Here is a 70,832-nt window from a genome sequence, read left to right as displayed (position 1 = left end):
TATGTGCACATGTGTGTGTGTGGGTGTATGTATGTATGTATATACACACATTTGTATTGTTGTATATATTTATTTTTAGTTAACTTGTCTGGTGTTCTTTTTCTACGCCGTACTGTCCATTTTCTGGCATGACAATCTACAGGGATTGGACAATGAAACTGAAACACTTGTTATTTTAGTGTGGGAGGTTTCATGGCTAAATTGGACCAGCCTGGTAGCCAGTCTTCATTGATTGCACATTGCACCAGTAAGAGCAGAGTGTGGAGGTTCAATTAGCAGGGTAAGAGCACAGTTTTGCTCAAAATATTGAAATGCACACAACATTATGGGTGACATACCAGAGTTCAAAAGAGGACAAATTGTTGGTGCACGTCTTGCTGGCGCATCTGTGACCAAGACAGCAAGTCTTTGTGATGTATCAAGAGCCACGGTATCCAGGGTAATGTCAGCATACCACCAAGAAGGACGGACCACATCCAACAGGATTAACTTTGGACGCAAGAGGAAGCTGTCTGAAAGGGACGTTCGGGTGCTAACCCGGATTGTATCCAAAAAACATAAAACCACGGCTGCCCAAATCACGGCAGAATTAAATGTGCACCTCAACTCTCCTGTTTCCACCAGAACTGTCCGTCGGGAGCTCCACAGGGTCAATATACATGGCCGGGCTGCTATAGCCAAACCTTTGGTCAATCATGCCAATGCCAAACGTCGGTTTCAATGGTGCAAGGAGCGCAAATCTTGGGCTGTGGACAATGTGAAACATGTATTGTTCTCTGATGAGTCCACCTTTACTGTTTTCCCCACATCCAGAAGAGTTACGGTGTGGAGAAGTCCCAAAGAATCGTACCACCCAGACTGTTGCATGCCCAGAGTGAAGCATGGGGGTGGATCAGTGATGGTTTGGGCTGCCATATCATGGCATTCCCTTGGCCCAATACTTGTGCTAGATGGGCGCGTCACTGCCAAGGACTACCGAACCATTCTTCAGGACCATGTGCATCCAAAGGTTCAAAAATTGTATACTGAAGGCAGTGCCGTGTATCAGGATGACAATGCACCAATACACACAGCAAGACTGGTGAAAGATTGGTTTGATGAACATGAAAGTGAAGTTGAACATCTCCCATGGCCTGCACAGTCACCAGATCTAAATATTATTGAGCCACTTTGGGGTGTTTTGGAGGAGCGAGTCAGGAAACGTTTTCCTCCATCAGTATCACGTAGTGACCTGGCCACTATCCTGCAAGAAGAATGACTTAAAATCCCTCTGACCACTGTGCAGGACTTGTATATGTCATTCCGAAGATGAATTGACACTGTATTGGCTGCAAAAGGAGGCCCTACACCATACTAATAAATTATTGTGGTCTAAAACCAGGTGTTTCAGTTTCATTGTCCAACCTCTGTACATTTCCTACTAATAAAGGATTTTCCTATCTTATCTCTTGCAACACATTCAGCTTCCCTGTTGTTTGGTGAAGCTGGCTCTGGGTCAACCTACTCCTTGCTAATTTGCTGAAACCTCCCAAAGGCAGAAACAGATGGGCTCCTTTTTTTACCCAGTCTTTAAAATTACATTTTAGAGCAATAAAAACTTTCAAATGATTAATGTGTCCTTTTCTGAAGCCAGACCTGATATAATATCATGATTAATGAGATACGCCTTCAACTGCTCACTTAAAAAGACTAAAAGGTTTCAGCAAGGACAGACAACTTCGATATAAGCCTGTAATTGTTTAGGTCTGCTGGATTACCCCTATTAATTAGCAGCAGAACAAAGGCAGATTTCCAAATGGCACAAATCTCATTTGTATCCAATGAGTGGTTAAAAAGGTAAGTCAGAGGTGATGAATCTCTTGTCCTTTTGGTTTCTATAAAACCAATGTTGAGTGCTTTGTTGCTTTAACAGCATGCTCATTTAAAGAAGTTAAATGACACCTCAGGCTCCAAAGCAGTGAAGAAAAAAAACGAAAAACGAAAACAGAAGATGGGAGAATTAGTAATGTCTCCATTGAGAAAATGATTAGCCCAAAATCTATTAATTTTACAGAGTACACATAACAAAAATATGAGTTAGGCCAGTCTGTCCATCTGTTTTTCTTACTTACTGACTTGTGAAGTTGAGCAAAGCTCAGGGGAAACAGCTGGGGCATTTCTGCCTTGATTGTTCTCAGTTTTGGCTGCGTAAACAAGTGTTCATTCTGATAGATTCCTCACAAAGGACTGAAATAGCCTGCTGCATCTCTGATTGCAAACACATGCATGACCATCAAATCTCTTGCTAAGCAAGGATACAGTTTTATTCTCCCACAAAGTCTTCAGTTTCAGTGGCTGACCGATCAAAACTGCACATTTCAGCCGCAATCTCCGTTCTTCAGATGTGTATCTGTGGTTCTTCTTTAAAGTTGGTAATTGTAAACATAGAATTTGTTTGCATATTAACAAGCCTGGGCTGCACGGTGACACAGTTGGTAGCACTGTTGCCTTGCAGGAAGAAGGTCCTGGTCAACTCCCCGGCCGGGAGTTGAAACACAGTCCAAAAAAATGACTGTTAGGTTAATTGGTCTCTCTTGCCCTTAGGTGTGAATGGATGTGTGCATATGTGTGTGTGTCTCTGTGTTGTCCTGTGGTCTGACGAAGTGTCCAGGGTGTACCCTGCCTCTCGCCCTTAAATCGCTGGAGATGGGCACCAGCTCCCTTGTGAGCCTGTACAGAAGAAGAGGCTATAGAAATTGGATAGATGGATTTACAAGCCTGAGTTATATACACATCTTTGGCAGGGTGGAGACTATGATCTTGAGTGGAGACTCTGATGAAGCTGTATAAAAAGCAGTTTGCACCTAAACTGAAATGACAGAGCAAAAAAATTAACAGCAGAGAAAAAGCTTAAATGTCCTTCGAATGTGCAGTTGAGAGATTGTCAGTAATGCTTAGTATATATCAACATATATACAAAAAGAAATCCTAAAAAAATAATTTCTAATTTATTTTGGATATTGATGACATTAATTTCAAGGCACATTTATCAACATTTATTATGCAAAGATAAACGATAGGATGTAACAAACGAGCCACTGACTTGAGCCTTGCATTTAGCAGAGCATTTTGTATGTTTGATGTTTTTCAAACCGAATATAAAACTCAAAATTAAATGCCATTCAAGCCTTAGATTATTATGTGACCTGTTGCTTTAAGAAATGTAAAATAAAAAACTGCATATGTCATCTCAAATTTAATATTTCTCTGCAGAGACCACTCATGGTATAAAGTCAACCTATCTTTACATACAGGTCCTTCTCAAAATATTAGCATATTGTGATAAAGTTCATTATTTTCCATAATGTCATGATGAAAATTTAACATTCATATATTTTAGATTCATTGCACACTAACTGAAATATTTCAGGTCTTTTATTGTCTTAATACGGATGATTTTGGCATACAGCTCATGAAAACCCAAAATTCCTATCTCACAAAATTAGCATATTTCATCCGACCAATAAAAGAAAAGTGTTTTTAATACAAAAAACGTCAACCTTCAAATAATCATGTACAGTTATGCACTCAATACTTGGTCGGGAATCCTTTGGCAGAAATGACTGCTTCAATGCGGCGTGGCATGGAGGCAATCAGCCTGTGGCACTGCTGAGGTCTTATGGAGGCCCAGGATGCTTCAATAGCGGCCTTTAGCTCATCCAGAGTGTTGGGTCTTGAGTCTCTCAACGTTCTCTTCACAATATCCCACAGATTCTCTATGGGGTTCAGGTCAGGAGACTTGGCAGGCCAATTGAGCACAGTGATACCATGGTCAGTAAACCATTTACCAGTGGTTTTGGCACTGTGAGCAGGTGCCAGGTCGTGCTGAAAAATGAAATCTTCATCTCCATAAAGCTTTTCAGCAGATGGAAGCATGAAGTGCTCCAAAATCTCCTGATAGCTAGCTGCATTGACCCTGCCCTTGATAAAACACAGTGGACCAACACCAGCAGCTGACACGGCACCCCAGACCATCACTGACTGTGGGTACTTGACACTGGACTTCTGGCATTTTGGCATTTCCTTCTCCCCAGTCTTCCTCCAGACTCTGGCACCTTGATTTCCGAATGACATGCAGAATTTGCTTTCATCTGAAAAAAGTACTTTGGACCACTGAGCAACAGTCCACTGCTTCCGCAGGTCTCCCAAGGTCTGGAATCGGCCCTTCTCCACAATCTTCCTCAGGGTCCGGTCACCTCTTCTCGTTGTGCAGCGTTTTCTGCCACACTTTTTCCTTCCCACAGACTTCCCACTGAGGTGCCTTGATACAGCACTCTGGGAACAGCCTATTTGTTCAGAAATTTCTTTCTGTGTCTTACCTTCTTGCTTGAGGGTGTCAATAGTGGCCTTCTGGACAGCAGTCAGGTTGGCAGTCTTACCCATGATTGGGGTTTTGAGTGATGAACCAGGCTGGGAGTTTTAAAGGCCTCAGGAATCTTTTGCAGGTGTTTAGAGTTAACTCGTTGATTCAGATGATTAGGTTCATAGCTCGTTTAGAGACCCTTTTAATGATATGCTAATTTTGTGAGATAGGAATTTTGGGTTTTCATGAGCTGTATGCCAAAATCATCCGTATTAAGACAATAAAAGACCTGAAATATTTCAGTTAGTGTGCAATGAATCTAAAATATATGAATGTTAAATTTTCATCATGACATTATGGAAAATAATGAACTTTATCACAAAATGCTAATATTTTGAGAAGGACCTGTATGAATGTTATTCTGTAAGGACTGTAAGGTACATTCAGCAAAAAATTAGGCACTATTATTCATTTTTACTACATCATCTGTATGTGGCTTTTGCTGCAGTTGACCTAAATAAATCCATCTACAATTTAGACAGAATTCACATGGTTGTCATTCGAGTCACGTGTGCCAGGAAAAAGATTTTGCTATCAAAACTTCGGCTTGCCAAAATCATGTAGTAAACAATGACTTCTTGTTTAAAAAGGTCCTTGGACAAAAAAAATCAAGGGCAAGGGTTGTCTCGACATAGCAACATGACTAATGTTATCGAATCCCGGCGACGTTTTCTGCACACCCTTCCCCCACTCTCTCCACCATTTCCTTTCTGCTTACTGTCGAAAAATGATAAAATAAAGGTCTCAAATCCAATTCCATGCAGTTTTCTCGGTCCAACCAGCAATCCCTTCCAACAGTAGAACACCCTGACCCGAGCTGATGGTGTTTCCAGTTGCTAACCAAAAAACAGCTTACAAATCCTGGGTGGGAAAAGCTCCAAAATAAAGAAATCTCTGGCTTTGCAGTGATCAAATCCGTTAAACAAAGCCCATCTGAAATCCTGAGTATTAAGTAACTGCAGGGATGTATCTAACCTAACTTTTTGTTTCATATTATACAGACTTATGGACGAGAAAAGTAGATGACACTTTCAAGCAATATGCTAATTTCGTGGCACATTATATAAAATATATTTCCTTTGACTATAATAATTCAGGGCAAAACATGATATTTCTTATGTGGGTTTCCATAAAGCTCCATTTAGGGAGAATTTTATTCAGTATCTACATGGTTACTTTAGCTTATATTTTGTAGTATGAAACATCTCTTACCTGTATGTCGATGACAATTTTATGTTTGTGTCACCATGACAAAAGATCCTTTTGGTCACTGAGTAAGTGTCTCCACCACGATTTTAAGAAGTTGATCAGCCAGTACGTGGATGCTGGTCATTTTACTTCTGCAACATTTTGTAATTCCACAATTTGGGTCATTATGTACCCAACTGCCACATGATATTTTGTCCCAACCATGCATCAGTTTGTACCTGCCTGTGAGACGTCTTGTACCTTCTTTGATAACAGATACCTTAAAGTAACTTTAATTTTGATAATCTACTCAGAGTTTGCTGTAAGTAAACATAGTTATATGACACCATTAATACAGCTACACCAAGCAGAGGCGGCGAGAGTTATGTTAAATTGATCAGGTTTCACAAATTATGTGAAACAGTATATATTGTTTTGGGCCTTTTCTGTTGTTTACAGGTATAAACTGGGAGAGCAAAGAATGGGTACGTAATGGTGGTATTTGTGGTGGAAGAGGTGAGTTGACCTGGAGCCTTAGATCAGTGCAGATAAACATGGCGGCGCATTATTTTTGGTCCCAAAAGTGCATAGTTAGAGATCAGCAGTCAGTTTGACTCAGTGATGCTAAAAAGTACAAAACATCACCAGAAAACCCCCAAAAATGCATGCCACACTTTATATTTTGAATGTTTGAAAACCATGTATAATTTTCCTTCTACTATGCAGTCAGTCATTTTCTACCGCTTATTCCATAGTAGGTCACAGCAGTCTACACCCTGGACAGGTCGCCAGTCCATTGCAGGGCAACACACAAACAACCATGCACACACTCATTCATACACCTAAGGGCAATTTAGAGAGACCAATTAACCTAACAGCTTTGGACTGTGGGAGGAAGCCAGAGTACCTGGTGAGAACGAAGGTTACGTATGTAACTACGGTTCTATGAATCCCGGATGACCGCCAGAGGCGGTGCTTCAAGCACTGAATGATCATTCTTGCGCATGCGCAGGTCGAGAAATTAATAACAACATGGTCACCTGTGACCTACCGGTGGCTCACGTGAGTCTATATAGTCACATGACACCGGGAGCCCAGTCCCGACAATCTTCTCGCGAGCACGCGGAGACCGAGGGACCGAGCGCTCTGGCGGTCATCCGGGATTCATAGAACCGTAGTTACATACGTAACTTTCGTTCTATTTCATCCCTACTGACCGCCAGAGGTGGTGCTTCGGGCACTGGATGACGCATACCAACAGGGTCCCGAGGGATCCTACGGAGGCCCCAAGGAACACAGCAACACCACTAACCTCAGCGGGACGCAGAAGGCGGTTGCTCCAGTATTTCCTGCAAGGGATGCGGTGTGGCGACATTCACCCTGTAAAACCTGGCAAAGGTGCTTGGCGCCGTCCAGGTAGCAGCTTCACAAATGACCTCTAGAGGCACTCCAGTCATGGCTGCCCCCGCATGCCGCCTGGCGGGGGCTGATCCTGCAAGAGATCATCTCCACAATCCAACGTGCCAACCGCTGTCTAGAAAGGGCCTGGCCCTTCTGAGAGCCAGCATAACAGACGAAGAGACAGTCAGTCCGACGAATGGGTGTCGTGGAGCGGACATACGCCTCAAGCGCTCGGACAGGGCAAAGAGGCTCGGAGGGGGCACCAGGATTAAATCGGGAAAGCCGGAGCGGCAGCACACTGCCAGCCACTGTAGGCACCTTTGGCACAAAGGAAGCATTAGTCCACAGTGTAACACCGGAGCCATCCGGGTTCCACCGGCAACATGGTTCAGACACAGACAGAGCATGCAATTCCCCCACCCGTTTGGCAGAAACAATGGCCAACAGGAAGGCGGTTTTCAGGGAGAGCCACTTGAGATCCGCCCTTGTAACGGGCTCAAAAGGGGGGGACTGAAGAGCCGCAAGCACTAGCGACAAATCCCACGTAGGGGCCACAGGGCGCCAGGGCGGACACAAGCGCCTGGTACCCTTTAGGAACAGCGCAACATCCCCATGCCGGCCAACAGAGCAACCACCAAACCCAACATGCCAACGGGAAATGGCTGCTACATACACCTTCAAGGTGGAAGGGGATCGCCCTAGATCCAGCAACTCCTGAAGGAAGGACAGCAAATGGGAAACAGGATAGCAAATAGAGTCCAGTCCCTTACCACGGCACCGCCCATTTAGCACCATAGGCAGCCCACGTGGACGGTGCCCATGCACCAATCATAGTCTGTCCAGCCCTGCCTCCATAATGGGAGAAGGCAGAGCCTGCACCTGTAGAGGCCAAAGCCAGAGTTTCGGGCGGCCCGGATCGGGATGGAGAATCCGGCCTCCCATCTGGGAGAGGAGGTCTCTCCTGGAGGGGAGGCGCACGGCAAGCTGGAGCAGAGCCTGCGCAACAGAGGAAACCAGGTCCTCCCTGGCCAAAAGGGGGCTACCAGCAGAAGCTCGTGCCTGTCCTGAAGAACCCTCAGAAGCGTCTGGGGGATCAGGGGAAACGGGGGAAAGGCGTAGAGAAGGGTCCGGGGCCACTCCTGCGCCAGTGCGTCGTAGCCCAGAGGACTGGCGTTGTCCATCAGGGAAAACCAGAGGGGACAGTGAACTGCATCTCTGGAGGCAAACAGGTCCACCTCCGCCCTGCCGAAGGTGGCCCAAATGCGATCCACCACCTCCGGGTGAAGCCGCCACTCCCCCGGAAGTGGCACCTGCCGAGACAGAAAGTCCGCGGAGACATTCTGCGGACTCGGAATATAGGCTGCCCTGAGGCTGGCAAGACGTGGCGCCGCCCAGACCAGGAGCCGCCGGGCCAGGGACAGTCTCAGAGACCTGGACCCCCCTTGGAAGACAACCGTGGTGTTGTCCGACCGGACCAACACATGTCGTCCTAGCAGACCTGGAAGGAAAGCATGGAGCGCCAGGAACACAGCCATCAGCTCCAGAACATTGATATGGATCCCGCACTGCCGCGGGGACAACACCCCCTGAGCCGCACGTTCTTGCCAGGTCGTTCCCCAACCCTTGGAGGAAGCATCCTGTATGTATGAAGTATGGACGACTTCCCTCCGACACGGAAGGGGGTCTAGCGGGACACCCGCCATGATGTAGGATCCGTTCTGCCACTGGGACAGAGACTGTAGGCACCGAGGCACAACCCGAAGCCGTCGGAGCCGGTGAGTACGCTGGGAGGGGTCCAGGCCGACCCCGTTCAGCCACATCTGCAGGGGCCGCAACGAAAGAAGCCCCAGAGGCACCACGCTGGATGCAGCGGTGAGCATGCCCAGAAGACGCAGCCACTCCACAAACCGTGGAGCCCTGTGAAGACGGAAGCTCGGGAGCATGGCCAGGATATCACCGACGCGCCGAGGAGAAGGACAGGCGGTCATGGAACCAGAATCTAGAACCATGCCTAAGAAAATAGTCACCTGGGAGGGGATCAGGCTGCTCTTCTCCAGGTTCACCCTCAAACCCAGCTGACGTATGTGGGCGAGCACCGTCCGGGTGTCTCGGATCGCCTGATTGTGGGTTGCAGCACAAATGAGCCAGTCGTCCAAATATGGCAGGATCTGCAGTCCCTGTGCCTGCAGGGGGGAAAGGGCTGCTGCCACACACCGGGTAAACACCCGTGGAGAAAGGGAAAGACCAAAGGGAAGAACCCGGAACTGGAAGTGCCTCCCGTGAAAGGCAAAGCGGAGAAAACGCCAATGGTCCGGAGCAATGGGGACATGAAAATAGGGGTCCTTCAGGTCGATAGCGGTGAACCAGTCTCCCGGGGAGATCGCCTGCAGAACCTCCCGGCCGGTCTTCTTGGGAACCAGAAAATAAACTGAATAAAAACCCCCGGGATCCCGCAGGGGTCCACCGGAACAATCGCACCCTTGGCCAGCAAGGTGCAGATCTCTCGGTCCAGGGCCCGAGCCTTCATCGGGTCGCAGATGACCGTCATCTTGGCCCGGCTGGGGGTAGGAGGCCGGCGGCGGAACTGAAGACGGTATCCCCGGGACAGAGTGGACAATACCCACTAGTCCGGGGCGTGAACAGCCCAATAACTGAGCTGGCCCGGGGAGAAAAACCCCACCGCCGGCTCCAGAACATCACCGGCGGGCCCCCTGGCCCCGGTAGGGCCTGGGGAAACGCCGACCGGGATGAACAGACCGAACTGGGCGCAAACCCTGGGCCCCACCATGGTCCCCTTGGGCCCTAGTCGGCCTCGGTCTAGGAGCCGTGCTTGTGGACCCCAAGAAAGGGACAGGAGGGGGGAGGGAACCCCGGAACGAGTCCCTAGCTGCCCAAGCAGTAACTGGCCGGCGGGGAGGTCTATGGAGACCCGCCAGCTGCTGCCGTGTTCTTGAGGCCTGGGCTGTACGCTCCAAGGCCTCCATCGCGGCAGAACCGAAGAGTTCCCCCGGAACCACAGGAAGAGCCCTCAGCGTTCTCCTGCAAGGCTCAGTCAGGGGCGATTGAGCATGGACCAATGTAGAGAGCGTGCGTCCAAGCTCACGCGTCATCAGGGCGAAGGCCTGCAGAGAGGCGTCCAACAAGCCCTGAGTTGACTGGTCCAAGGGAACCGACTCCAACGAAGAGGAGAGGCCCAACATCAGATGCACTGCGGTCACCATCCCCCCGGAGAGACTGAAGGAGGGCCTTCATCTGGGCCAGCTCCGTAGAAAGTTGGTCTACTCTAGAGGACAGTCCCGGGGGGCCTCGCCACTTGGCTCTCCTCCCAGACGCCATGGGTACATCCTCAGCAGACCGTTTCGTGGAGGCCGCACCCTGTCCAAGAGGCAACGGATCCTGCTGGACAGAGACCGTCCAGTCAACAGGCTGCTCCACCGAGGACAGCCGGGCCAACCGCACCGCTCGGGGCAGAACACTGCAATTAGAGCAGGCATGATCTGAAAGCGAGCAGAAAACGCTACCGGCGAGCCGGATAAACTTACCAGAAACCCTGGAAGAAAAGGCAGCTTGCGCAGCCTCTGGAGGGCAGAATCATCCGCAGCTCCGACCGCAAACAATCACGAGGCTCCCAGCAGCAAGAGGAACGAGGAACAAACAAACAAACAAGTCAACACCTGCATTCATCAACCTGCGCGCGAGAAGAAAGAAGGGACTGGGCTCCCGGTGTCATGTGACTATATAGACTCACTTGAGCCACCACCCTGCAACACAGCAACACAGTGACATGGTCACCATGTGACCATGTTGTTATTAATTTCTCGACCTGCACATGCGCAAGAATGATCATTCAGTGCTTGAAGCACCGCCTCTGGCGGTCAGTAGGAATGAAATAGAACCCACGCATGCACAGTGAGAACATGCAAACTCCATGCAGAAAGACCCCCGGCTTGGAATCGAACCCAGGACCTTCTTACTGCAAGGCAACAGTGCTACCAACTGCGACACCGTGCAGCCCTTTCTATGATACAATTATACAGTATTTTGTATTTAGCTACCACATAAAATTGATATATTGCATTTCCAAGCTCCTTCCTTTTTCAATGTTAAGGCTAAATATAAATCTAAGTATTTTAAAATATTAAAGTTGCTTCTTCTTTAACAAAACAAATCCATCTTTGCTTTGAGGAACTGCTTAAAAATCTATTTTATGAAAACTATTTAAATAACATCAGTAGGTAAACTATTAATTCTTTCTAGCTGTCCGTATCCAGAGTTTGACTCGGTCTCTCGGGTGCCTTGACACAGCAGTATTTGGGGTGGCGCGGCTGTCACCCGGCTGTTTTTCTCGGCAACATCCGCACAGAGATGGCAGCAGAGCCGTAGCTGACTGTGTGGCCTGTGCGGTGACCAGCGGCCCTAACGTTACTCAACCACGGACTGCAGGAAAGGAGCGCAGCGCCGAGAAAGGTAAAACACGGGGTGCTTTAGGCCGCTGAGCCGCTCCGAATGACTTTCTACGCTTTTAAACATGTTTTATATTAATATGTCCACCCCGGCTGCAGCTGGAGAACCGCTAAGTTGGCTAAGTTTGTAACGTTAGCTTGCTAACAGCCCTGTCCCCTGGAACATGTAGCGCTAAATAATAAACAAACACGCTGAATCATCTCCTCAAGCCTGTCAAGACATACCTGTAGATTAAAACGAGAATTATCAGTCTACAAAGTAGCTATTTCAAATGACTGAGAAATAGGATATTTTCTCTGCAGCTCAGTAGCTAGCTTAACGACAGCTAGCTACCAGACTTTAGCTTTCGTTGCAGATTATTTCCACTACATTGCCATAAATCGTTCATATAGTAGCAGACATATAATTGATTTGTGATATATGGAGGAAATACACTTAGGCTGAGAAACAGTGGCTCAGACCTGGAAGATTCAGAATCTGTATACGTGAGTCGACGTAAAAACATGTTGGGTAAACGTCGAAAGTTGGATGCTTGTTAACCAGATACCTGTTCAGTGCCATGGTCAGTTTTTATTTATATGCACACAGGGTTCTGCTGCTCTTCTATCGTTTGAAAGTAGGATAAGTGTACTTTTTCTCCGTATCTGTAATTTGTCGACGCTACGTTACTTCCCAGCTTCGAAAGTTGGTAGGATTTGTTTGTGATTTCTGTCTGCGTGCAGACCCCATTACTTGAGACAGGTGAACACATGCCTCAACAGCAGCTTTTTAATTGCACACTGACACCACTTCATTTCAGAGCCCCCTTCTTTGTGAACACAAACGGCAATAATTATATATATCAGATGCGCTGTTTACAGGTTTTTGTTACTGATTTCCAGCCACAAAGCTCTGACCTGCCAATCCCAGGTTTGGCTCATTCGGATAGCAGATAGCTATAATTCCCAATTAAAAATACATGTTTTTCTGCATTCTGGATTAATTGACTACTGAACTGCTTTAATGATCAAAACAATAATCTCTTAAGCCAGCCCTAAGTTACAGAGCTCTCTGTTACTCCAACACTGAAAATGTGCTTATATAATAAGATCCTCCAGGTTATGGGACAGAGGTAAAAGAAACAAAATCCAACTAAAAGGAATCTCCTTTATCATTTTACTACACATGCCATTTTTATTCTTCTCTTTTGTACATCTTAAAGTTTACTGTGGACCATGTCAGGTGATCTAACGTGTTTTCTCCAAGGTCATTTTAAAATATCGGCTTTGTCCAGCATTTGAAAAGCTCTGATTTACTGTAATGTTTTAGATTGGTAAATTATTAATTTATTGTTACTATAAAAAAGCCTTAAGCAGCCTTTTTTTGTGGAAATAAATTAATTATTTATATTCAGAGTAAAAGCAGTGTCGCTCTGCAGATAAACAGGATTTCGCTGTCATTTCAAAACAAAGACATGATTACAGAGTTGACATTTTAAGCTGCATTTAGGATTTTATGCCACCACGGTTAGTGTTACTAGCTGCAGCCCCTTAACTGTGGTATTACCAGGAGACTACTAACAATTCAATTCAAAAATACTTTATTAATCCCAAAGGGAAATTAAATGTTGTTATAGCTCATATTATGAGGGTTTCCTCAAAGAGCCGTTGTAGATGCTGATGGTTGTGGGCAGGAAGGATCTCCTGTAGCGCTCCATCTTACAGCAGATCTGAAGAAGCCTCTGACTGAAGACACTCTGTTGTTGTAGGACAGTCTCATGAAGAGGATGCTCAGGGTTCTCCATAATGTTCTTCATTTTATGAAGAATCCTTCTTTCCACAATGATCTCCAGAGGTTCCAGAGGAGTCCCCAGAACAGAACCAGCCTTTTTTATCAGCTTGTTGAGCTTTTTTAAGTCCCTGGCTCTGATGCTGCTTCCCCAGCAGATGATGGTAGAAGAGATCACACTTTCCACAATAGACTTATAGAAGATATGCAGCATCTTGCTGCAAACACCAAAGGACCTAAGCTTCCTCAAGAAGTACAGTCTGCTCTGTCCCTTCTTGTAGATGGCTTCACAGTTGCATCTCCACTCTAGTCTGTTGTCTAACATTCCCTAATCCAGGATCTGTGATTGAAAACAATCGGGCTCTTCATAACAATAAAACACAGCGACTTTGCTGTAATATGTTCGACTTCCTGTTTGCTTCTGACGTCTAACTCTCTGTTGTGGCATTCGGAGGTAACTGCCAACATGGCTCTGTGGAAAGTGCAGTTTCCTTTCTAGAAGCCTCAAACAGATTTTGTGCCTAACTTCATTTTGAAACACCTTACTTATAAGGAAAATAGCTGAGTTGACTTTCCAAGGTAATATCTTCCACACAGAGGAGTGTCGCCATAGGCGTGACCTGGGGGTGCTTCTGACTAATTTAAACCAAATATTCAGACTATTTATCAGTAGATTCTTGTGAAGGTGTTATTATGCAACTAAACACAGATATGAAATAAGAGGTTAGATGCGTTAGCTACCTTAGGCCCAGCTGGATATTTGTCATTTTGTCGAGGAGCTTCTTCTGCCTGGGAAACATGTTTTAGAGGCTTCTGCGGTTTTCCACAGCATTCTGTGCTGCTGTATTTTATTTTGCTGTATCTTATTTTGCTGTCAACTGTGCTCCCAGGAAGATTGTCCTTTTGAGGAGACTCTTTTGCTTGAGGTCTCTGGAGTGTATGTTTGCATTGTCTCTCATATGTAAATAAATCCTTGAGGCAAGCGGGACTGATGAAGCTTATTCCCGTAAAAATGAAGGATAAGGGCAAACCTCCAAGTTTTTGCTTAGTGCTGGGCTTATTTTCTATTTTTATAAACAAACGTGGCCTCGAACTATGATGAATAAATACTCTTGAGCTAAGTTATTGTTATGACGCTTTATGTTGCTTGTGTTAAACGCCCACAGCATCCATTTTCTTTAGTCGCTTGCTGTAGAAGAAACGGATGCAAACTTGCAACCTCTTTACTTCAGCTTGGTCAAGATGGACAAGATGCTTAGTCAAAATGTTCCAAAGAGAGCAAAACTTAACGCTAAATATGTTTTGTTTTGTGTTGCGTAGCAGGATTGACTCTTAGTGTTCCTCTTTCTGGGGGCTGTGGACTGACTCAGTGGTTTTACTGGTGGATTCTTTGCATTTCCTTTGGAATGTGTTTCTGCCCCTCAGAGCTACTTGGAGCCTCGAGGCCTCCACTATCTCTCAGCCCATTGCTGATCTGTACACCTAAAGTGCCTGATCCAAAATGCAATTCACGTAGTCTATTTACAGACTTTTTTTTTATTTTTGGGCTAATATTTAACCACAGTACCTGTAGATGTCACTTTCTAAGCTCTTTCTGTTAAAGCTAATGATTGTTTGCTTGACTCCTACTTTAGGTATTCAGCAGCGAACAGCAGAAGATATAAAAGGCATTATTCTCCAGCAGCACCTGGGTGCTCTCTGTTTTGTAAGCAAATCCACCTGCACACGTCTGCAGTGATGACAATAGGTTAGGAAAAATAAAGCCATGCAGCGGTTCTAAGAAAATTAAAATAATCCTCAAACTATCTTCTTTTTCTCTTGCATTGTTTGCCTTGCAAAAAAAGTGTTCACGTTTAGAATTTATTCACATTTTGTCACGGTTTGTTTGGATTTTAGGCAGTATACCTACATGAAGAACTGCATAGCAGATGAAGGAAAGAAAAAGGATGTTTTTCAGAAATATCTTTTGCAGAGTTTGAATTGTGTTCTGGGCATTTGTATTCATCACCCTTAATCCATTCTTTTAGTACCACCGTTCGCTTTACTTGCTCCTTTTTTGGAAAGCAGTAGATGATCAGATCATTATGGTCCGTAGAACACTGAAGGCTCTGAAACCAAGTAACTCTCAGAGTACCTGTCAGGTACGATGCCAAAAGTATTCGTACTTCTATAACTTCTTCCTATTTTGTAAAACGGTGGCATTTATTAGTCGTCAGCTCCTCCAGTCTCAAGTCTGTTGCAGCTTCAAATAGGTTTTCTTCCAGTTTGGTCTGTATTTTAACTTCATTCATCTTCCATTGAACCAGCTTTCCTGTCCCTGCAGAAGAAAATCAACCACACTGCATGATTCCTCCACAGCATTGGGATTGAGTGTTGAGGATGATCTTCAGTCTTAGTCTTTAGCACCCATACTGTCCTGCATGTTGGCAAGTCAGTTTAAATCAACGTCCACGGTGGGTTGATTGAGGGTTCTCTGTGAGATCTTCAAAGCTTTGGGGATTTATTGTCTGCTTTAAACAGCCTCACAGCGTTATATCTGACCTGTTTGGGTGCAAGCACTGTAATGATGCAGCAGTTATCCAACAAGGTTAGGTGAGGGCATGGCCATATTTATCTCTGTTTTAGAACTTAACTGTTTATTTGTTTATTTCAGTCTTGAGAAACGTGGATTATGATAACGGATCCTTTTTCAGCATGACTCTTTCAGAGCGTCGGTGTTTGGTAGAAATATCACCAGTAACAAATGATGCCCAGCTGATCTCCTGCAAACAATGTTTTCTGTGCTTGTTTTGATCATTTCCATCTGGCACGTTGCAGCCCACAGCTCAGGATAAACGGATACGGAGAGAACAGATTTCTTCCATGCGGAGCGGTTTCTGCCTTTTTGATCGCTCTCTTTAAAAAAATCAAACAACTGCGTTTACCAACTAATCTTCAGTAAAAACTTTAGTGATTAGCTGCGAGAACTCCATGTAAAGGACTGATTCTCTTGCTGGCAACTTATGACCCTTCTGTTGGAAAACGCCTGGAGAGAGACGGTGGCTGACAGAAAGAGGTGCCATGTGCACAAGACCTTTAGCTCACAGATTTCTGTGCTGATTTATTGAATCTCTATACTCCCACAGTTGGAGGACAACCTTGAAGATATCGCATTACCTCCGAGCTCATCAGATAGACAGGTGTACCTTCAAGTTGCAGATCTTGTACCAAAGTAAAAATGACTAATTTGGCCTCTAATATCATCAGTGTAAGAAAAATATTTCATATTTCTGAAGCACTTGATTAAATAAGTTCTTTATGATTTGTTCATGAATTCTGAAGTGTGTTCATACATCTATGGTGACATGCTTGGAGCCTGTTCTGCTCTGCATTCCTCTGCTGTATTACGTTCTTCTCATGCTGGCATAATGTTGTGGTTGTCTAATAAAACTACTTTGCCGTTTAGATGTCGAATGCAAACCCTCTACCCCATATATGTGTGCATGACACTCAGTAAAATAATTCACTAATTTAGTAGTTAAGTTCTGGAAAGGGGTTTAAATTATTTCTAAGAACGCTAGCAGTCGCTCTGATCTTGCTCACCTTTATTTTAGACTGAGATGTCAGGGTGTTTGTGATCGCCTCCTTAAGGCTCTTGTTCTTATTTTTACAAGGTGCTAAAGTTTCCCACAGGTACGTGGAGGTGAGCAGAAGAATAACCAAGCTGTGTTTGTCCTGGCTGAGTGCAGCTTGATATCTGGGACGTGTATTTCATCTGTCTTCTCGGGAAAGATGTTTCCCTGAATCAGTTTGAAGGCAGAAAAGCCCACCTAATCATAGCTGGGATGTTTTATGCTCTCCATGCTGCTAACAACTTGTTATAGCTTGTATGACAAAATCCCAGCATCTCAAGACCTCTCATTTGCATAATCTGTGTTTGACCCGTACCGTCAGATGCGTCAGTCAGGCTTTTCCTGGCTGGTACAGTTTCTGTGAGGTTTGCTAACTCTGATTAGACTAATTGTGAAATAAGGAGAAATGGTGTTTGTAGAGCTTCTCTAAGCGAGACTGGGCAAATATTGCCAGGTCTAGATGTGGTGTGCTGATCATCTATCACAGAAGACTAATGATTGCTGAAACTGACTCAAAAGGTGCTTTACTTAGATTTTAAGTGTGTGCGCAGCTTATTTTTATTGTTTTCCTTCTAACAGATTTGTTAGTTTTTCAGTTCAATTGTGCAGGATTAATGTTTCATTAAATGTGGATGAAGTTGAGCAATCATTTATCTTGTTCCCATTTGTTTTCCATTTTGAAATCCCAGCATTTTTATGAGTGTGTACACTATTAATAGCTACTGTTTGTTCCTCACCGTCATCAGATTTGTTTTTGTTTTTTTTTGTGAGCAAAAACTAAATGTGTAAAAATGGCTGACATGCTTATAGACCAAAATTGGGGGAGCTTTAATGCATGGGGGGAAAATGATTGCTATATTTCAGTGTTTGACCTGCTGATCACCGATCAGAGCCAATCGGTGGAAAATGGGATGATTCTAAAATCTGGCTGATTTGCATCCTGATCCCAGTTCATCTCTGATCAAATGCAATCTTTGTTACAGAGCTGCCATGGGACACAGAGTAGGCTGAACGGGAGGGCCTAGCAGAACACATCTGTTGTGAGTATCAACGATTACACAATCAACGTATTACACTAATCTTACATTTAGGGGTTAGAAAACATTTGTATTGTAACGTTAATGTTTTGAAACGATTTTCTAACGTAAGGCTGCTTTCTGTTTGATGTTAGTCAGACTTTGGAGTGCTGCTTAATCAGTTTGAACATTGACTATAAACCTCCTCAACAAATGAGAAACTGCTGCTATTTTGACATCGGGTCTTTATTAGCTTGAAACCTTGCAGAGCTCACCTGTGTCCTATTTGGGAATTTATTTGGAGTAAGTTGTTGATGTTGCTTTGCTGCAATGTTGCTTTTGAAGGCTTCCCACTTTGGTTTATGACATGGCCACGGCCTCATCAAGAGCAGAGACTAGTCATAATCACAGATGCACGTCACAGCTCCATGCCATCGGTGAGTCAAAACACATTAGGGATACATCCCTGACGGTAAGCATCTTTTAGGTTTTAATGCTTCCTTTATGTGCTCTCTTCTAGTTTCATGTGCCAAACTTAAGAGGAAGAAGAGCGTTTTTGGGGCTGCCATTTATGTGGAGGTGACAGCAGAGGGAGAGACCCGCCGCACAACAAAATCTCACAGCTCCTCCAGCCCGAAATGGGACGAGAGGCTCACTCTGTACGCCGCATCTGCTTACTTTCTCTGTCTAACTCCCTGTGTTTGTGTCTTTACCTTAATGTGGTCCTAATGTGTGTTGAGCCTCATAGAGAGGCTGAATGAGCAGAAAGTATGTTCTTGTTGCCACTGTGCATTTCCTTTAAGCTAGACCTGTTTCCATCTCTTACTGAACTTTATTCAATCAAAATACAGATTTCTAAGACAGTTTGGGAATTCCAAGTAGTATTGTTTGAGAACCCTCAGGCGACTCATCTGATAAAGATTGGGAAAAAGAGGGGAAGCTGTCTGAAAGCACACAGACCTCTTTGTACTATCTCACAACTAGAGCTGGCTGCACAAATGTTACAGCTCTTTCTGCAGTGGCTCAACTGGAAGCCAGAAACAAGTCAGTGCTAACGGTTATGGTTTTAACTGGCTAGGTAGCGCTGATGAGACAGGGTGCTGCAGTGTCTAGCATCTTGTGTTTGCACCATGGATGTTTTCCAAGCAGCCGTGGGTCCTTTTCATGACTTTGAGGTTGTAATTTAAGATGCTTCTCTTTGGACTGATATGCTCAGCTCCTAAAACAAAGACTACACTGTGTTGTGCTCCTTTGGTCCTTGGTAGAAACTGAGGGGGGGTGAGATGTTAACGCATCAGACTTGCTGTCCTGATCTGTTGTCTGTTGAATGAAAGTCTAAGAAAGTCCTAAATGACAAACTGGATAAAGTTTATGCACTTATGTTGTAAACAGTGGTAGTGTGAAGGAGAGCTCTATAGAAGAAAAAAACCCATCCTTTGTGTTTTACTTCTTACATCCACAGTAGCTAAGAGAGAGTTTTTTTGTTTTTAAGCTCTTGTCATCTAAGAACAGTTTTTTGTGTGCTTCTTGATTTCGGCAGGACTGTAACACCACAGACACAGGTGGATTTCAAAGTATGGAGTCATCACACCCTGAAAGCAGACGCTCTGCTGGGCAAAGCCACGCTGGATCTCATTCAGGCACTGGAGAAGCATGACAGAAAACGTAGGATTTTTAGGATGCGTGAACCAATATAAACAGAAGCACAGCATTGTGATAATGTGTATGCTGTTATGTGCCTTGTTTACAAATGTGATAGAAGAGCAGTTAATGTCGTGCCATGAAACACCATTTTAATTGACAGTATTTATACTAGCTTGCATTGGAACTGCTAATTCTGACCGTTATCCCTTTTTTCTACTAAGATAAACTTTTAGCAGGGGATTGTAGAAACTTAGAAACTAAACATGTTTATTATATAAAGAGTCACTTATCACTTTGAGTTTTACTGTAATTATCAGGTGTTTGGGGTTTTCTATACAATATGCACCAGACTGAGATTTGCTTATTTTTACTTTTGCACCAAAGTTATAATTACCACAAAAACAAAGGCCTTCATTTCGTTTAACAATAATTAAGCAACGGTCTGTTAACATCGCTGTATAACTAAAACGGACTTGAGGAAAATGCTGCGGACTAATGAAGGCAGAGTCATTACAGAATCCATAGAACGTATTCTGGTTTTTAGGAAAGACACAGTGAACTAAAACATTTAAGTTGCATCCAGATGTTTGGCGGTTATTGGCCTTGTCTCCAAAACTTTGACCTGCGATGTTTAGCAGATAAATCTGTCAAGCTAGGCAAATAAAAGGGAAGGGAACCTCCAAAAACTACACTGACTGATGTATTTTGCAGCTCTAGATGGCAAAAATGATAATTATAGGCGTAATTATAAATATAATGTCTGTTTACCAGCACCTTGCTAGATGCAGCTTAATCAAATGGCAAATCAGAGTAAAGAGGGAGAGTGAAACTGAATTGTTTCACTGTATGTAGTGTTGTAATTGTAAATATGAATATATTATTTAATATTTGATATTAATACTTTAATATTTATTAAATAATATTTCAGTCTGTTAAGGGTTGTCCTGTGAATACCAGCCCAATAAGGCGGTGGTTTTAGGACAAAATAGAAAGGTGTGAGACGAGCTCTGACATTATTGAACAGCAAAACTCTGCACATATGTGGAATGAATTCACACAATTTCCTAAAATACAAGAATTTAATAACACAAATAAGTCAACTCAAAGTCAGACATATTTCAATTAACAAACTCTTTACTATGCTAACACAATCCAATTAAACTACCAAACAGAATTAAAGAATAAGGAAGACTAATGTACAATATAAACAAGCTGATCAAAGATGGTTGAAAACCATGACCGAAAGAGTGATGAAATATTACCATACAATGTTTATGTTTGAGGACCAAGGATTATCTTGAAGAATCTGGAAATGAAGTTAAGTTAGTCTTGGAACTAACTCAGGCAATAATCAGCAAACCTTTAGACAACCATTCACAATGCAAGATCAGATCAAATCTTTTAAAGAATGATTTGCTGAATAAAACCAACCTTCTGCAAAACCAATTCTCAACTGTGTTTAATTAGCTGCCTTTAGTAAAATAATATTTAAAGAAATATTATTTTGAATAAACCAAATCTTTGAGAAATGGGCTTAATTGTGTTACTTATCAAGTTTAGTAAAATAATATTTAGGGAAATATTATTTCTTAGATTGAAAACTAACAACCTTTTTGGGTAAATGATCTTTAGTAGGCAAGCACGTATTCTTAGCTGTTAGCGGTTGAAGCTAACAAAAGGAGCTTATAGCCTATCATCAGAATCAAACACATACCTTTAAAATACCATTAATAAAAGGGTTAAAATGCATAAGCGTGGATTGCATGTTATGGCCGATCTTCTGTGTTTAAAATCACCCTTTAAATAAAGTTTGTCTTAACTTTAAAAAAAAAAACATAGAACACAAACTGAGCACATGTGCTGAGCAGATAATCTGCTAGCACTAAGATGGCTGAGTTTCAACATAAACAAAACCAAACGTCATAAAACGAAAAATTACTCTCTGCCCAACACTACCTCTTATGTGAATTGTGTTGAGGAAAAGTTGTCCAGGGTGACGAAGTTGAGAAAAACTTCCACAGTGAGCAAAGGGTTAGTTTGCAGCTAACCTCCGTAGATGTGGGGGGGTGGCTCGCTCTGTCGGCTGGCTGAACTGCACGTTACATCTGTAACCACGGTGATTATCACAGTGATGCGGTCCCGTTGTCCTTCCTTCAGACCGGGAAAACTGCTCCACTCTGAGTCGTAGAGACAGGGTCTCTGCTGGGAACTCTCTGGAACACAGTTTGCTTCTGTAGACCTCAGAAAGAAAAGTCAAGCCACGCTTGTACCTTAATTACGCCCATTCATAAATGAATACCAGATGCACAAACGCCAATTCATTTCTATGATCGTATGACACTCTTGGATCCAGTTTGAAGAGTTATATCTGTTTGCCTGCAAAGAGACATTAGCGCGCTGTGTCCCTCCATCCAGTCCCGCTGGGGACCTGCGTGGAAGAGGTCAGTTTGGTGCTAAGCGGGGTTTTTATTCGGACAGTGACGGGAAATCCGCTGTTACCCCGTTTCTGCCTGTGCTGGGAGTAGGTTAATGCGATTTATTTTGAAAGTTCCAGAAAAGCTCGTACTGGCCTTTCATTTTGTACCCATGGCTGGGTCCCAACAATAGTGCAAAGAAACAAGAAAGATGACTGAAAAGCCTTTGGTTGAGATCCTAAATAATAAGATCCGCTTATTCAAAGCAGCGGACTGGGGCAACTATTCCAGTATAATGAATGGTGTGCTGAACATCTATTGAAGACATTTGGGGCGTCATAATCTTTTTATAGATGTATTTCATTGTATTGGTCACTAATTGTGATCCGTCCCTCCACGCTGCCCTTGTTTCTGTTTCATAGTGGAGAATGTGAAGGAGGTGCTGAAGCTGAATGTGGAGCAGAAGGGGGTCTCCGTGCCTGTTGGCGAGCTGAATGTGTACCTTGATGGCCTGACTGTCACTGAGCCGGAGGACCTGGTACCGCTAACCAATGGCAACGCAGCAAATGGCAGCAGTGAGCTCACTATTTATGTTAGGGGTGTGTTATGTTATATGAAATCAAGCATCCATCTGCAATATGAACTGCAAAGCTAATAACAAATTCAACTTGAAACATGTAGTTAAATACATGCAAGCTAATATTAGTGACTTGAGTCTTTTTAGTAGGAATTAACTGCTAAATAGACTCTTGAACAGAACATCTTGAGGCTGACATGTATCTTTTTCTAACCTGTTTTCCAGAAGTCCAACAGAATGGTGATGCCATTCATGAAAACGGGGACTCGTCTTCCTCTTCTTCAAGGGCTGCAAAAAGGTAAGCTCGTGAAACCGTCTGCATACCCGACCAAATGGAAACATTTTATGTTGCTTCACCTATTTCATTGTCAAATGATGAGTATGTGGATCGGTTAGGTCTGAGTGCCGAGGTTTGTGACATTCACTGGTGGCAACTTGGAGTCAAATGTTGAGGGTGTGTTTGTTCCGAGCCAAATCCTCTCGAATTTGAACCTCATCTTTTCATTTCAGCTTTTAGTAAATAAAATTGCCGTGCTTGATCAGTTTCCTTTAAACATATTGGATGCTGCAACCTTGTCCCAACTAATTTGTGTTGCAGTCATGAGGGGTGGAGAAAGCCCTTCCTGCTTTGATTAGTCATATGATCAGATAAAAAACTGAATTATGCTTAAATACTGTAATAATTCCCCTTTGGACTTGATGTGTTGGGGTAGTCGTCCTGCTGGAAGCTGAACCTCCACCCCACCCTACATCCCAGGATTGCCCTGCATTTACCTCAGTCCATCTTCCTATCACCTCTGACCTGCTCCTCCTTTCTTCCATGTACCTGGTGAAGAAAAGCACGTCCACATTATGATAATGCCACCACTCATTTTAAGGGGTGGTGTGTTCAGGGTGATTTGGAGTGTTAGCTCATTTTTTTTTTTTTTTTTTTATAACTTTGTATGTTTCAAAGCAGAGAGCAAGATAAATCATCAGTTGGTAAAAAATGTTTCTTATTTGGTTTCTGCACCTTGCTGAAGACGACCAATTCGCCCCGAGCCAGATGTAACAACAGCAATGCAAATGTGGTAATCGTGGACATCCAGCTTCATCTCAGCACATGTAGTTGACCTGTTGTAGGGCAACGTTCTCTCTATCCTGTAATATATTTCTTTGAAATGAAGAAAAAGGCTTTAAAAACGTTTTGCTTCTGCAGGTTTGTCCCCTAGTAGGCTCTGGATGTGTGTCCTTTAAATGACTTTACACATATGTTACTTATTCTCTTCTTTCACACACTTTCTGCTCTGATAATAACTTTGTCTCCTCGTTAGGAAAAGTCTGTTATGTTTAGGTTTGGAATTAAATTTTCAGTCTGGAAAGAGAAAGCTCAAGATATTTTCAAAAGTCCGGAGGCAACGGTCATGGTGTCCAGACCTATCAGGTGCTGATTAGATGACCGTCTGGATTAAGCAATCCAGACGGTCCAATCCTGTTTTTTTTTTTCTTGGTTAAATGAACATGTGTGGTTTTTTAAGATAGAAATTTACTTTAAAACTTATGCAGTACTCTAACATTATTTACCAGCCAACATGTTGGGTGCGTGCACATCAGTAGTGCTGGCGTATTTTATTAGAAGTGTTTATTAGATAGATAACGTCTGCCAGTAACATAAATCATCCTATTATAAGGTGGCCTACTAAATTAATCCTTTCATCTTACTATGACAAAGCCCTCATTTTCTTTTGGTCTTTCTGTAGCCTTGTCTTTGTCCTTGGCTCTTTCTACATCTCCTTTCTTTCTTCCTCTTTCATCTCCTTCTTTTCTTCCCTTCTTTTTTCAATGTGTCCTCCCTTCCATCCTTCCTTGTTTCCATCCTTCCATTCTTGCATCCTTCCTTTCTTCTTTGTGCCCTTTCTATCTTTTTTGGTATGTTTCCTTCTTTCCTAATTAGTCTCCTTTTTTCCTTTCTCCCTCATGTTCATTCATCTGTACCTCCTTTCTTCCATGTTTCCCTTCCTCTTCTCTCCCTTTCTTTGTTGTATTCCCCCTTCTTTCCTTTTTCCATCTTTTTTGTGCCGTCCCTTCTTTCTTTCCTTTTGCTACTACCTTTTCCATGCCACTGCAATATACATGCAAAGTCATTTTGTTGCTGAATTGTGCCCTGCCTTTCCTTTTTGTATCCTTCCTGTCTTGTCCTAACTACATTCATTCTGTACTTCCTTCCTTCCTTGTCTATCCATCTATTGCCTTTGCATGTTCCATATTTAAAGTCTACCACCTGTAGATTTATCTACTCTAATTTCATTGTGAACTTTTGTATTTTAAATTTCAAAATGGGTGTAAAGCACCGAGAACTCTGGAAAATTGAGTCAGGAAAAGATCTGGAATTTCAGCATGAAAAATGAGCACGAGCCTTACTCTATATCAAATCCTGCTCTTGCTGCAGAGAAATGAATGGATCATCAGCAAAGTTTCGCTTTGGACGATCAAATCTAAAGCCTAAGCTTTCTAAAGCTTTTTGAAAGCATCAAAAACCAGTGAGCCGGCTAAGCGCTTACCCTGTTAGGAAAAATATGACTTTATGCTGTATAATTTATTTTTACTTTTCCTTTTTTAGGCTGCAACTACAGATGGAAATAGTTTGTGTCTTTTTGCTATTTCCTTGTTAACACAACATTGTCCTTAAAATAGTGAAGTACACAAAAGGGTGGAAAATCCAAAGAAAATGTCATGAAGCCTATCGCTTGAAGATACTTAGAAATAATTAAAAGCTGTCTGACATTTTTAAAGCAAAATCTATATAACCGAGGGCTTGCACAGCTTCTAATTTATTATTTTAGCTTTAAATAGCTTTCCCTCTTGTTTTCCCCTTAAAGTACCATGAATGGAACCGACTTGGACCAGAGATCCGGTTCCTGCTCGGCCTCCAGTGGTGCAGATGGTCAGGTGCCTTCCAGCTCCTTCAGCCCTGCTCTCGATCATGTCACCAGCATGGTCGATGAAGACACAACATCCAACTCCACCCCAGTGCACCAACCTCCAGACAGCGACCCGTACACCAGAATGGGTGAGTTTGCTGTTTATACATTGCCTGGCCAAAAAAGAAGTCACCACCTGGATTTAACTAAGCAAATAGGTACGAGCCTCCTGTTGGATAATTACTGCATGGGCGATTATATTTCAGCTGGCAACAAGTTATTTAACCCCAACTGGTGCAATGAGTTGCTTCTCATTTCTTAAACAACCGATGTCGAAAGACACGTCCCGTGGTCTTGGAAAAGATGTCAGTCTGTTTCAGAAGGGTCCAATCATTGTAAGGTAAGGTAAGTTTATTTTGTCTTGTTACTTTTCAGTAACAAGACATTCAAAGTGCTGTACATGAGAAACAATTACAATGCAAACACACACAAAAAAAGAAAAAACAAATCAAATGACACTAATAATCCTTGGGAGTAATAATAATTAATAATTCTTCCGGGTTTACTGGTAGAAATTGGTTCCAAGCCACTCTTAATAATAATCTGCTTGATGCATTGACATGCATCAAGCAGAGAAAGCATCTAAGGAGATTGCAGACGCTACCATTATTGGGTTAAGAACTGTCCAACGCATTATTAAAAACTGGAAGGATAGTGGGGACCCATCGTTTTCGAGGAAGAAATGTGGTCCGAGAAAAATCCTGATTGATCGTGAACAGCGATCACTCAAACGTTTGGTGAAATGAAATCGAAGAAAAACAACAGTAGAACTCCAGGCTATGTTTAATAGTGAAAATAAGAGCTTTTCCACAAGCACAATGCAAAGGGAACTCAAGGGATTGGGACTGAACAGCTGTGTAGCCTTAAGAAAACCAGTAATCAGTGAGGCTAACCGGAAATAAAGGCTTCAATTTGCTAGGGAGCATTAAGATTAGACTCTAGAGCAATGGAAGAAGGTCATATGGTCTGATGAGTCCAGATTTATCCAGGGTAAATATCAGGGTAAGAAGAGAGGCAGGTGAAGTGATGCCCCCATCATGCCTAGTACCTACTGTACCAGCCTGTGGGGGCAGTACTATGATCTGGGGTTGCTGCAGGTAGTCAGGTCTGGGTTCAGCAACAGTATGTGTTCAAAGAATGAGGTCAGCTGACTACCTGAATATACTGAATGACCAGGTTGTTCCATCAATGGATTTTTTCTTCCCTGACGGCACGGGCATATTCCAAGATGACAATGCCAGGATTCATCGGGCTCCAAATGTGAAAGAGTGGTTCAGGGAGCATGAGACATCATTCTCACACATGGATTGACCACCACAGAGTCCAGACCTTAACCCCATTGAGAATCTTTGGGATGTGCTGGAGAAGGCTTTGTGCAGCGGTCAGACTCTATCATCATCAATGTAAGACCTTGGTGAAAAATTAATGCAACACTGGGTGGAAATAAATCTTGTGACATTGCAGAAACTTATCGAAACAATGCCACAGCGAATGCATGCTGTAATCAAAACTTAAGGAGGTCCAACGAAATATTAGGGTGTGTGACCTTTTTTTTTTTTTTTTTTTGGCCAGGCAGTGTATCTTACAATAACAAAATGTAACTTTATCACCCTCCTTTATGTTGTTAAAATCTGTCCATATGGAGTTGAAATAGTTACTAATTGTGCATGCTGCACAGGACAGGACTGCCACCTTGGTGGGGATGGGGGGGGGATGCTGTGTGCTGCTCCCCATTCTGTTTCCAGGAAATGTATTCGAGATTCTTTATGTTCTTCATGGTTCATGGGGTTGTAATGAAGTGTAAAGAAGAACAGTTGATTAATTTTCATTAAGTGAGGCCTGCAGTCTCTGCTGCTGTCAGCAGCTTTGTCCAAACACCCAGGAGAGACATAAAGTACAGGGGAGCAGAGTGCTGCAGAGCTACTCAGAGCTGAGAATGATGATGAATGAAGATTACATGTTTTCAACAGAAATGCCTACATTAATACTGTTTCTTTAGGTCATTACTGTTGTTCTGATTGCCATCATGTGTGATGCCTCTGGATAATTGGGGTTTGTTTTCTCAGTTAAGCTGTTTTAGCTTCAACACTGTTCCTAAGGAGGGGTGGTCTAATACAAAGTTTTTGTCCTTAATATAAATGTTTTAAAATGAAACGTAGGGGTATAGAAACTCCATAGCGACACGTTTCTACAACACAGAGCAGAACACTACACATCACTAATACATTAATGTAAAATCTGCAGTGCAGTGAAGAAATGCTGTTTACTTAAGTTGTTGAAAAGAACCATGCAATTCCTTTTATACTTTCACATAATAAGCACAGCTTTTCTAGCCTTTCATTTTACATAGCTCTCTTTTGTCCCTCTTCCTGTTTGGTCTTCTCTGCTTCCTCTCTTTCCACCTAACACAGGGTACCTGCAGGGTCTTATAAAATTTAAGACTTTTTAAGTACTTGTATTATGAAAATAAGGCCACAAAACTATTACATTTTGAAGACAAAGTAATAAATGTTGTTTACAGAGGTCTTAATTTTTCCTTTTGTCCTTTCATAGGACAATAAATGGCATAATGTCATAAATAACTGTCGTAAAATGTGTTGTCAGTGTGTGTGTGTGCAATGTTGGAATTGACTTGCCCGATGACGTGTGTACGTTTTACGAGGCGCACGTCAGACAACTTTCTTTCGCAGGGTCAGTGAGAATTGGGGAAACAAAACGTCCCTCACCTTGCTAGTAAGTTAGCTTAGTGCGCCTCAAAAGGGGCAGGTGCCATTTTACGTTTTAAGTGGAAGCAGAATCCAAAATACGAGTGGGTTAAACGTAATCCGGGCAATGAACATGAGGCCCAAAGCTGTTTGTACCGAAAATCTTTTAAGCTGGGGACGATGGGACTTATGACTTGGACTCCCATTTGAGGAGCACCAAACACATTGCTTGGGCTACAGCTCACCTACAGCCGGCGCCTATAACTCAGTTCTGTTTAAAGCAAGGCTCTTCACTAACCTGGAGCAGCTTAAAAAGAGTAGAAGAGCCACGTAGGAAGTGTCTGAAGGTCTGGCCAGAGATGCTGACAGGTTAGCGGACAAGGCTGAGGGCAAGCAGTTTGGCATCTAGATGGCAGAGCTTATTCCAAAGTCCAGCGCTTTCAGACGAAGCCACTAGGAGAAGTTGGCTGAACTCAAGAACCTGGATGAACTGATTGCAGCCAAGGGAGCAGAGCTCTGAAGACTGTAGGCTCTTGTGTCATTCATGGACACACACTCTAGCTGTGAAGTGGATTGCTGCTCCTAAACCTAATCTGCATGCTGTCTGGTTTTTTTTGGTTTTTTTTACCTGAAAAGCTTGAGTTCATATAGAAGCTTGTATAACCAAAAGGTTGTTTGTGAGGCAGTAGTGAGTGGTGTTGGCTCCTAAGTTGAGAAATATGCATATTTTTTATTTTGTTATTACACATCTCACAAAGCTGATGTCTATTATATATGAAAGAAAGTCTAAATACAATAAAATGCTTTATTTAATTCAAGTACTTGGTAAGTAATTATTTTCCAGGGCTTAAAACCTATACAGATTTTCTGTTATATCCTTCATAATTGTGCCAGTATGGCTGTGACGTTGGCATTAAATTTCATTCTGAGCTGTCTTAAAAAAGTCTTAAATTTAACATGAAAACCCTGGGGGTACTCTGTAATAGCACATGGAAAACTATCCAGGTATAAATTGTATTAACCCTAGATCTTGTAGTATTCCTACCTCAGATTGATACAATTATTACTGTCACTTTTAATTTTCTTCAAGTGTTCATCTGAGCTGCATCTGTGGCCATGCTCTACTCTTCCCCTGTTCCCTGCTTTCTCCAATGCATCTCTCTTCAAACCTTTGAATTAAAATTCTTAAATAGGTAAAGTGCTCACATGACCTCTTGTCTTTGCCGAGCTGAGATTATTATAAACTATTTATATTGCTGTAATTTGTTGCCTCTTTTTCTAAGTTTTTGGGTCGCATCATAATCCTTTAGGTTCCTCTATTTAGGCCCCATTACCATATTAGAATTTCTGCCAAGTAACATTGTTTGAATCTCAGTATTAATGTGGTATTTTTAGATAGATTATTAGGCAAATGGTTCTGTATTGTTTAAAACTTTGTTTGCTTGAGAGTTTATCAATGTGCTTTTTTGTGTACTTCCTTTGCAGCAAGTCCTTGATGTCTGAGGTACAAAGTAAAAGCACACTTGTCAATTTTTCTGATCTATCTGCAGTGAACGGAGATTCCTCTGAGGCTGTTCCCAGGCAGTCTTCTGCATCTAGAAGGGAAACGCAGCCGTTTACAGGTGAAAACGAGGAGAGCACTCAAGATGCTGCACTGCCAAATGCTGAAACATCTCCAGCTGTCACTTCCCAGCCCCCTCCTGCTTCCACACCTTCTCCAGCCTCGTCTCTTGCTGCTAAACCTGTCGATAGCGCTGCTGCTTCTACCACGTCAGCCTCTTCAACCCAGGGGGCTACCACCGTCACAACATCGTCATCCTCTTTCTCCCCGGCACCGGGTGAAACGAGTGCTTCAGGAGTGGGGGGAGGCAGTAGTAGCAGCTCAACAACAACAACTGATGGGGTGAAGCCCAGGCAGCAGGTCCCCAATGCTCCAGCATCAGATCCTCTACCACCAGGGTAAAAAAACACCTGAATATTAATATTATAATTACCAGAGCAGTTGCTGATGTTATTATATTACCCATAATAGTTGATTGTGGACTATTTAGTGTCGAGGAAATGTCCGAGTTGACAACCTATCACAACACCATCCTGGAATTCACCGAGCTCCTGAGAGCGACCCATTGTTTGACAAATGTTTTAGAAACAGACTGCATGCCTATGTGAACTCATACTCCTGTGGCCATGGTAGGGATTTGGATGGTTATGGAAATACTGTTAGCAGCGCAGTGCATAATCACAAACGTATAAACCCCAAACGGTTAGCATAGTAAATGATGTAAAACCTAAAAACTTTCAGAATTTAAGTTACTAACCTTCTGATAGATTTGCTGAAGTATGATGGATACCGAATGATCTGAAGGGACAAAAGAAGAAACAAAGATGGCTGTTAGATCTGTTTTGGGGGGGGGGTCTTGAGCTAAATGTCTTATAAACATGTAATAATAATAACTGACCATGCATATTTTAAGCATAAGCTGCCTAATTAAGGCATCAGATTGATGTGTTTGAGCTAAATATGAATTCAGATCTGCACATATGCTGTAGGCATGAGATTGTAGGAGATTTTTACTTAATTGAAGATACAAAGGTTTCGTTATATTTACACAGATATTTAAAACAGAAATGTACAACATGATCTGATTGCTGTTATTTAAACCAGAAAAGCAACAATTATACCTACTGCTGCTAAAATATTAACATATTTATTATAGGTATGTTGTCTATAACATTTATTTTTGATTTTGATACATAGACCTAAATAAAAAGTTTGATAAACACCCACTTAACTATATATGAACTTATACACACGTGGATAAAATTGTTGGTACCCCTCAGTTAATGAAAGAAAAATCCACAATGGTCACAGAAATAACTTAAATCTGACAAAGGTAATAATGAATAAAAATCTATGAAAATCAACAAATGAAAGTCAGATGTTGCTTTTCAAACATGCTTCAATAGAATTATTTAAAAAAATAAATTCATGAAACAGGCCTGGACAAAAATGATGGAACCCCTGAAAATAATGTGACCAAAGGGACATGTTAAATCAAGGTGTCAATTAATTAGCATCACAGTTGTCTACATTCTTGTAATCAGTCAGTGGGCCTATATATAGGGCTACAGGTAGTCATTGTGCTGTTTGGTGACATGGTGTGTACCACACTCAACATGGACCAGAGGAAACCAAGGAAAGAGTTGTCTCAGGAGATTAGATAGAAAATTATAGACAAGCATGTTAAAGGTAAAGGTTATAAGACCACCTCCAAGCAGCTTCATGTTCCAGTGATTACAGTTGCACATATTCAGAAATTTAAGATCCATGGGACTGTAGCCAACCTCCCTGGATGTGGCTGCAGGAGGAAAACTGATGACAAAACAAAGAGACGGATAATACGAACGGTGACAGAAGAGCCCAGAAAAACTTGTAAAGAGATTAAAGGTGAACTTCAAGCTCAAGGAACATCAGTGTCAGATCGCACCATCCAATGTTGTTTGAGGCAAAGTGGACTTAATGGGAGACGACCAAGGAGAACACCATTGTTGAAAACAGATCATAAAAAAGCCAGACTGGAATTTACCAAACTACATGTTGACAAGCCACAAAGCTTCTGGGAGAATGTCTTATGGACAGATGAGACAAAAATTGAACTTTTTGGCAAGGCACTTCAGCTCTATGTTCGCAGACGGAAACTTGAAGCATATGAAGGAAAGAACACTGTCCCTACTGTGAAACACGGAGGAGGCTCTGTTATGTTCTGGTGCTGCTTTGCTGCATCTGGCACAGGGTGTCTTGAATCTGTGCAGGGTGTAATGAAATCTCAAGACTATCAAGAGATTCTAGAGAGAAATGTGCTGCCCAGTGTCAGAAAGCTTGGTCTCAGTCGCAGGTCATGGGTCTTGCAACAGGATACTGACCCAAAACACACAGCTAAAAACACCCAAGAATGGCTAAGAGGAAAACATTGGACTATTCTGAAGTGCCCTTCTATGAACCCTGACCTAAATCCTATTGAGCATCTTTGGAAGGAGCTGAAACATGCCGTCTGGAAAAGGCACCCTTCAAACCTGAGACAACTGGAGCAGTTTGCTCATGAGAAGTGGGCCAAAAAACCTGCTGAGAGGTGCAGAAGTCTCATTGACAGTTATAGGAATCGTTTGATTGCAATGATTGCCTCAAAAGGTTGTGCAACAAAATATTAAGTTAAGGGTACCATCATTTCTGTCCAGGCCTGTTTCATGAGTTTATTTAAAAAAATAATTATGTTGAAGCATGTTTGAAAAGCAGTGTCTGACTTTCATTTGTTCATTTTCATAGAATTTGTATTCATTATTACCTTCGTCAGATTCAAGTTATTTCTGGGACCATTGTGGGTTTTTCTTTCATTAACCGGGGGGTACCAGCAATTTTGTCCACGTGTGTATCTGCAGCCTTTTGCTCTTCTACTCTTTATAGAATAACACTGGTAGTATAACCAGCTGATATTAGCTGGTTAATTAGTCAAGCTAATTAAAACAACTTGTTTGTCTGTTTTTTATTTTACTTGTATTTATTTAACCACTTTTAAGAAGTCTTCACCTTCTTTCAACCAGCTGATTGCAGTGTTCAGCAACTGGTGGGGGAGGGGTAACGTTATTACTCTGTGCTCCATAAAGCCAGAGGAAACTCTGGGGTTTTTCTTAGCATCTTTTTTAAAAGGACTTTAAGCCGTGAAAACTGTATTATGGAACATTTTAGAGGTTTTGAAAACCTTAACTAGCCTATTCCTATTTTACTGTTGAGCACAGAAAAAAGTCACATTTTCCGCTTCAAATCACTTGTGCCCAGAAAGATGTTTTAGTGATTGGGAAACCTGCAAACCTCACTGGTTTAAGCTTTATGTTTATGGATGTGTTTCAGGTGGGAGCAGAGGAAAGATCCACATGGGAGAACGTATTATGTAGACCACAACACCAGAACTACTACCTGGGAAAGGCCACAGCCACTACCTCCTGGGTCAGTATCTGCCTTTTTCAGTCCAGTGTGAAACTTTACAAAGATCTTCTATTGTGCCAGATGGCCTTTTTCAGCTTCAAAACAAATGCCAGTGTAATTCTGTTTACACCTGATGGATTTCAACACTGGTGTGATTTAAGTAAGGATGAAGCTGACCAGTGACTACTAGTTTCAGTCAGAGATTCACCATTAAGGCTACTTGCTGATATGCAGCTGATATGCAGTTTGATATGCAGCTGATATGCAGTTTGGTATGCAGCTGATATGCCTGGTCCTCCTTTTCCAGATTTGCTTTTTAAGGGTTATGACAAATGTACAGTAATTTGTGCAAAGTTTTTTATTGTCACAATTAAATCTGACATATACTGACCATAAAAGAAAGAAAGAAAATGTCATGCAGGTTCCTTGATTTAAATGTATTTGTGGATCCAACAGATAATGAAATGATTATCTCCATTTATGCATCAAAGCATATGTCCCATAACCTCATCTGAGTTTACTGAACTCTTAAAAGGTGCATCAGAGGTATGGGTGTTTGATGCGATTTCACTGTTTTGAATTTTCAGTTTTTATTGATTTGTAAAAGAAATAGAAATAAAAAAAATGAAGGAAAAACAATCATATTCATTTAGAGATAATATCAAGGGAAAGTTGGTCAGTTTTGAATATGGATAATTAATTGGTGCATCACTAGCTTCAGTTCTATTTCTTTTACATCTTCACACGTATTATTAATAATGAATGACGCACATCAAAGCATCTAAAACAAACAAATCTTATTATTGGGTAGGCTGAGTTGCTGTAGTAAACTCCATGTACTGTAATCAGCACTATATTAATATTAACAACCACAACCTTTATTACCATATGATACAACTAAGTTAAAATGTTAATGAAAGTACTCCATTTCCCAGGTATGTTTTTAGATTCTCTGTTTCTCCATCAGTTGCTTTATATTTAGTTTCAGCCTATAAGTATATAGATCATTTTTCTCCATTATCTGCCATTCAATTCTCCTTTATGTCGCTAGATGGGAACGTCGAGTGGACGACCGGGGTCGGATCTATTATGTTGACCACAACACCCGCACAACCACCTGGCAGCGCCCCACTATGGAGTCGGTGCGCAATTTTGAGCAGTGGCAGAGCCAGCGCAGCCAGCTGCAAGGAGCTATGCATCAGTTTAACCAGAGATACCTCTACTCTGTAAGGAACTTCTCTCTGCACCAATTTCTTTGTACCTCCACTTGCCTGTTTAGTCTGTTTTCTTTATTCTTACAGCTGTCTGTGTGCTGATAGTAAGCTCAGGTTACTCAAGAAACAGTTCAACATAATCAACCTATTGTGGGAAACCATTTTATTTGGAGATCACGATAGTTCTGGAGTACCTGCTTCATTTTAACGCTTCTGAATACAGTGTCTTGCTGATGTAGTCATCGCCCTTTGAATTTCAGTGTATTATTATATTTGCAGGGCCCTATAGTTGTCATGACTGCTGGTAAGGATGTACTAGTGAACAAGTCAGAAATATGTATCCATTATCATGTAATTATATCTTAACAGACTGACCACCTCCTCCTCCTTCGCTCAATTTAATAAGATGAAAAACCATCTTTTTCAAAGTTTATTCCATCATTGCCCCTTTTGTTAGAAAAAAATCTAAAATCTCATTTGTTAAATTACATTTTATTGGGGACATATTATGCTTTTAAACCTTCTTTTTCACACTGAAATCATTCAGTTGTGGTCTATATAAAGTGGAACTGCAACGCTTTGGTCTGAACTCCTTGTTATCGTAGCTCCACAGGCTCCTTTTTTACCCCTGTTCTGAGGTGTGTCTGAGAGCGACTCATTTGATGCGGTCTCTTTAAATGCCACTGATGCACTTCACACCACGCCCCCCTCCAGGTCAAAGTGCAGCGCTGTTTGTTCAGCCATTTTTGTAGTTTGATAACAGAGATAACAATTATCTAGCGGTGCAGAAACAAGACAAAAACCAGAAAAACAATGCTAAACTTTTTATGTAATAATACTATTCAAAACACCCTGTATGGTTCTGTCCTCAAGAAGCTAAAAGCAGCACACAGTGCTAAAATAAGAAGAAGGCAAGATGCTCATACTATCAGAACAATGGCCAGGATGTCATATCAATACACAATAAATTCATGTCTAAAATAAAGTTTGTTGTCATTTTAGCGTTCTTTGCAGCTTACCGCTTTGCTGTGTCCATCGTCTCCCTACATAGAAGGACCTGACCGCTTAATCCAATGAAGTCTTTCAGCAAATCCTTCTGGATACTGGCGGAGGTTGCTGAAAGAACTCGTCTTTGAAGTGGGAAAAATAGGAATTTCCCCACTGATGTGGGAACATTTCCATGAAAAATACAATTTAACCAGGCAATTTAAAGAGGTTCTGATGCTGGGGGATGGTGTAATGAATTGTGGGTTAATACACCCAACAATTGAACATTTAGACGTATCCACCAGCAGCTTTGGGATACTTGAGCTTGGACTACAAAATCGCAGCGAGAAATGGTGGATACGCGAAACTGATCAACCGCAAGTCCATGACCTTGTTTAGCTGTTCTGCAGCAAATACTGTGACGTAACAGTTGGAAAAATGTAACAGATGATAGAGAAACCTGAAATATGACCCAACCAGAATATTAGAATATCTACGCAGCACCTGGAGAGACTAAAATCAATTTTTATGCACCCCTACAGACTCCCAAGTACACAACGAAATGTATTTAAAGGTTAAAAAAGTGGATTTTGAATATGTCTCCTTTAAAGAACATATTTGATTAAGAACATTAACTTTGATTTGGATCCAGGTTTGCTGTTTTTAAGGTTTCTGCTCTCTGCTGAAAACACCTAGGAGCTGCCATGAGTCACACAATGACAGTTTTTATTGATTGATAATCCATCCAAAGCTGGTTAACAGCAAATGAGTGATGAAGACAGCTGATGGTCTTCCTCGTCACCAGAGACCAGTGTTTGATGACTCTGCTGTCATCCTTGGCAAACACTTTAGTTTCTGCTAATTGATTGTCAGCAATCAGCCTTCAGCATAATTACCAAGAGCACAGAGACTGAGCTCTGTAGCGTCTTCTGAGAGCAGGTACTTGACTCATATTAACCCCACTCAGTATGAAGAGACCACTTGCATTCAAAGTGCAAAAATATGCTACATGAATTTACCACAGCATGTCTCAATATCCCTTAGTCTTATTAAGAATTATATTAAATGGGTAATTACATTTTTAAATAAGTGTTTCTCTTTAAATTTCCATGTTTAATTTGACCAATCGTATCCTGATAATGTTGATCTTCATGTTAAGCTTAGATCTGACTGGTTCCAGCCTCATCTGTATTTTAATCAGCCTAGCTCAACCTTTCCAGCCTAACTTAAACTCCCAGATTAAAACTGAGTATCTGCTTCAGTCTGGTTAATTGGGTGACAATCTGTGATCTTTGCAGTGATGCAGTTTTCACATATTGTGGAAACTGAGATGATTCTGATGAGAAGTATCGAGATGTACCCACCAACCTAAAGCACCTTTCCCCTTGGCACACATTTTCTTCAGCAAAATTAGTTCATTTGTCAGTTTTTCTCTATTTTTGAAACATTTCTGAAGGGATTTCTGTTTTCTCTCTTGTTACCTAAATGGATCTGAATGCAAATTGTTTATTTTTAGGCATCCATGATGTCTGCTGAGAACGATCCCCTTGGCCCTCTACCTCCTGGTTGGGGTAAGTTCATCATTTGTCTACAGCATGTTTTAGTTGTGAATAATCTTAATTTTCAGGTCCTCTACAATAAACAAACTGATTGCACTCTCTTTCAATACGGTTTTATGGAGATTGTAACACTTTAGCTTCTTCTAGTGAGTATTGTTTGGTCTGACAGTAATGTGGGACTCTGTGATCTGCTGTGTGGTTCTAGGCCAGTCAGCCTACTTTGTAATCGTGTTGTTAAAGTATCTCTGGTCTAACTTCCATGTTTCATCCTTCACTTCAGAGAGGCGTGTGGACTCTAATGACAGAGTGTACTTTGTGAACCACAATACCAAGACAACACAGTGGGAAGACCCTCGAACCCAAGGGTGAGTACAGCACAAAGGGCCACCACATGGGGTCCATGTCAGTAAATAAGTAGACTGGGTGGTTCATGCAGTTTTATTCTCCTTGTTGCCCGCCTGGAACGTTAGGGTTTTATGTGCCATGGTTTTAGTTTGCCTTCCCATATAAAAACTTTAGACCCAGTTTTACTCTGTGGCATTCGATAATTATTATATTTATCAGTATTATTAAACCTTTATTTAGTCTCTATGAGACTGAGTTCTCATTTACCAGAGAGACCTGTTGGAATATATGTTAAAATTATACAGCACAACAATATTAAAATAATATCACAATGTTAAAAAGACTAAATAATTTAGAAAGAACATGCAGCTTGACATTTGGATTATCTTTTTCATTTCTATTTTTTAGATTTGTCTATAATTTTACAGCCTAGTTTTATTTCATATTTTTGATTTCTCTCTTTGTGCTTGTTTTATGAGGTGTTTTTATGACTCATGGTTGTGTGAAATCATTGCCTTGCAGCACTTTGGTTCAACCTCTATTTTATCCTGTAGAAATAAGGTTAGCATTTAGATTTTATTGGCAGTGTTTTTACCAGAATGAACTTCCTTTCCAGTTCAGAGCTTGTGTTTTTTGCTGTGCCCATGTTTCTGTCTTTGCTGATGTGACTCTTGTTAGGAAAAAAAGCAATGTATCATTTATTTGCCTACTTTTTTTTAAGTGTAATGCCCATTTTAGGCTGAAATGAATCGTTGGATGAATATATTTGGTGCTCCATATGTATCAGTAGAAACAAGCATCTTCTCAGTGATAACCAGCCAGGTAACAGTGGCCAACGGTGAACAGTGTTGCTCAACTTCTAAAGATTCTCCTTAGTCCAAATAAAGGGAAACTAGTTTGGGAAAAAAACTGCATTTAAGTAGCAGTTAAAAGTTAAAACTTGCTCTTTTATTTATTTAATGGTATCATTCTGTCAATGACTGATGTTTTAATAAAATATTAACATCCTAGTCATGTTTCTTCATGTTGCAGATTAAGGCTAACCTGTATGTTCCTGAGCAACAAGCTGTTCGTTCTACATTTAATTCTTAATTTGTTTTGGATAAAATTTCAGCACCTCAGTGTTATTGGTTCATATATATATATTGTGTGTGTTTGTGTGTGTGTGCAGGCTACAGAATGAGGATCCTCTGCCTGAAGGTTGGGAAATCCGGTACACAAGGGAAGGGGTTCGCTACTTTGTGGACCACAACACCCGGACCACCACTTTCAGCGACCCGCGCACCGGGAAGTCTTCTGTGTAAGGGATACTTGTTCTACGTCACGCCTCATCCATCACGCTGTGTTTAACCAGTAACCTGCGGGGCGCCAGCTGTGTGTGTAGCTTACTGAGCGGACATCCTGTATTAACTGCCCTAAACTGTCTCGGTTTGCCTTTCATTGAGAAAGAAAGTGTTCATTTTCCAGATATCTTGTAAAATCCTTGGAAACATTGACCTTCTGAAATGTGTTTTTCTGGTCAGCACCAAAGGCCCACAGATTGCATACGAGCGCAGCTTCAGGTGGAAGCTCGCTCATTTCCGCTACCTGTGCCAGGTCAGTGTTTTACTTTGGTCTAATCTTCCTCATCCTTCCACTCTTCCCTGAGCTCCTCTGATGCACACGTTTGTCTTCTTCTTCAGTCTAATGCTCTCCCAAGCCATGTGAAGATCACGGTCTCCAGACAGACGCTGTTTGAAGACTCTTTTCAGCAAGTAAGACCTTTAATCTGTTGTTGTTTAAACTGTTCACTCCTCATTTGCTCCAGAAAGGTATCATAATTTATAGTAAGGGTTTTCTCCTCTGCTGTATCTTCATATTTGTGCATAAGTTGGTGAATGATGAGTTTTTTGATCTTGTGTGTCTGTTTCGTACATTTTCAGATTATGGCCCTGAAACCATACGACTTAAGGAGGAGGCTGTATGTCATCTTCAGAGGCGAGGAGGGTTTGGACTATGGTGGCTTAGCCCGGTAATAAAAACTGAACCACAAATACAGAATGAATTTAGAAATGGTTGTAAACAAAAAGCTTTTTGCGTTCTTTTATTGCTCTGCATTTGTTCGAATCCTTACCAAACCACCAACAGCTTTTTTTGTCTCCTGTGTTTTCCTTGTTGTTTTCCTCCTCCACGCTTTACAGGGAGTGGTTCTTCCTCTTGTCCCATGAAGTGCTGAACCCTATGTACTGTCTGTTTGAGTACGCTGGCAAGAGCAACTACTGTCTGCAGATCAACCCGGCATCAGCAATCAACCCAGACCACCTCTCCTACTTCTGCTTCATAGGCCGCTTCATTGCAATGGCACGTCCAGATACAACCCACACCATGACAAATGATCAGAGCTATGATGCTGGCCTTTTTATACAGGAGACGTTGATTCCAACCACCTTTGACTTAAAAAAGTTCTTGGCCCTACTTGATTCCACTTGCTGTGCGAGCGTTTTCATACCGTTACCTACTTTTTTGGTCCCTGCTCCTGAGCAGGTACAAGCAAGGCTGAGTTGGGACTACATGTGATGTAAACAGACCGCTGTTTGCTGATTGGCCATGGGACCAGGAGAAACAAGAGGGTTTTTGCTGAGGTAGTGCAGGGAGAAGTTAATAAAACTCATGGGCGACTACAACAATATTAAGGACAATGGCCGAAATATAATTCTACTATTTACACATCATAAACCATGCCTTAAGGCTGAAAGACAAGAATAAGGACACTTTTTTCTGAATTACAGGCAGGTAGGGGGCGCTGTGTTTAATAACATCTTAAATCAGCTGATCACACACAAAGTCAGCAGACACAGATACATTTGCCTCAGAACACACAAAACTACCAGCATTAAACAGAGTCTTTGGTTTGGAAATTTATTGACGGTCCTTAAGCGAACCTGCTTGTTCAGGGGGAAGAGAGCAGCTGCCTGTAATCAGACTGCCTTCATTGATTCAAACAGGAGGAAATCTCTGCTGAATCCGCGGAGCACGAATATCTAATGTCCAACCTAAAACTATTGTCCTCGTTATTGCCACGGCTGAGACACAAACTTCCTCATAAAGCCCAAAATTGTGACTTCTTTAGGCAAACTTTGGAGTTTCCCCAGTCCAGAAAGTAACCCCCCCCCCCCCCAAATTAAAACCTATTCAAACATGATCTCAAAACATATATAATACATTCTTGCATATACAATAATAAAAATGTTTAGTATTTAGTTTGTTTTTATTTTCTATTTATTTTTGATCATTTCACGCAGATTATTTTAATGTAACAATGCAACACAGTAACGTTAATAGCGTCACAGCCTACTACACTGATGGCTGGAGGCGGGGCTTCAGCCGCCATAGCTGCAGCTGTCAGCAGGTCAGTGGAAACACGACTGGTACCGAGTGGACCGGAGCTGCGCTGGCTAAACAAACCAGTGGAAAGGGGGCCATGGTGACATTGTCCAAAATAAACATATATTTTGGGATTGGTTAGCATACTAAATGGTAATTATTGTCTCTGCAGGCACTTTTCCATGGGAAGTTCATTGACACTGGCTTCTCTTTGCCTTTCTACAAACGAATGCTGAACAAGAAGCTCATCCTTAAAGACCTGGAGTCCATTGACCCAGAGTTCTACAACTCACTCATATGGATCAGGTGAGCTGTGTGTTCGGCCTGCAATGTTCAGTATCAGCAGTTCTTACGTCGTCGGAGCCCAGGGTTGCATAATTAACACACATGAAGAAACTTTGCTGGACTTCAAAGTAAAGTTTCAGTAAGGTTATTTGTCCAAGCTTCCTTCTAATTATATTTTTTCCTAAAAGTCTGGACTTTTTGTACCAATATATAAATACAGGGTTACTACATGGTCTTGAATGACGTGACTGAAGTTTTCATTGTCCAACATGTAGGAGCTAAGACGCAAAGCAGGTAAAACTGGGAGGAAGGTAATCAGAATCCACTTTTAGATAGGATGTAAGCTGAAGAAAATAAGCAGGGTTCCACTCAGCCAACGTTCTGTTATACAAAGAAAAGAGACGGATGTTCACCACTTCTCCAACTGTTCCTGAGACCCAGCTTGGTGTACATCTTGAGAACTGGAAGCAGTAACATTATAACGCTGGCAAACAGAATCCCAACAGTGTACAGGTCTGTTGTGTGTCCGAACGATGGCTACATTAACTCTGACCCCAAAACGTGAAACATGCATATTTGCACAAAAGCCTATATTTAGAAATGCCACAAAACGATACGAAGCAAATGTTGCTCAGAAGCACGAACTGACAGAAGATAAAGCAAACATGTTACCATCAGAGCAGATCCTGCACCTTATTACGCTGCTGCAGCAACACTGTCTCGTCTCTCCTCAGAGACAACAACATAGAGGAATGTGGGCTGGAGATGTACTTCTCCGTGGACATGGAGATCTTAGGGAAGATCTCTTCTCATGACCTGAAACCTGATGGCACCAACATTCTGGTCACTGAGGAAAACAAGGAGGAGTACATCAGGTAGGTTTCTCCTCTTTCTAACCTATGAAGATGTTGTATTGTGTTCATTATGGAAAGCATGAAGAACATGTGTTCTGTGTGGTTTGCAGTCTAATGGCAGAGTGGAGGTTCTCCCGTGGGGTGGAAGGTCAGACCAAAGCTTTCCTGGATGGCTTCAATGAGGTGGTACCACTTCAGTGGCTGCAGTACTTTGATGAAAAGGAGCTGGAGGTGAGCGGCACCACTCATCTGTTCAGAACCAGCTGTGTTTTATTCTAATAAAGTAACATTTAACCTTTCAAGCACCCCAGAGAGCCTTGGATGTCTGAAATAAAGTGAATCATTGTGTTTCTGATCTGTATTTCTTGACTTGGTTTTCCCTGACCGGTGTTCTGAGTCTGTGTGTTTTTGTGTGCCCGATCCAGGTGATGCTGTGCGGCATGCAGGAGGTAGACCTTCAGGACTGGCAGAGAAACACTGTGTATCGTCACTACACCAGAAACAGCAAACAGATCATCTGGTTTTGGCAGGTACTGTCGCTCAAGCATCCGGTTCGTTCGTGTCCAGTATTACTGTTACGTCCTGCAGCTTCGGTCAGTGATGGTTGGGTTTGTTGCCACTCTCCTCCCCACAGCTGGTGAAAGAAGTGGACAATGAAGTGCGGCTGCGGCTTATGCAGTTTGTCACGGGAACCTGCCGCCTTCCTTTGGGTGGCTTTGCTGAACTTATGGGTCAGTGACAGAGTAACGTCCATCAGGAGGAGCTGGACAACGTCAAAAGCTTTACAGCCTTAATTATCTCATTTTGCTTTGCAGGAAGTAATGGGCCTCAGAAGTTCTGCATTGAGAAAGTGGGGAAGGACACATGGCTTCCCCGTAGCCACACATGGTCAGTACAATGATCGTTTTGTTTCCTGTCACCTTATTATCAGAAATAAATTTCATCAACCACATTTTATTTGAAAAACCTTTAAGCTGTGGCTTTTCCTGTCCATTTTTTTGATTATTTTTTATCAAAAACTTGGATTAATCAGCTTGTTTTACCCACCCTCTCTTGATTGATTCATAAGTTAAAAATATATTGCTACATATGAAGAGACAACTGTTTGTTCAGGAAAGATCAGGGAGTGTTATCAGTACATTATGCTTGTGCACATAGGTCATCATTTTAATAACCCTAAATATAAAGAATGGCTGCTTATTTGCTGAGGTGTGTAGTTCTTCATCAATGTGTTTTATGAAGGACCAACACAGTAATACATAATTGTGAAGTAGAAGAAAGATGTTACAAATCTCCCCTGAACACACCATGCCTGTGGCTCAACATGGTGGTGGTAGCATTATGCTGTGGGGATGCTTATTTAAGTAGGGTCAGGGAAGCTGGTCAGACTTGATGGATAGTTGGATGGAGCCAGGGCTGGTCCAAGGTTGAATGGGGCCTTTAGCAGAGGCCCCTCCTGCTGTTCAGAACATCATCACCGCTAACGATGTTTGAGATTTGGTGGAGTCTGGGAGAGGGGGCCAAGTTAAAGGTTGAGCTTTAAAGCAGTCAGACAATGAAAATTCGAATCAAATGTATTAGCATTCCCAATAAGCAAATATAAACAAATGTAGATCTATGGTCTGTTTTAAAATTCAAGCATTTATGTTGGCCCCCTGATGGTTTGGAGGCCCTAAGCTGTGGCTTAGTTTGCTTACGCCTTGGGCCGGCTCTGGATGAAGTCAAAGGGCAATCCTGAATCAGAATCAGAAAAGCTTTATTTCCAAGTACGTTTTTGGACATACAAGGAATTTGTTTTGGCGTAGTCGGTGCAATACAGTACAAATTAAACAGTATAAACATATCTACAATATCATATAAATATATGTGCACAGTTTTAAGTGAGTGAGAGTAAATATAGAGCAGTATAAGATGCAAGAGCAATACAACAGTGCAGGTGATCATTGTGCAAGTATGGCAGTGCAAGTAAAGCAGGAGTCCAAGCTGAGCGTTAATGTAACGCATAGAGTTACAGGTTACAGGTGTCCTGTCAGCAAAAACATCCTTGAGGCTGCAAATGATTGTGACTGGGCCGAGGTTCACCTCATAGCAAAATGACCCTAAACATTCAGCCAGAGCTAAGATGGAAAGGTTTTGATCAAAGCATATTAACGTGTAAGAACGGCCCAGTCAAAGTCCAGACTTAAATCCTATTGAGAAGCTGTGGCAAGAGTTGAAAGTGGATGATTAAAGATGCCCATCCTTCTAGTCTGATGGAGCTTGGGGTCTTTTAATAGAAAGAATGAGAAATATTTTTCTTCAGATGTGCAAAGCTGGTAAAGACACACCACAGTTGGTTCCATAGGTGGTTCCACAAAGAATTGACTTTGGTACTCAATACAAGATTTTTCCTTCTTCTACTTAACATGTTCTCCCCGTGCATGTGTGGGTTTTCACCGGGTACTCCGGCTTCCTCCCACAGTCCAAAGACATGCCTGTTAGATTAATTGGTCACTCTAAATTGACCGTAGGTGAATGAATGAGTGTGTGCATGGTTGTTTGTTTCTTGCCATGCGATGGACTGGCGATCTGTCCAGGGTGAACCCTGCCTCTCGCCCATAGACTGCTGGAGATAGGCACCAGCTCCCCCGTGACCCACTATGGAATAAGCGGTAGAAAATGACTGACTGACTACTTAACAGATATTTGCTACTTTGCGTTGGCCTACCATGTACCACCCCAATGAGATCATTCGATAGTTGTAATATCACAAAAATGTGAAAAACCTACCAGGAGTAATGACATTTTTGCAAGGTCCTTTGCTTCTATCAGAGTATTGAAAAAATCCCCATTCTCCACTGATTTCTTCTCTCTGATCTCCATCTTTCAGTTTCAACCGCCTGGATTTGCCTCCCTATAAAAGCTACGAACAGCTGAAGGAGAAGCTGCTCTTCGCCATCGAGGAAACCGAAGGATTTGGCCAAGAATAGATGAACAAGTCTTGTAGTGTTTCCCTCCGCTAACCCCCTGCTGTTCATTCAGCCAAGAAAAACAAACAAAAAAAATTGCACAAGATAACCACCAATGTATATAAGCTATTTTGTCATTTAAACCAAATTCTAATTTGCAGCATAATGTTTTGCCGCATTCCTGTTCCTATAATATACAGGTCCTTCTCAAAATATTAGCATATTGTGATAAAGTTCATTATTTTCCATAATGTCATGATGAAAATTTAACATTCATATATTTTAGATTCATTGCACACTAACTGAAATATTTCAGGTCTTTTATTGTCTTAATACGGATGATTTTGGCATACAGCTCATGAAAACCCAAAATTCCTATCTCACAAAATTAGCATATTTCATCCGACCAAAAAAAGAAAAGTGTTTTTAATACAATAAACATCAACCTTCAAATAATCATGTACAGTTATGCACTCAATACTTGGTCAGGAATCCTTTTGCAGAAATGACTGCTTCAATGCGGCGTGGCATGGAGGCAATCAGCCTGTGGCACTGCTGAGGTCTTATGGAGGCCCAGGATGCTTCGATAGCGGCCTTTAACTCATCCAGAGTGTTGGGTCTTGAGTCTCAACGTTCTCTTCATAATATCCCACAGATTCTCTATGGGGTTCAGGTCAGGAGAGTTGGCAGGCCAATTGAGCACAGTGATACCATGGTCAGTAAACCATTTACCAGTGGTTTTGGCACTGTGAGCAGGTGCCAGGTCGTGCTGAAAAAGGAAATCTTCATCTCCATAAAGCTTTTCAGCAGATGGAAGCATGAAGTGCTCCAAAATCTCCTGATAGCTAGCTGCATTGACCCTGCCCTTGATAAAACACAGTGGACCAACACCAGCAGCTGACACGGCACCCCAGACCATCACTGACTGTGGGTACTTGACACTGGACTTCTGGCATTTTGGCATTTCCTTCTCCCCAGTCTTCCTCCAGACTCTAGCACCTTAATTTCCGAATGACATGCAGAATTTGCTTTCATCCGAAAAAAGTACTTTGGACCACTGAGCAACAGTCCAGTGCTGATTCTCTGTAGCCCAGGTCAGGCACTTCTGCCGCTGTTTCTGGTTCAAAAGTGGCTTGACCTGGGGAATGCGGCACCTGTAGCCCATTTCCTGCACACGCCTGTGCATGGTGGCTCTGGATGTTTCTACTCCAGACTCAGTCCACTGCTTCCGCAGGTCCCCCAAGGTCTGGAATCGGCCCTTCTCCACAATCTTCCTCAGGGTCCGATCACCTCTTCTCGTTGTGCAGCGTTTTCTGCCACACTTTTTCCTTCCCACAGACTTCCCACTGAGGTGCCTTGATACAGCACTCTGGGAACAGCCTATTCGTTCAGAAATTTATTTCTGTGTCTTACCCTCTTGCTTGAGCGTGTCAATAGTAGCCTTCTGGACAGCAGTCAGGTCGGCAGTCTTACCCATGATTGGGGTTTTGAGTGATGAACCAGGCTGGGAGTTTTAAAGGCCTCGGGAATCTTTTGCAGGTGTTTAGAGTTAACTCGTTGATTCAGATGATTAGGTTCATAGCTCATTTAGAGACCCTTTTAATGATATGCTAATTTTGTGAAATAGGAATTTTGAGTTTTCATGAGCTGTATGCCACAATCATCTGTATTAAGACAATAAAAGACCTGAAATATTTCAGTTAGTGTGCCATGAATCTAAAATATATTAATGTTAAATTTTCATCATGACATTATGGAAAATAATGAACTTTATCACAATATGCTAATATTTTGAGAAGGACCTGTATAACGCCTCTCCATAGAAATATGCAAACATTTGAACCATCTGCTCCTGTTTTAAAACAGAAATTATGGATATTTTTTCGATATCCTCCCACAGCGACTGGCTTTTAAAAATAGACTGAAAGTGTTTGAGAGGGTTTTATAGTTTAGGCTCAACCTTCATTTAAAGCTCTAGTTCTATAGAGCTGCTATAAAAGGCAAAAAGTAGTTGTATTTGGCGTTCAGTGCCTGAAATTCTTTTTCCTGTTGGACTGATAGTGAATTTTGGAGTCCTGAGTGCTTGCATGCTGCCTAGACGACCGCTGTGACCACCCTCAACCACCACAAGCGTGCACGCAGACATTTTTCGGCATGGATCACTGCATCTTTGAATGAGCTCATCCCTCATAATCGTCTGGAACGCTCTGTGTTCAGGTGCTACGGATCTGAAGCACAGAACATTGCTCGCGATTATTCTTCTACCCACCGGCCCGATGACTGGAGTCAGCGATGGATCCTTCTCTTTTTTTCGGGGCATAAAAAAATTCTGGATTGGGTTTTTGATGAGGACTCATGAAATGATAGTATATATTTAAATTGCGTTGAAAACAAGCCATTAGTATGTATGTGTGAGTTAGAATGTGGTGACAGTAGAGCCAGTTAATGCACACTGTGACGTACTGAGAGAAAGGCTTTGGGATGGTAATCTACACGGATAACACTCTGTTAAATCTGTTATTTAAAATAGCAATTCAAAAAATAACAAAAACAATGTTTCATGGCTCTGTTTGTGTGATTTGCAGATGTTGGAGTTGGACTGTAGGTTGTCTTACTGTCCTTTGAAGCCACTGTGTCTGATGCAGCACTATGTTTGGTTATTTGAACCTCATATAGCAGGATTGCATCATTTTCAACCCTTTAGCAGACGGTACTAGGACAAAAACTAGATTCCGACCATGACTACCAGAATATATTTAGTCATTGTTTTCATGTGTTGAGGTCCAGGTAATAGTGTTTAAAAAAAAAGTTACATGTTTGTGTCTTAAAAAAAACAAAACGTGAAAGCAACTTAGACAAGGAGGCAGAACAGGAAAAAAAAAACCAAAACTCTTTGACCACCCGGCCTGGTTACACAATACCCACAGTTTAGACTAGTTCATCCATGATGCTCATGTTTGAGTTGAGAAAGCCTTATTTGTGTCATGTAGAGACTCTCCATCACTCTGCTCAGAAACCTGCACTGCTTATGTTTCCTTCAGTTTTTAAAGGGACTGTCAAGATTGTTTTTTTCCAGATGTCACATTAAACTCTGGCGATTGAGTTCGAGGTCTAAGCCCAGGAAAAAAACACCTAAATTTAGGCAGTAGATAGCCAGTCTGGAGCTTGTGATCAGTTCAGTCAGTCATGTAAATAACATGTATTCAGCTGATGGGGTGGAGAGCTGCAGGGAGGAACGATGGTATCAGGAGGTTTTCAGTAGCAAAAGGAGGCCATTTTATACAGAGATCCATCAAACTGTGCTTCCTTTTCAGCAGAAACCTGTTATTCAAATCAGCTGTGTATCTGAGTGTTGATTTCATAAAGGTGACGGTAAATGAAGAACTTAAATATTGTAGTCAACCGCACAGAGCTACTCCTCCACTGGTGGAAATCTGTTATGCCTTCGTTCTTATCACAATAGCTGGGCCATTTCAGGTCGCCTCGGTCGCAGCTGGCAAGCTGTTCCGGGATCGCCTGGATCCGATCGCCGTGCTCTTAAAGTGAAATTTAGCTCATGTGAGGCTTGAGCAGGGGAGCGGTTACTGCGGCTCAGGACACCTGAAACACGTCCACTTTGTAACATATCACGTGTAGATACACACTGTAAAACACCAACCACACTGTACAGAATGCCCCTTTACTGGAGACCATGTGTAAAGAAGATTCATTTTTAATCTGCTTTCACCCATTTTAAATGGAGAGATGGATTTATGAGATACAAATAAATAAGTGAATAAATCCCTTGGCTTGGTTTCTGTGGGAGGAGGAGAGGCCTGCTGGATCAAATAGATGTATAGTGTGATTCAGTTGTATTTAAAAAAGGACAATTATTTCTGCTAAAATGGTTATTTTCTTGTAGTTCTGTTCATTATAGGGTGACAATCTGGGTGCCTGCTACATTAGCTAGCCTGCAGTTAACTGCTTTACACATTCTTGCTGTAGTTTGAAAATCTCAAACTTTAATCATCTAAGAAAATGTTATAAAAACATGAATTTCTGTCTTGAAAGCATGAGGACAGTGTGCAGAAACAGATGGAGGAAGGGCACTGCATGCTATGCTCCATGCAGCCGGAGAAAACTCCAGTAACCTGGTCAACTTCTTAAGAATCTCAAACAAGCATTAAACAGTAGGAACAATACAAGTTCTAGCGGCACCGCCTTGTTATTACACCTTGTTATCGGTAACCGCCCAGTGTCTGAATCCAGTTAAATGTGTTGGAGGTTTGCAACTTCCTGCTGCAAAATGCTGATGGATTCGGAGCGTCCGTCCACCCGCATATATTTAGCTTATATATTTAACTAAACATTTACACTAGTCCAATAATACATCAACTATACTTAGTTTATGAACCAGTTCAGACACTAGTAGACATTCAAGAAGCTAAAAATAAAACATACATTTTTAAAGATTGTAAAAGTAAACATGAGTAAATATTAAAAAGGTTAAAAGCGCAAGTTATCTGGTCGCATAGAAATAATTAGTACACTGTAATGCCTCATTGAACACGGGGACGTCAACATGTCCCATCTTATTCCAACTGCACCAATAGCAGCATGCAGGAGCTTCAAACTGGATCTAACGTTTTGCCTCCCACTAAAAATAACAAATATCACAATAAAGTCATGTTTAGGTTGTTTGTTAATCGTGGTAAGAGTCGTGCAGTCGTAGGGAAGACTTTGTATCAAAGCTGATTGAGGAGCTCCAAGGCTTCTTTATGGACCTGCAGAGGAACGAATGTCGGTATGTTGTTCACATGAGCAGAAATGACACATGCAACACAAACCACATGTACAACACCTTACAAAAGCATTCATGTCTCTTGAACTTTAAGAGGGGGTTTATGTAACAGACCAAAAACAAAATGTACATAACTGAAGTGGAAGGAAAACATGTTTTAACATTTTAACAGTTGAAAGGTTTGGTTTGCAAAGTATTCAGCCCCTGTAGAAACATCTGCAAAATATCACCATCAGATTGGATGGAGAGGATCTGTGAAGAGCAAGTTTTTGCCACAGATTCTCCGTTGGATTTAAGCTTGGAACTGATATAAAAATACATGAATACGGTTTAATCTTAACCAGAGATCTACTGCCCTGCAACCTTCAAATGCATTTCTGGTTCCATTCCTGAATCAAAGGAATGTCTCATAACCGGGATGCAGCACGCTGGGGAGGTAGTTCAAGCATTTGATTCAGGTGTGTTGAAAAAGGGATGAATCTAAATGTTGCAGGACAGTAGTTCTTGAGGACTAGAGCTGGAGAGCCCTCACTAAACCCTTCCTCCTATATCTGTGTGATCCTGCTGGAAGGTGGACCTCCATCCAAGTCTTTACAGCCTCTAACAGGTTTTCTTTTAGGATTTCCATAAATTCAGCCCCATCCATTGGTCTGACCAGTTTACCTGACTACTGAAAGAGGAACATCCCCACAGCATAATGCTGCCACCACCTGGTCTCCATGGAGATTAACAGCTGTATTTAAAGGGAGTGTAAAGTACACACGTGGACTGTTTACTAATTAGGACTAAAGGCGCTGAATACATACAGTATGCGTGCCACACTTTTCAGATTTCTAATTTGTAAAAAAGTTTCGAAAACCAATAGAAAATTTTTCTTCTACCTAATTATGTGCCACTTTGTGTTGGTCACTCACATAAAAACCCAATAAAACACACTGAAGTTAGTGGTGGAAATGTGAATACTTTTTCCAAGACAGTGTGTGTTTGTACCTCTTTGTCTTCCAGTGTGTGAGAAGGAAACTCCTTGGCTTTGGTTAGCCAAAGCAGCGCTTTCTCCTTGTCTTTCATGGCCATGTAGGTCTTCCCCAGCATCAGCAGGTTTTTACTGTAGAAGTTTGGGTCGACTGTAAGAACCAATGATTACAGGATATGTTTTAGCTCAGTGTTTCTACATTATTAACCAACAAAGACCTTCATTTTACACCGCTAAAGTTAAGAGGAGCAGTTCAGTGATCGCCTCAGTGGTTTCAGTACAATCTGTTCTACCTTCCTCGGCCTTCAGGAAGAACTCCAAAGCCTGAAAGACAAACATAAACCAGAATTTATTAGCATTCATTGAGGTTTTAAAACCAAATCGAAGAGCGGTGACTGATTGAAATCAGACCAAAGCTCTTTTAAAAGAGTAGGAATACTGCGGATAAAGAAAACAGAAAAGTCTCCACCTCCTCAAACGTAGATGTAGGCGGTTTTGAGAAAATGACAGCTGCCACTTTACGCTGATACCACGGCAACTCTGCAAAGGCAAAACACCTATGGAAGAAGAAATTGTCTTGGCTGTGATTTCTTCATATTAACATCACGTCTACTTGAATTGAAATACTTCAACTATCAAAGGCACTCCTTCGAGATCTGAAGAAGATTTATGGGTTGGCAACTGGAAGAACTCTACTGTGTGCTTTCAGGTTACGGAGACATAGAGGCTTGGACCTGCTGAATTCAGACATTAAACACGCTCATCATTCAATCTTCAGAACATCAGCATGTTAAAATGTCCCTATAAAAGCTCAATCATGCATTTTTCTTGCATCGTGGCTTTTATTCAATGGGAAAAAGCAGTGATATGGTTTTATTCTCTTTTTTTCAACGGCTACAGATACAAAGTGAATTATCCTTTAAGGCAACAGCTACTTTTCGGGATTTATAAATTAAAATCTGTACTTTGGCCAAGTCAAACATAGTCAGGGGAAGCAGAAAGTTCCCTTGACTGTCAATACAGTCCTGAGAAAAACTAAGTACACCCTTGCTGCTTTCATAGGATTTAAGAGGGATGCTAATTTAGTGTACTTGATTAAGTCATAGTCAGCAACTGGGACCTCTGCTATAAAAGCAAGGGTCTTGTTGGTTTGCTGTTCTGGAGCATAGAGGTGCGGGTCAGCACATTGCAAAGGGAGTAAGACCGCAGTGAGCAAAGAGAAGCAATTGTTGCTGCCCATCAGTCTGGGAAGCGTTAGGAGGTTGTTTCCAAACCATTTATAGTCCATCATTCTGGGATAACAATAATTCAAGAAGGGAAAACATTAAAACAGCTTTAATTCTACCCAGGAGTGGAGGCTGCAGTGAAAATACCTCAAGGTCAAAGAGAAGAGCTCCATCCGAGAGCTCATGTGTCTTCATTAGCATGATCAATTTCCTAAGTGAAAAACCTCAAAACCACTAAACAAGTTTCACTTGTTGGGAAGGGTTACAGACAAAAACCTTCCCAATAACACCTTGGACCAAAGTAGAGAGTCTGGTGAAAAGAAAATTGTATCCGAGCACAAACTAACTGTCGAGCATGCCGCTGAAAGGGTGACGGCTTGGGCTTTTTTTTGCAGACATCAGACACTGGGCACGCTGCATTAACCGAGTCGACCATGAACTCCGCTGTTCACCAAAACATTCAAGAGCCAACCACGAGGCCGTCTGTTTAACAGCTGAAGCTTGACCTTAGTGGGGTCAACAGGACTAATATCCCAAACACGGCCATAAATCTACAACAGAACAGCTAAAAGAATGAAGGTGCTGCGACAGCCTAGTCAAAATCCCAACCTCAACCTGATTGAACTGCCCTGGTCTGCAGGATGTGGTGCCTGCAAACCTCAATGAACTGAAGCGATGCTGTAAGGAAGAGTGAGCCAAAGTCTCTCAACAAGCAGATTGATTGCTGCTGCTAAAGGCGGCTCTATAAGCTGTTGAGTTAGGAAGGCTTCTTAATTCCTCCCATGAACATGAGTAAAGTTGTTAATCTGTGCTGCAACATTAAACTAAATTCTAGTAGAAAGTAGGGGTCCACTTCCACTGAAATGTAACTAATGGTTGAGGCAGGAAAAAAAAAAAACACTCACCAGTAACCCAGAATGTGTAAGGATGTGGCATCTTTAGGGTTGAGCTCAATGGACCTCTGGAGGGGAGAATAAAATGAATAAATGTGCCACATTTATTACGAGATACTGACCCAGATGTTCTCGTCACCTCCAGATGCTCCCTGATGATGTAAGAATTTCCTATTTTAACCTTGATTCCCTGAAATTCCCCAGTGTCGCTGAGACAAATGGCATACCACTGAGTTAAGAGAGGGAAAGAAAAAAAAAAAGTCATGTTTTAAACTAGGATTATTCTACTATAAGATAATAACAATAAAAAAAAACATAATATGCCTTATTGTAATATCAGTGCCTTTGCCTGGGTGAAACAGAAAGCCTACCTTGTGTGCAGCAAAACATTTGTCATCTCTCTCCAGTGCCCGCTTTGCGTATTCAAAGGCCTCAAATACCAGCTGCTTTTTCCAACCAGCATCAGTGCTGGGCAGGACAGACAGATCCCGAGACGCCCGGGCCAGCCTCCACAGGAACTCTGCATCTTCACTGGACGGAAGCACATGACCTGTATGACCCCACACTAACAGACTCGTTTAAAGCTGCAAAAATTCCAACTTTGGTTCACCTTTGTGTTAGATGCTTTGCGATGGTGCCCCCTGGGGCTAGGGTTAGGGTTAGGGGAACATTTTCATCCAATCAAACCCTACTTGTACTTTAACTCTGTGTGCTTTATGGGATTAAAAACAGATTCATTCTGATGCGTTTGCTTCTGGAGTGGCTTAAACCCAAGGATAGAGACAGATGTACCCCATATTATGGATACGTCTGTGTGTGTGTTGAATCACAAAGCTCCAGCTGAAGTCTAGACCTTGTTTATTTCCCCCTCAAACCCCTGAATGGGCTTTGCTTCACAATCCAAAGTTGTTGGTATCCCTGTTGCTTGTTTAGCTTGTCCTACCACACTTTTTTCTTCCACTCCACATTCTATTAATATGCCTGAATACAGCGCTCTGAACAGCCAGCTTCTTCAGCTATGACCTCTCATGACTTAGCCTTACTATGGAAGGTGTCAGTGACTGTCAAATTAGCATTTGTTTTTCTTGTGTACAATTCTAACTTTTTGAGAAACTGAGTTTTAGGTCTTCATTTTCTGTGTGATGTAATATTTAAAAATCAACATAAGTAAACTATAGAAATATATCTCCCTGGAAATAAATCTAAGTTAGAATTTTTGTATGGAATCGTGAATACAAAATGTCCTCTCATTTATTGAAATGAGTCTTTCTGCATGTTTCAGGCAGGAACGGATCTGACAAGAACCGGGTGGCTGCAGTCCTGGCTCACCTGTCCTGGTACTGCAGCAGCAGCTGGTAGAGCTTCTCGGTCTCTGCACAGCTGTACAGGTAGTCAGCCTGCTCCAGGACCTCCTCTGCCCAGACACAAAACACACATGATGCACTTAAAGTGAACACCTGGTGATGGTGTAGGTAGATCTGATAAGGACTGAATTCATTTTAACTTCAAATTCAGCTTCCCTTTTTCCCCCACACCCAACCCAGTGTGGCCATTTACCTTTATCTAAAGCACAAACCACGGCTGAACGCTGCACTTTACGGAAAGCTTGGAAACTTAGACCAGACAGTACAGGGAGTCCCACCAGGAATGCTGCTCCTCCACTCTGTGCACAGAGGAACAGGTCAGAAAAACATATTAAATATGGCTGGGTTTAAATGCTGGATTTTGTATAGTATTTGGTTGGTATCCCACCTGACCTAAAGTAACCCTGCGCTGCCCACTGAATTCTTTACATGAAAAAAAAGGTGGATTTTCTGTGTAAAACCTATATTCTGTCATACATTTTCTACATTTCTGACCTCCTGGCAAACTTTTGGTTACTATTGCATCCTGAACCTAAAGGTACAGTACACAATTAAAGCCCTGGTGCTCTTTGGTCTACTTTCATCACCCATCGCGTCACACCAGGCCCCTGAGGCTGGTAGCCCCTCTGTAACACTAAGAGCCTTAATTATCAGACCAGGCAGGGAAAAAAGCGTCGGTATTTACACCCAGAGCACCGGTTGTCCATCTGCCACGATTCCAGAAGAAGCGGCTAGTCCTCCCGATCCCTCCGCGTTTAGCGCCGACTGTAAGTTCCAGCAAAGTCCTATAATTCACAAACCGCATTAAAACCTTCCCAGCCATAGTCTGTCAGGTCCAAAAGGTCAATGAGCAGGAACTACATGGCAGCCAGCAGAGACAAACGGTGAACATTCAAGAGCACAAATACTATGTCGTCCAAAACCACGCATGCTTCAATTAAACCGCCAGATAACCACTCTCTACTTATTATATATATATATATATATATTATATTTTTAAATGCAACTTATTGAGTGGTATTTGCTGGTATTCAACTTAACTACGACTGCAGGTGAGACTTTTGAATTGCGGCGAATCTTCTCCATAGATTTTATTGACGTCTCGCAACCAACGTTTTAGGAGCATATTGCCACCTACTGTACCGGAGCCTGTAATCTCAGGGAGTACACTTCTGTATGTTTTAGAAACACAAAAAACGCTTTACATCCTTCACTTATATTTGTATTAAACATGATATTCCATCCCCGTCTCTATTCATAGATTCTATCATGCATTATACTCCTCTCACATTTGCTACATCTCAAAATATGTTCTACGTCTTCAAGGACAACACAGACATCATATTCAATAGGTACACACTTAGCCATTAAATAAAGAGTTGATTTTATTCCAGTATGCTCCAATCCTTAAACTTAAAAAAAAAAAAAATCACTTCCTCTCTTGTGCACTTTCCTTCGAAGACCTTAATTGATTTCTGTATTCTGTAATAATGTCTTCGTTTAGTATCGGTGTCCCACCTCTCCTGCCATATATCCCTCACTACTGCTCGTATTAGTGATCTGGTCTCACTTTTTCCAAACGGAACATTTCTTTTTTCAAGTTTCAATACTGTCTTTGCAGTCTCATCTGCTTTTTCATCTCCCTCCACAAATTACAACGCCATTATGTTACCGTTGCTCTTGAATGCACCCCGTTGGCCACAGCCTAGCCTCTTCTATGTGCTACCGATGAGAAACAAGCGAATACCACAAAGGTTCCGGATAATTATTAAAACATAATAATGATTTAATCTGATTATACGTCATCTTCTCGTAGTTTAACGACGACACTGCTGTAGCAGACACACAGTTTCTAGTATTACGCAGTCATTGGGTTAATGTAGTTATAAGTTGACCAATCAGAGTGAGCAGCAGGACTGGGCTCCACCCACACCGACTCGCCCAGCTGTTGTTGTCAGATAAACATGTTTTTCTCATTCGGCCAGAAGCGAAATAATTTGTTGGATCAAGAGCTTTCAAATCAGAAGCAAAACGGATAAATTAATGTGAGTAAGCCTCCATCCACTAAGGAGCAGGTATTGTGAGTGATTGTAATGATTTGGGTTGGTCGCCACACCCCGCTGCCGCTGCAGCTTGTCATTACAGCAGCTAAAGATGACGTCTACGAGTGTGACCGTGGTGTTTACAAAGTCTCTATAAACTTTCCTGGTTGATGTATCTGTAATTGTGTCCTGTTTTTATTTTTTATCGTCTTTCTGCATTCATCTGAGGACCACCATATTGTAATGCAACAATGTTGTGCAACAGGTTTCAACAAACCCCTTATGCTTTTTCACGTTATGTGACAATAAAACCACGAACTTCAGTGTATTTTGGGGGGATCTAATGTCATTGACCAACACAAAGTAGTGCATAATTAAGAGATGAAAAGAAGATAATGTCTGGTTTTTAATTTTGTTTCACCAATAAAAGTGAAAATATGTGGTGTGCATTTGTCAACCACACCCCAGCATCTCTGTCCCTCTGCAGAAAAGCATCGCCACAGCCACCACGATGTGTTGCCATTTGGATATGGTGCACGCTGTGATAAGTATTAGAACTACTGCCCCACATTGTGCTTTGCAAGCAAGAAAGACCAATTTGACCAGAGCACCTTCTTCCACGTTTACTGGGTCATCTAATTGCCTTGTGGCAAACTACGAACTGGACTGAGAATGGCTTTCTTTCAACAATGGCTTTCTGCTTGCTATTCTTCTTTAAAGGCCAGCTATGTGGAGTGCATGATCAATAGTTATCCTGTCAACAAATATTCCCACATGAGCTGTGGATCTCTGCAGCTTCTCCAGAGTTATCATGGGCTTCTTAGTTCTTTATCCAATTAATGCACCCTGTGTCCAGGATGACAGCTGAGGTGGATGACCATGCCTTGGTAGGTTTGTAGTTGTGACATACTCTTTCCATTCTCAGTTGACAGATTGAATAGTGCTCTGTTAGATGTTCAAAATTCAGTATATTGCTGAAAAACCACACCCTGCTTTAAACTTCTCCACAACGTCCTCCCTGACCTGTCTACTGTGTTCCATGGTCTTCATGCTGCTTGTGACATGAGAACATTTTAAAAGGTCCAAGGGGTATGAATACTTTTCAAAGGCACTGTACCTTTCATTGAAATGCACTAATGTTGATTAGGCATTATTACTTCTTAAACGCAGCATTAACGCTCATATATTGCACAGCATTGCAGTAAAATTTCCTCCTCAGGATTTTTCCTTGTTTGCCAACAGCCGATCGTCTCCTCAACACACCGAGCTGAAATGGCCTCAGCGGTGGCCTCGGCACCCAGGGCCACTCACTTGACCACCAAGGTGGAGCTGACTATCTCATGTGAAAACCTGATGGACATGGACGTCCTCTCCAAGTCGGACCCTCTGTGCGCCCTTTACATCAACGCTTCAGGCTCCCACTGGTACGAGGTCTGTGTTGGGTCATGATGAGGGGGGGATTGGTGGTGAAGCAGTAAAAAAATGTCCACATTTTTCCTGATAAATTCATCCTCAGTAAGAGAGCATGATGTCTTTATTCTTCTTCAATTAGTTTGGTCGCACAGAGATGATCCTGAACTGCCTGAACCCAAAGTTTGCCAGGAAGTTTGTCATTGACTACAACTTCGAGATGGTGCAGAGGCTGAGGTTTTGCGTGTATGACATCGACAATAGTACCTATGACCTGAGTGATGATGATTTCTTAGGGGAGCTGGAATGTACCCTTGGTCAGGTGAGTCATATGTGGAGTTCTAAATAAAAAAATGTTCTATTTTAATAATTTTTCAAAACAAGTTTTGTTTGCATCCAGATAGTTTCCAACAGGCAGATGACCCGACCGTTGCTGCTGAAGGACAGGAGACCGGCAGGCATTGGGACCATAACTGTGGGTGGGCCCATTACTCCTCACTGCTCTCTCCCACAAACACATTCTGTATAATATGCTTCACTGCACTGTAATGCAGTCAGAACAAGAAGTAAAGTAGCTAATTATTTTATACCACTGATTTATAGATCTGTGCTGAAGAAATAACAGACACAAGAGTAGCAAACTTTGAAGTGTCAGCCCGCAGGCTTGACAAAAAGGTACAGACGGTCACATTGCTCGAGCTGTCTAATCTGATTCGTTTGTGCTGGACATAATAAAATGGCTGTAATGTCGCTCAGTTTCTTTGGTGGTCCGATCCCTTCTTGGAATTCTACAAGCAGATGGAAACAGGATGGCAGCTGGCTCACAGGACAGAGGTAAACGTATGAATCCTCGTCTCATGCACCTGCAGGACTGCAGTCGTAGCTCAGTTTGGGTTCGCTCTTTCTTGTTCAAGCAGGTTGTTTACAACAACATGAACCCAGTATGGAGACCTTTCCGCATTTCACTGCGAGCTCTCTGTGGGGGAGATGTGGAAAAACCAATAAAGGTAATTTCTGATCGCAAAAGTAAGTATATTGTTCATTTTTTCTGATTTTTTATGCTGCTATCCACATTTTTGTCACCTTTGGTAAACATTTGTGAAAACTTTTAAATAAATAGGTTTTTGTTGCCACACTATTATCTGACGCTGAGAATTTATAGAAAAATTCCAACCTTTAATCTGAGTACAGGTATATAGTGAAGGGGGAAAACCATTTAAAAAAATGTTTTTAACAAAATCATTGGTGGCACAATTACTTCACTGTTAACACTTTGTAAAACCCCCTGTGCCAGTAATGCGGACTCTATTTATTAGCTGTGTTCTGGAGGCAGTCGGTTGCACTGGATTTGGGGCTAACAACGCGAAGGGGGCTCACTACAAATGCACGCCAGATATTTGAGATTTTTCTTTGTACAAAAAATTGAAAACCATATTTAATTTTCCTTTTACTTCACATAGATGTGCCAATAGTTACACGGTTGGAGCATGGAGAGGGATCTTTGACCATTTCTCTTTGCATATTCTCTCCAGAACATCCAGAGTCCTAATTCCTCTCCCTTGCTCTCTTCCCCTCTGCTTACCTCTGAGGTTTTCTATAGGGTTTAGATCTGGAGACTCAAATGGCCATGGAAGAAGGTTGATTTTCTGTCTACTGAGACATTTCTGTGTTGTTTAGGATAATTATGTTGCTGAAACACCCAATGATGATTTACTTTCAGTGTTTTATCAGAGTCCACCAGATTCTAATTTTAAAATTCCTACTCATTCAGTGCACTGTAATAAGGTCCCCAGGTGCCTTTTGAAGACATATAGGCCCACTGCATCACAGAACCTCCACCATGCTTAACAATAGACATATGTTGCCTTCCACATAGTCCCAGTCTTCAGTCAATCTTCATCTAATCTGACAAAAAGCAAATAGTTGGCTTGTAGATAAAGTCTGATGGTTGTCATGGAGACTTGGTGACCCAAGGATGTCAGTGTTTGTTACGGTTTTACTAACAGGAAGAATTGGAGATGTTTTTTACCTCTCTTGCCATCCTGCCCATTGTCAGTTGGTCCAAATCCAGTCACCAGGCAACTACAGTGAGGAAAATAAGTATTTGAACACCCTGCAACTTTGCACATTTTCCCACTTAGAAATCATAGAGGGGTCTGAAATTTTCATCTTAGGTGCATGTCCACTGTGAGAGACATAATCTAAAAAAAAAAAATAATAATCGGGACATCACAATGTATAATTGTTTAATAATTTATTTGTGTGTTACTGCTGCAAATAAGTATTTGAACACCTGTGAAAATCAATGTTAATATTTGGTACAGTAGCCTTTGTTTGCAATTACAGAGGTCAAACCTTTCCTGTAGTTTTTCACCAGGTTTGCACAAACTGCAGCAGGGATTTTGGCTCATTCCTCCACACAGATCTTCTCCAGATAAGCCGGGTTTCTGGGCTGGTGCTGAGAAACACCGAGTTTGAGCTTCCTCCAAAGATTTTCTATAGGGTTTAGGTCTGGAGACTGGCTAGGCCACTCCAGAACCTTGATATGCTTCTTACAGAGCCACTCCTTGGTTATCCCAGCTGTGTGCTTCGGGTCATTGTCATGTTGGAAGACCCAGCCACGACCCATCTTTAATGCTCTGAGGGAAGGAGGTTGTTCCCCAAAATCTTGCAATACATGGCCCTGGTCATCCTCTCCTTAATACAGTGCAGTCGTCCTGTCCCATGTGCAGAAAAACATCCCCAAAGCATGATGCTTCCACCCTCATGCTTCACAGTAGGGATGGTGTTTTTGGCATGGTACTCATCATTGTTCGTCCTCCAAACACAGCGAGTAGAATTAAGACCAAAACATTATATTTTGGTCTCATTTGACCACAGAACTTTCTCCCATAACTCCTCTGGATCATCCAAACAGTCATGGGTAAACTTAAGACGGGCCTGAACGTGTGCTGATTTAAGCAGGGGAACGTTTGTGCCATGCATGACTTTAAACTATGACGTCTTAGTGTATTACCCACAGTAACCTTGGAAACAGTGGTGCCAGCTCTCTTCAGGTCATTGACCAGCTCCTCCCGTGTAGTTCTGGGCTGATTCCTCACCTTTCTTAGGATCATTGATACGCCACGTGGTGAGATCTTGCATGGAGCCCCGGTCCGAGGGAGATTGACACTCATGTTTAGCTTCTTCCGTTTTCTAATAATTGCTCCAACAGTTCATCTTTTTTCACCAAGCTAGCCCTTTCCAGGCTTGTGGAGTTCTACAATTTTGTCTCTAGTGTCTCTGGACAGCTCTTTGGTCTTAGCCATGTTAGTAGTTAGAGTCTAACTGATTGTGTGGGGTGGACAGGTATCTTTATGCACTAACGACCTCAAACAGGTGCTTCTAATTTAGAATAATAAGTGGAGTGGAGGTGGACTTTTTAGAGGTGGATTAACAGGTGTTTGAGGGCCAGAGTTTTGGCTGATTGGCTGGTGTTCAAATACTTATTTACAGCAGTAACACACAAATAAATTATTAAAAAAATCATACGTTGTGATTTCTGTTTTTTTTTTTTTAGATTATGTTGCTCACAGTGGACATACACCTAAGATGGAAATTTCAGATCCCTCCATGATTTCTAGGTGGGAGAACTTGCAAAGTTGCAGGGTGTTCAAATAATTATTTTCCTCACAGTATTTGCTAAAGAAAACATGGTTCTTTGTGTCTTGTCGTACTTATGTCCCAGGGAAACAAGATTGCTAATGAAAGGAGCCGTAATGATCATCCTAAAAAGAGAAAAGAAAGCATGACTCATTTCATAATAAATTACATTTATTTTAAAGGGATTATTAGAGGTACCATTAAATCACCAGCGATTTTGCTAAAATAATTATCTCTCAACATTTTTCCCCACACAGAATAAATGTTTGCATATTAAAGGTTGTATTTTTCAGTTTTTTGGTGTGATACATTAATACAGCCTCTGATGAACACCATCATATAAAACAATGTCATTGTAACTTTAATTGGCTTATTTATTATCTATTTCTGTTGAATATATATTGTTCACCTGTGGTCGATCATACAGGACTTTAGGACCTCAGCTACACCCTGATATGTAGAATATTAGAATTTAAAGCACGTGTACTTAGTTTTCATCTTGGCTATACCTGCCTGCTGTTTGAAAATCCTCCGTATTAACACAGACTAAAATGTTTTCTTCACTACTCAGTGGAAAACTGGCTTGAACTCTGATTACAGTACATCTGTTGCTTGTATTGACTTGTTTGACTTTATTCTCTCACATGCTACTAATTTATGCTGTATTGCATTGTTTTTTTCTGTTGTATAATGCTACCAAACCTAAAAAGCAGCAGTGTTTGTCATCCAGCTGAATGGGTACAAATACATGATCCACGGATCATGCGTGAAGGAGAGCTGTACCCTTTTTTTCTCACTAATCTGAGGTAATGCTATTGCGCTTCAGCTGACAATAATAAGGTGTCATATATGCATGTTATGTGAGATGCTTGTTATATGATGAAGCTCACGTAATACAGGAACATATCTTGGTGTGTTTCTTTTTGAAGAAATTGTTCTTCTTCCCTTTAGGTTGATTGCTATGACCATCATGTGAGCGGCTCGCATGACCTTATTGGGAGCTTTAGAGCCTCACTAGCAGAGATGTTAGCAGGAACGCATCTTTCACCAGTAAGGCTTTCTAGGTCCCTATGGATTATTAGTGTGTTTGTGTGTGTGTGTGTCATTAAACTATTTATATTTCACAAAGGTTAATATGTTTTTGTTTCCATTTTCAGGCTGAATTTGAATGCATTAACTCCAAAAAGCTGAAAAACAAAAAATATAAAAACTCTGGGGTTATCTGCATAAAACGCTGCCAGGTAACAATGAAAAATCATCCGCCATTTTGTACATTTCATAATATTTCTCAATAAGGTCTGCTTCACACTGGATTAAGACTACCCTATCAAGCTGAAAATCATCCAGAGCAAAAATAGTCTGCGGAGGATCTTAGCAAGGTCTTCTTCAACATATTATGAGTGGTATGGGCTCTCCATTAAGTTCCCAGCATGCACAAAACTTCTGAAGGGAGGTTGTAGTGCTTTATTATCATAACAGTATCATTCTGTGGGGCTGGTCCACATCCTGTGCCACACTCAGGCCTGTAGAAAAATGTATGGACTTTGCTCCGTGTGTATTGGGCCTGGAATAGGGGAGAAGTTCCTACGCCTTCAAAGCACGCCTAGTCTTGGATGTAATTCAGGGTCACAGAGGTGGCCAACTCTAGTCTTCATCTAAATCATGCAGGACCTCTGCCTTATGGAAAGCTCAGTAGTGTGCAGCACTCTGTACAGAAAACCTCTCAGTAGCATCTTCTCATACTTCTCATGAAAATACTAATGGTGTTTCCTCCTTCTTGCAAAGCAGAAACTGGTGGCTGAGTTCCAGAAACTTCAATCTTGTATAAAAACATTTCATAGAACGTGATGCTGACATGTTCTGCTACCAACGTGAGACCTGTGGTGGTGGTAGATTTCTTATGGAATTACTGGGATCCAGGAGGAAAAAGCTTATTTGACAGACTCCAAAGGAGCCTGGCTACGTCACACACAGCTTTTCCAAGTTTCTACAATCCAGCTACTTTCAAATTGCTCGTAGAGGTTGCGGAAACGTAGGGTGGTGTAATCTGGTGTCAATGGGTCCTTAGAGTTTGAGCATACCCTCCATTAATCTTGTTGATGTAGATTTTCCAAGTTTTACCTTGCCCATGTTTTTGTAAATCACTGTAAATGTTGTAAACAATTAATGTAGCATTACTTCTTTCAGGTGGAGAATGAATATAGCTTCTTGGATTATATAATGGGAGGATGTCAGATCAACTTTACTGTGAGTTTGAAAACACCTAAACTACAATTACTCAGTAAGAACTGCTATTGGTGTCTTGAAGAATCCACTTTTTATTTTTGTATTCTCTTCCTTCGGGGGCCCAGATTGCCATTGATTTTACAGGCTCTAACGGGGATCCCATGTCCCCTCAGTCCCTCCACTATATCAACCCTGAGGGCTACAATGAATACCTGACAGCTATCTGGGCTGTGGGTAACGTCATCCAAGACTATGACAGGTAAATGATATATTCTGATAAAGCAGAGCCAGGAAAAAGTTATCATGTGCACTTTGGTCCACATCACACCAATTAGCAACCCATCATCCCTAATTGTAACCATTATCAATAAACATGTTTTTCTTACCAATCGTATAATAGAGCATAGATCTACAGGTCCTTCTCAAAATATTAGCATATTGTGATAAAGTTCATTATTTTCCATAATGTCATGATGAAAATTTAACATTCATATATTTTAGATTCATTGCACACTAACTGAAATATTTCAGGTCTTTTATTGTCTTAATACGGATGATTTTGGCATACAGCTCATGAAAACCCAAAATTCCTATCTCACAAAATTAGCATATCATTAAAAGGGTCTCTAAACGAGCTATGAACCTAATCATCTGAATCAACGAGTTAGCTCTAAACACCTGCAAAAGATTCCTGAGGCCTTTAAAACTCCCAGCCTGGTTCATCACTCAAAACCCCAATCATGGGTAAGACTGCCGACCTGACTGCTGTCCAGAAGGCCACTATTGACACCCTCAAGCAAGAGGGTAAGACACAGAAAGACATTTCTGAACAAATAGGCTGTTCCCAGAGTGCTGTATCAAGGCACCTCAGTGGGAAGTCTGTGGGAAGGAAAAAGTGTGGCAGAAAACGCTGCACAACGAGAAGAGGTGACCGGACCCTGAGGAAGATTGTGGAGAAGGGCCGATTCCAGACCTTGGGGGACCTGCGGAAGCAGTGGACTGAGTCTGGAGTAGAAACATCCAGAGCCACCGTGCACAGGCGTGTGCAGGAAATGGGCTACAGGTGCCGCATTCCCTAGGTCAAGCCACTTTTGAACCAGAAACAGCAGCAGAAGCGCCTGACCTGGGCTACAGAGAAGCAGCACTTGACTGTTGCTCAGTGGTCCAAAGTACTTTTTTCGGATGAAAGCAAATTCTGCATGTCATTCGGAAATCAAGGTGCCAGAGTCTGGAGGAAGATTGAGGAGAAGGAAATGCCAAAATGCCAGAAGTCCAGTGTCAAGTACCCACAGTCAGTGATGGTCTGGGGTGCCGTGTCAGCTGCTGGTGTTGGTCCACTGTGTTTTATCAAGGGCAGGGTCAATGCAGCTAGCTATCAGGAGATTTTGGAGCACTTCATGCTTCCATCTGCTGAAAAGCTTTATGGAGATGAAGATTTCATTTTTCAGCACGACCTGGCACCTGCTGACAGTGCCAAAACCACTGGTAAATGGTTTACTGACCATGGTATCACTGTGCTCAATTGGCCTGCCAACTCTCCTGACCTGAACCCTATAGAGAATCTGTGGGATATTGTGAAGAGAACGTTGAGAGACTCAAGACCCAACACTCTGGATGAGCTAAAGGCCGCTATCGAAGCATCCTGGGCCTCCATAAGACCTCAGCAGTGCCACAGGCTGATTGCCTCCATGCCACGCCGCATTGAAGCAGTCATTTCTGCAAAAGGATTCCCGACCAAGTATTGAGTGTATAACTGTACATGATTATTTGAAGGTTGACGTTTTTTGTATTAAAAACACTTTTCTTTTATTGGTCGGATGAAATATGCTAATTTTGTGAGATAGGAATTTTGGGTTTTTATGAGCTGTATGCCAAAATCATCCGTATTAAGACAATAAAAGACTTGAAATATTTCAGTTAGTGTGCAATGAATCTAAAATATATGAATGTTCAATTTTCATCATGACATAATGGAAAATAATTAACTTTATCACAATATGCTAATATTTTGAGAAGGACCTGTATGTAGACAAATTCCCATTGTGTGGAGGAATCTTAAATTTTGAGTCTTAAGTTAGCTAGATTTACAGTTTATATGCCAGCCTTGTGTACCAGTCAGTCTCTTGCAATAGGATTCACACACCTTGAACCTTTTCACATTTTGTCACACAACCACAAACTTCAATGTATTTAATTGGAATTTTAAGTGATAAACCAACACTTTTTGAACTTTATGGCCAACATGAAAACTAACACTGCACATCAACGCAGGAAACACATCATCAACATGGTAGTAGCAGGGTCATGCTGTGGGGATAACTCTCTTCAGCAGGAACATGGAAACTGGTCAGAAATTATGGTAAGATGGGAAGTAGAAAACCTTTTAGAGGTTAAAAAATACTTGAAACTTGGGTGGAGGTTCACCCTCTAAAAGGACAACAAGCCTGTTTTTGGTGTGGTGACTCTGGAAGAGCTGCAGAGATCCACAGCACAGGTGGGACAATTTGTCTGTAGGATAACAGGGAATTTGCCGTCCACAAAATAAAATAATAATAATAATTCATCTGCAAAGATGGTGGAGACATTGCCAAAAGGTAGGATGGAGTATTGGGGCCTGGCTAAGAGACATTTGTTTGGGAAATTACGAAAATAAAGTTGTAATATTAGGAGAATAAAGTTGTTGTTTTGTGGAAGAGGACCTATCATTACTTTTTTTTTATGTTACTACTTTATTCTTGCAATATTATTCCATACAAGTTTATTCTCGTAAAGTTACAAGTTTATTCACGTAATATTACCACTTTATTCTCATATTTTACCCCCTAAAAATTCTCTTAGCCTAGCCCTAATACTCCATGCAGCTGTAACTGATTTTTATCTGTAAAATACTTGTAGTCACTATATATATATTTCTTTCTACTTCACTGCTGTGAACTACCTTGTTTTGGTCTGTTACAAAACACCCAATAAAATACATTGCAGTTTGTGTTTGTAACGTGACAAAATGTGAAAGATGTCCTATTTTCTTTACTGCAGTGTGATATGCGAGTAATTTACTTTGCTGCTTTTCCACAGGACTAGATTTCATTGATTCAAGAGCTGAGGGGAGACCAAATGTTAATCATGACTTTCTTTATGTTTAGTACTAAGATGTTTCCAGTGTTTGGATTTGGAGCCCAGATCCCTCCATCATGGCAGGTATAAAATACACCTCAAAAACCACTATTGTTGGACAACCTTGACAATCATGTAACATACCCAAGCTTCAGATTTGATTTAATAAAAAAGACTTTTTAGTGGTATTGGAACGTTTTATATAAATCTAATAAATCCAACAGCCTTCAACGTTTGCATTAGCTTTGTGTGTAAACACCATCTATATATATTCTTTAGTTTTTAATCTTTTGCCAACTCATGCCGGCAGGTTTCTCATGAGTTTCCTATTAACTTCAATCCAACAAATCCCTTCTGTGCAGGTAAGTCTGTAATCAGGTTTGACCATCTGGGTTTCACCAGTGCTGGCTTTTACTAATTGTGTGTGTGTGTGTATGTGTGTGCGTGCGTGCGTGCTGCAGGGATAGAGGGAGTGGTGCAGGCCTACCGGCAGTGTCTGCCTAACCTGAAGCTGTGGGGTCCTACCAACTTCTCTCCAATAATCAACCATGTGGCCTGCTTTGCCAGACAAGCTCTCCAGCAGAACATGGCATCAGTAGGCAACCATTTTTATACCTTAAAGTACCACAAAAATATGTCACATTTTTCAGACTGATTCAGGGATGAGAGATTTTCAGATTTCTTAGCAGTGGATTTTTTTTTTCAGGTAAGTATGCAATAAAGCCAAATTACCTTTAAAATGCTGAGTAAAAGGAAGTAACTGGAAACAGAAATAGCATCATTTCAAAAATAAAAAAATGATTAGGCCTGTCCATCAGTCGCGTCTCAACCCTTTATTCCTGTCAATGCGCAGCACTACTTTGTGCTGCTCATCCTGACAGACGGAGTGATCACAGACATGGACCGGACGCGTGCAGCGATCGTGGAGGCCTCTCGTCTGCCCATGTCCATCATCATAGTGGGCGTTGGTGGTGCAGACTTCAGTGCGATGGAGTTCCTTGACAGCGACGACAGACTGCTGCTTTCCCCCACGGGGGAGGCTGCCGCCAGAGACATTGTGCAGTTTGTGCCTTTCAGATATTTACACGTAAGCAACAAGTCAGAACCTTCCACCTGCTGTTCCAGAGTTAAAATACAATGACTTGCAAAAGTATAAATACTCCTTAAACCTTTCCACATTTTGTCACTTCACAACCATGATTTTCAATGTTTTCTATTAGAATTGTCAATATTTTATAAAGCCACATTTCGTTTAAAGTTCAGCCGTGAATCTTTTGGGTCACATGCAAAGAACTGTTGATTATTCTTTGTAAAATAGCTCAAGCTCAGTCGGGTTGGATGGTGAATGCGTGTTAAGAGCAATTTTCAAGTCTTTTCTCAGATTGTTCTATATTAAGCTTCATCCAAGTTCCCTGCTCTCATGTAACTGCCAAAGATAAGTATCCCCACAGCACGATGCTTTCGATGTCTGTTTATTGTGTGGTTGGTGTTTTCAGGGTGGTGTGTAGTATCAGTCTTCCTTCTAACATAGTGTTTTGCTCCAAAAGTTCAGTTCTGGTTTCATCTGACACCATCGTTCACGTGTTTGCTAGGTCCCTTATATATAGCTTATGGCAAACTCTAAACTGGATTTCTAGTGGGTTTCTTTCAACATGGTCGTTCTTGTTACAACTCTTCCATGACTGGATTGGTGGAGCGCACAAATAACATCTCTGCCTTCAAAAGATTCCCCCACCTGAGCTATGGGTCTCTGCAGCTCCTCCAATTACCATTTGCCTTTTTGCTGCTTCTTTGATTGTTGCCCTCCTTGCTGGGCCTGTTGGTTTACTAATGAGCTGACCTCTGCAGGCAAATATTCCACTGGATTTTATTTAGCTGTATCAGGGTAAATGGGGGTGAATACATTTCCACGCTTTTCTGACTTTTTTGTGTCATCTTCCTTTCACTTCCCAGTTACAGACTGCTTTGTGTGTTGGTCTAACTCATAAAATCCAACTAGAATACACTAAAGTTTGTGCTTATAAGATGATTTGGTCACAAAATGTGAAAAAGTTCAACGGGTATGAATACTTTTGCAAGCCACTCCGTGTGTTATTATGTGCAGATTCGACCAATAAGTAAAAGATGATTCAGCCTCGTTGTTGTGCCATGCTTTATTGCAGGGAAATAGTGTGACCCTTGCCCAAAGTGTCCTGGCAGAGCTTCCTGATCAAGTGTCGTCCTTCTTCAATTCCTACAAGCTAAAACCACCAAACGTCTTCAGTGTGCCATCCCAATCAGAAGGGTTAATTTAACCGTCTTGTTTGGAAATCGCCTGCCTGCATCTCCTCCTGTCTTTTTTTATTCATTTAGCATGGAACAGTGCAAAGAAAAACACAATACCTACCTCTCTGACTGAAATGTCCTTTAATGTACTAAATCAGACCTGTCACAACGGAATTTATAATCCAAGCACTGTTGTGATATTTGCAAGCGTTCACAATAACTGAGTCACAATATGTTTTGTTGTATCAATGCTTGCAGGGTTCTGTGAATAAATGCATGATAATATTGCAAAACTTGGAGGTTGTTGAGCTGAGGAACTGTAATGTATTTGTGTATTGCATCTGGATATCATGTCTTATATAAGAAAAACTCACAGTAGCAGAAGTGTTAAGTCTGAGTGTTGTGCTCCAAGAATGTAACAAGAAGTGTTGTGCATTCTGCCATTTTGAAGTGAATTAAGTTTATGAAATTTAATGTGCAGCTGTGCTCTGTTTGGACCGATAGCGTTAGAACTCTGTAGGACTGAGATCTGAAAAGAGCCCTTAGATCTTCTAGCCAGACGCTCTTAGTGCAGCCGATGGCCAAATTAAAGGATTTTGATGACTCCCTGTCTCTGGAACAAGCTGCCCCTTGAGATTCGTAATGCTGAGTTTGTACAGTCTTTTAAATCGCTCCTGAAAACTCACTTTTTTATATCAGAGCAGTTAGGTTGTGATGTTTCTATATTTTATCTTTTTATCCTATTTGAATTGTATATGTCGGTTTTCTTGGTTTTGGTCTTGTTTGTTGTTACCTTTATATGTGAAGAACTTTGGTCAACATTAAGTGTTGTTGTGCTATATAAATGTGCTATATAAAGGAAATTGACATTCATGACTTTATTAGCCCCTTTTCCATTGCTTGTAGAAAGCCCCTGGCTTTTTAAAAGCCAGGGGCGTTTCAATACAAATTTACTTTCACAGGTAAATGGTCCTTGTCTGGAGTAGGTCTTTCCACATTTCCCTGGGATTGTTAAAGGGGCCGTGTTGTGCGCAGCAAGGCATGGCACCACCAGCTGCAGTAATTGAAGCAGTGAGTATTCACATTTATTGTTTTTCTTATCATTAATTTGTCACAAAAAGCAGTTTTAAGATGGATTTAAGCGAGAAAGTAGACCTCAAAACTTCTTCTATGCAGTCAGTTCATCAAGAACGAGCCTTCATTTAAATGGTTTTCCTAAGATTTGGAGCAGCGGAGCCCTGCTTACAGGCTGGTCAGGCTGCTAAGCTAACTGGACAGCTTGACAGGGACTTCCCTACTAACTGCTGCCTGATCTGGGATTTACCGCCACCTGTTATCTGTTTGTTGCGACTGAAAGTGAATATAAAGCATTTAGTAGGTATGTGGTAAATAACCGCAAGTACCAGAAAATAAAATGTAATATTTTTCACTAGGAAACTTGTAACATTTTAAGTTATTGTTGGCATTGATTATTAATTATTTTACCACAGTTCTGTAAAACAAATATTTTAATGCAGTACAGATGATCAGAGCACTTCAAATTTCCCATGTACATAAAAAAATACACATTTCCCTAAGACCGTCTTTTCATGTAAACCTAACTCAGTGGAGTTTGAATTCTTTAATATTTCTAATTTTTCATAGTTTTATGCAAATGGCTCTGCAGCAGGAGAGACCAGAGTTCCAGGTTTGGATGCAGTCTCCCAGAAGCTCAGTGATCTTTTTCACCCTTGAGTCCTGCCATCATCTGATCCACTGTCTACGCATCTTCTATTTTATATACACTGCTCAAAAAAATAAAGGGAACACTTAAACAACACAATATAACTCCAAGTAAATCAAACTTCTGTGAAATCAAACTGTCCACTTAGGAAGCAACACTGATTGACCATTAATTTCACATGCTGTCGTGCAAATGGTATAGACAACAGGGGGAAAATCTTTGGCGATTAGCAAGACACACTCAATAAAGGAGTGGTTCTGCAGGTGGGGACCACAGACCACTTCTCAGTACCTTTGCTTTCTGGCTGATGTTTTGGTCACTTTTGAATGTTGGTGGTGCTTTCACACTCGTGGTAGCATGAGACGGACTCTACAACCCACACAAGTGGCTCAGGTAGTGCAGCTCATCCAGGATGGCACATCAATGCGAGCTGTGGCAAAAAGGTTTGTTGTGTCTGTTAGCGTAGTGTCCATAGCCTGGAGGCGCTAC

The 70,832-nt window shown here is 41.7% G+C and overlaps 3 protein-coding genes across 8 annotated transcripts; 2 read left to right on the top strand and 1 right to left on the bottom strand.

Moving 5' to 3' along the window:
* Positions 1–11,273: 11,273 nt before the first annotated feature.
* Positions 11,274–44,845, top strand: LOC124857835 (NEDD4-like E3 ubiquitin-protein ligase WWP1). Of its 2 annotated transcripts, none has more exons than XM_047349334.1 (25): positions 11,274–11,458; positions 17,817–17,873; positions 18,195–18,286; positions 18,370–18,508; positions 19,390–19,514; positions 22,330–22,506; positions 22,710–22,782; positions 25,343–25,533; positions 29,700–30,108; positions 33,056–33,151; positions 34,182–34,356; positions 36,848–36,902; positions 37,171–37,255; positions 38,407–38,535; positions 38,759–38,831; positions 38,918–38,989; positions 39,158–39,246; positions 39,416–39,575; positions 40,771–40,904; positions 41,618–41,758; positions 41,848–41,968; positions 42,163–42,267; positions 42,372–42,468; positions 42,553–42,625; positions 44,607–44,845. In XM_047349334.1, exons 3-25 carry the CDS (start codon positions 18,217–18,219, stop codon positions 44,704–44,706), a joined length of 2,889 nt encoding a protein of 962 aa, XP_047205290.1. In that variant the 5' UTR covers positions 11,274–11,458; positions 17,817–17,873; positions 18,195–18,216; the 3' UTR covers positions 44,707–44,845. The 2 variants fall into 2 exon arrangements, with proteins under 2 accessions (XP_047205290.1, XP_047205291.1); XM_047349335.1 differs by having other exon boundaries at positions 11,275–11,458; positions 22,330–22,482.
* A 3,534-nt stretch (positions 44,846–48,379) lies between these two features.
* Positions 48,380–55,540, bottom strand: rmdn1 (regulator of microtubule dynamics 1). 2 transcript variants are annotated; one of them, XM_047349336.1, is made up of 10 exons: positions 54,607–55,540; positions 54,115–54,220; positions 53,887–53,971; positions 52,929–53,088; positions 52,697–52,786; positions 52,570–52,625; positions 50,908–50,995; positions 50,732–50,762; positions 50,456–50,589; positions 48,380–49,448 (listed from the first exon to the last, which is right to left on the bottom strand). In XM_047349336.1, the coding sequence occupies exons 1-10, from the start codon at positions 54,742–54,744 to the stop codon at positions 49,410–49,412; spliced, it is 927 nt and encodes a 308-aa protein (XP_047205292.1). In that variant the 5' UTR covers positions 54,745–55,540; the 3' UTR covers positions 48,380–49,409. The 2 variants fall into 2 exon arrangements, with proteins under 2 accessions (XP_047205292.1, XP_047205293.1); XM_047349337.1 differs by lacking the exon at positions 54,607–55,540 and adding an exon at positions 54,310–54,580.
* A 292-nt stretch (positions 55,541–55,832) lies between these two features.
* On the top strand, positions 55,833–69,496 carry LOC124858102 (copine-3-like). 4 transcript variants are annotated; one of them, XM_047349904.1, is made up of 16 exons: positions 55,833–55,966; positions 57,206–57,394; positions 57,516–57,695; positions 57,774–57,848; positions 57,977–58,048; positions 58,130–58,207; positions 58,291–58,380; positions 61,967–62,065; positions 62,173–62,256; positions 63,203–63,262; positions 63,367–63,500; positions 66,385–66,439; positions 66,666–66,717; positions 66,817–66,950; positions 67,209–67,442; positions 68,518–69,496. In XM_047349904.1, the coding sequence occupies exons 2-16, from the start codon at positions 57,236–57,238 to the stop codon at positions 68,647–68,649; spliced, it is 1,638 nt and encodes a 545-aa protein (XP_047205860.1). In that variant the 5' UTR covers positions 55,833–55,966; positions 57,206–57,235; the 3' UTR covers positions 68,650–69,496. The 4 variants fall into 4 exon arrangements, with proteins under 4 accessions (XP_047205860.1, XP_047205859.1, XP_047205861.1 ...); XM_047349903.1 differs by having other exon boundaries at positions 58,288–58,380; XM_047349905.1 differs by lacking the exon at positions 55,833–55,966 and having other exon boundaries at positions 57,246–57,387; positions 58,288–58,380.
* Positions 69,497–70,832: the final 1,336 nt, after the last annotated feature.

This window comes from Girardinichthys multiradiatus, chromosome 21 (genome assembly GCF_021462225.1).
Source record: "Girardinichthys multiradiatus isolate DD_20200921_A chromosome 21, DD_fGirMul_XY1, whole genome shotgun sequence".
Taxonomy (NCBI): domain Eukaryota; kingdom Metazoa; phylum Chordata; class Actinopteri; order Cyprinodontiformes; family Goodeidae; genus Girardinichthys; species Girardinichthys multiradiatus.
This window is presented reverse-complemented; position numbering and strand designations above follow the sequence as displayed.

What these genes read in the sequence shown, in the direction of transcription:
- LOC124858102 (XM_047349903.1), top strand. Translation starts at nt 57,236, where the DNA reads ATGGCCTCAGCGGTGGCCTCGGCACCCAGGGCCACTCACTTGACCACC. An exon ending in AGATCCCTCCATCATGGCAG is followed by an intron (nt 66,440 to 66,665) that starts GTATAAAATACA and finishes TCATGCCGGCAG; the next exon opens with GTTTCTCATGAGTTTCCTAT. An exon ending in TCCAGCAGAACATGGCATCA is followed by an intron (nt 66,951 to 67,208) that starts GTAGGCAACCAT and finishes GTCAATGCGCAG; the next exon opens with CACTACTTTGTGCTGCTCAT.
- rmdn1 (XM_047349336.1), bottom strand. Translation starts at nt 54,744, where the DNA reads ATGGCTGGGAAGGTTTTAATGCGGTTTGTGAATTATAGGACTTTGCTG. An exon ending in GGACAACCGGTGCTCTGGGT is followed by an intron (nt 54,221 to 54,606) that starts GTAAATACCGAC and finishes CTCTGTGCACAG; the next exon opens with AGTGGAGGAGCAGCATTCCT. An exon ending in ACACACTGGAAGACAAAGAG is followed by an intron (nt 49,449 to 50,455) that starts GTACAAACACAC and finishes GTTCCTCTGCAG; the next exon opens with GTCCATAAAGAAGCCTTGGA.
- LOC124857835 (XM_047349334.1), top strand. Translation starts at nt 18,217, where the DNA reads ATGGCCACGGCCTCATCAAGAGCAGAGACTAGTCATAATCACAGATGC. An exon ending in GTCACAGCTCCATGCCATCG is followed by an intron (nt 18,287 to 18,369) that starts GTGAGTCAAAAC and finishes GCTCTCTTCTAG; the next exon opens with TTTCATGTGCCAAACTTAAG. An exon ending in CTTCCCCGTAGCCACACATG is followed by an intron (nt 42,626 to 44,606) that starts GTCAGTACAATG and finishes TCCATCTTTCAG; the next exon opens with TTTCAACCGCCTGGATTTGC.